Genomic DNA, 72,089 nt, shown 5'->3' on the forward strand with positions numbered 1-72,089 from the left:
CTATCACAGTTTTCTTGTCATGATCCTGGGTCCTTTTGACCCAGCGTTTTGTGTTTTTCTATTGTGATTTTGGTTCTGTTCTTCCTCTGTTTAGTGTTTATTCAGTTCTGCCCAAGTGTTCCTGTGTTTAGTCCGCGTTTCTTAGTCTGTGTCCTTGCTTGTGTAGTTCCTGTTTTATTGTGAAGGTCTGTGTCTGATGTCAGTGTGTTCTGTTTACGTTTTCCCCTGCCTCGTCAGTTGTGATGTCTTCCAGGTGTGTTCCCCTCCTGTTTCCCTTCCCCTGATTCCTGGCGTGTGTATTTATAGTGTGGGTTAGCTTGTCCGCGTTGCTGTTTCGTCTGTGTTTTTCCCCTCCATTTTCCTGCGTATTCTGGCCGCATTATTCTCCCTGCATCTCCGTTTCATGTTTCAAGGTTTCAGGTTTGTTTTTGCTTAGCTTTTCCCAGTTTAGTTCATTCTTAGGTTTTGGGTTTTCGCCCACCTCTTCTCCGTTTGTGTCACCCTTTGGTTATTAAAGCTCGCTCACCACTTAAGCAGTCTGCATCTTGGGTCCTTATCTACACTCCACACGTCTGCCACATCGGACGTGACATTTCTAAAGTGCTTGAAAAACTCTTTGCACAAAGATTTGATAGTTTCATTGAAAAAGACCAACTGTTAAGTGAAAGTCAGTACGGATTTAGATGGAACAGATCAACAGCAATAGCATTAATGAATACTATTGAAGACATTTCATCAGCAACACATAATAATAAATATACTATAGGGGTATTCATTGATTTACAAAAAGCTTTAGACACTCTGCAACACTCCATCTTGATTTCTAAGTTAAGTACTTATGGTGTGAGAGGAATAGTATTGAACTGGTTAAGCAGTTATTTAGATAATAGGTTTCAATATGTGCAGTGTTTAGGCAATTCATCTCATAGAATGAAAATAGAATGTGGGGTCCCTCAAGGTTCTGTCTTAGGACCAAAACTTTTTAATTTATATATAAACGACTTTTGTGATGTGTCAAAAATGTTACATTTTGTTTTGTTTGCAGACGATACAAATTTTTATTGTTCCGGAGAAAACTTGAAAGAATTGGTTAAAATTATGGTTATTGAAATGAAAACATTTTTTAAAATGGTTTGATGTAAATAAGTTATCGATGAATTTGGAAAAAACAAAGTTTATGAAGAGATAGTATTATCTATAGAAGGAGTATTAATTGAAAGAGTGACAGAATTCCGTTTTCTGGGTGTAATAGTGGATGAGAAGTTAACATGGAAACCTCATATTGAACATGTTAAAAAAAAGTTGGCTAAAAGTATTTATATCATGGGTAATGTTAGATATATATTAGATTACAAGACAATGAGAATATTATATTTTTCATTGTTTCTACCCTTTCGGAGTTATTGGTTGAAGTATGGGGGAATACATATGTGACTAATATGAAACCATTATATTTATTACAGAAGACAGCACTTTGAATCATGCATAATGTTAAATATAGAGAACACACTAATAGTTTGTTTATAAAATCAAAATTATTAAATCTAGAAGATTTAGTGAAATTACAGACATTAATTATTATGTTTAGGGCAAAAAATAAAACACTACCTCTTAAGTTACAAAGTTTATTTGTAATGTGTTCAGAAAATGGGGACGGCAGAAGGAAGTTTTATTTTAAGCATCGGTTTGCTCGAACCACACAAAGGCAAATGTGTCCAACAGTCATAGGCATAAGAAACTGGAATTCTCTCAATGATCATCTTAAGTGTTGTACAAATGTTTCTCAATTTAAAATCTGCTTTAAGAATAAAATGATAAACCAGTATGAAGAAGTTGAAAATAACAGAATTTAATTGTAGAAAAAAATTATCCTTTAGTTTGATATTTTGTGGTATTGCTCATTGTTGACTATATTGTTCTCTTTGGTTTGTTTTGTTTTGTTATGTGCAGAATATTGTCAGAGTGTAATTTTGGTTGCCTACTTGTATTATCACAGATAGGGGGCAGGTGTCAATAAGAATTTATTCTTCTTCCTGCTCCTGCATGGAAACAGTGTTACTTTAATTGAAAGGAAGGTCGTGTATGGGAAATTAATTATTGCTGTACCATGTGTGGAATAAATAAATACATAAATAAATAAATAAATAAACTTATCCCTAACCTTAATCAGCAGTGAAATGACGTAAAATAGTGTTTTCCAAAGCGATTTTAAGAAAATGAACGAACATGTGTAGATTAAGTCCAAACGGTTCTCATGTTTTCTGAGTTTCCCCAATTTCGTCATTTAGGAACGTGTTGGGTACCCGAAAGTGTAAAATGTTTTGTCACGTAGCGTAAAATATTATGCTTAGGGAGTGAGAATGTGTTGTCTGGACGTAGCGTTTTCAGTGGGAGAAATGTTTCGGCACTCATCCAAGTGACTTCTTCAGTCTCAGCTGACTGCAGGTTTCCCCAATATTATAAACAGTACATTTGCATAATGACTGAAACCAGCCCACTGAAGGAACAATGGGCTCGAAGGTCAGTTCATTCATCATAATTATGCAAATTCTCATGACGATTGATCAACAACCACTGACCAAAGCTCATTGATCAAAGACCACTGATCAATGGTAAAAAAAAAAAAAAAAGGTAAATGGCCTGTATTTGTATAGCGCTTTACTAGTCCCTAAGGACCCCAAAGCGCTTTACACATCCAGTCATCCACCCACACACACTGGTGATGGCAGCTACATTGTAGCCACAGCCACCCTGGGGTGCACTGACAGAGGCGAGGCTGCCGGACACTGGCGCCACCGGGCCCTCTGACCACCACCAGTAGGCAGCAGGTGAAGTGTCTATTTAGGGGCATGGAAATTAATCAGGGAATCATGAAATCAGTGAATCATGCAAATGAATCAGAAATGTTCCCTCGTAACAAAACTCATCAGGAATCACATTCAGATACAACAAGGTAGCTAAGTATTAGCCACTTCCAACAATTTTTCATGCAACATGTCAGCACTAGTGCATAGGGCTGCATATGAAGGTTAAATTCTTGTTTTCCTGTAACAAGTTCCTATATTCCCTTTAGACATCTAAAGTAAACTCTTGAAAATGAAACTAAATGTCTTTTTCTCTCTTTCATTGCCATATTTGAACCTGAAGGTTTTGATGCAAAGGGTTTCTTAAATGTTTTCTCTGCTGAAATTTACGGTGGCCCTGAAGTGCAACCACAAAAACAAATCACAAAAAGCACAACAAATTGAAAAGCGCAAAAACAAATTGAAAAGCACAAAAACAAATTGAAAAGCGCAAAAACAAATCTCTTAACGCAAAAACAAATTGAAAAGCGCAAAAACAAATCTCTTAACGCAAAAACAAATTGAAAAGCGCAACAACAAATTGAAAAGCGCAACAACAAATTGAAAAGCGCAAAAACAAATCTCTTAATGCAAAAACAAATTGAAAAGCGCAAAAACAAAAACCAAACCGGAAGAGGTAGGTACCAATGCTGCAACAACAGGCATCACTGATTGGATGATGGACCCGGTAGCCTTTTGAACCGGAAGTTGTTCTGTTCGGAAGTTTGGTGACTGCTCTACCAACTTTTTTCCACAACTTGGACAAAACATGTTGGCTGTATCCCAATTCAGGGTCTGCAGCCTTAAAGGCTGCATTTTAAGGCCGATTACGTCACAGCGGCGCGCCGAAGGCTGTCCCAATTCAAAGGCTGCTCGAAATGCGGCCCTCAAATTCGGCCTTCATTTCCCTGAATTTTAAGGCTGTGGCGGTGTAGACTTCGTGGCCCAACATATCCCACAATTTATAGCGCGGCAGTCACTGTGGATAATTTTGCCGCAGACGGCAGAAGCGTAGCGGCCGAAGAGTAAACTGTTAAACGCAAGTACTGAATATGATGTCACTTTTTTATGTGCAAATGTTTAATAATGAGGAACATTAAAACATTACTGTTGGCCATATGTCGGCAAAGTTATTTCCCGTTAGCGATGTTTGTACTTTCAGCGTTTACTTTGTTTTAAAGCATTTAAAATATAATAATACAATAGTTGACCTTAATCTTACAGAGAATGTGATGATTTTATGGATTAAAGTCAGTCATATATCCACAAACACAACAAGCTGAAAGTCAGTGATGCTGCTCGGTTTGCAGTCCTGAATATGACGGCACAAGCAGGATTCACTGCACTGTTAATGTTAGCTATGTTTTATTGCTGCCTCTGTTCGGTGGTGTCGAGCCAAACGGACTTTAACGTGTGTTTGAACGAGCTGACGGTTCACTCGTTAAGCTGAAAGAAAGATGCTTTAATCACAGGAGTCACACATGTGTCCACTGGACCATCTGAGAACTCTTCTTGTTTAGCACTCGTAATAACACAAACACTAAATCCTCCTTCTCTTGTGCTGTTTTGTAGCAGTGTATACACCTGAGACTGTCACCTGTCTGTCTGTCCTGCACTCTCTCTCTGTTTCTTTCTCTCTGATTGTGGAATAAAAGTATGAACATGTATTTATAAGTTACACTTGTGTTTGAATCCTGCAGCTTATCACACATTTGATTTCCATGTGTGACAACTGCAAGTGTCCAGAGTGAGGACAGACTGAGGGACCCACTGCTGCACATCATCTGTGAGGCTTTGCACCCCTGATGATCCACCAGGACAAACTCAGCAGTGTGTGAGGAAGAGGAGGAGGAAGAGCCAGCAGCAGCTGACAGATGGGGAGAATAGACAGACTGTTCCTGTTTGTGAAGGACTGCTAGAAACATTTAAAATAACTAATTGTCTGTCCTGAATCAGTCTTATTAGGTAATGTTCAAATAATGTTATCATTCCAGTGTTTTCAGTGTGGGAGAAAGTACTCAGGGCCTTCAAGTTACACACTATGAAAGGCAGCAACAAGTTTAATATTCAGAAACCTAAAGTATGTATCAGCAGCAGAATGGAGCTAAAAATAAATGTTTGTTTCAGTTCTATGAAGCTTTGAGTATTTTGGATTAGTAGCACTGCTGTGTTTGTTGCATCATATTGCTGTAATTGTTTATATGCTTTATATATTCTGAGGTAAGTTGATCTATAGTGTTACATCATATTCTATAAGGATGTTATGTGTTTGTATACTTTCTGCCCAGTTTGACTCATTTAGCAGAAGTCAGCCTGTTTAAGGCTCTGATATCTATTCTGTATGACTTAAAGCAGTTATGACATGGTCTGATTTTCTCACCCAATAAAGGAATATTTCATATATCAGTCTACTCTTCATTCTATCAGACACAGTTATCACAGCTCGTACATTTTCTTTTTACACATATATGTAAGCATTGAGCCAAATTTAGTAATGCCAACATATTACACGGACAATATTTGTCTCTTATATATAATACATCTACATATACACTGTCAAAGATACTTGAGTGTCTTTGAGTGAAGATTTAAGGTGATAGGAAATATAAATAACTGAAACTTGAATCTTTACTGAAGCTCAGTGTTAGACACAGAGTTCACTCACATGAATTTCACTCACATGTGCTGTACCAGTGTATCTGCACATGTGATGTGACAATAGAAGTGATTTGATTTGAGAGTTCAAACTCACTGCTGTAATAACTTATGATTAATATAATAACTATAATATTGGCCATATCATATTTACACTGACTTTAGTCTCATGAACAACATTAGCTAATTGTTATTTACTAGCTAATCTTAAATGACTGTTCAGTACAGATATGAAGGCCAGCAATCATATTTTACAGTCCCGTGGTCTCAGCCTGCAAACTTTTTGTCTAAATCTGAGTTAGAAATAATTGTTCATGCTTTTATTTCTTCTTGCTTAGATTACTGTAACAGTCTTTTTCTTTGTTTGAGCAAAAAGAATCTTGACCGTCTCCAGTTAGTCCAGAATGCTGCTGCAAGGCTTTTAACAAAGACACGAAAAAGAGAGCACATTATACCAGTGTTATGTTCACTACACTGGCTTCCAGTAAAAGTCATTTGGCTTTGCTGTCTTAATTCCATCACATTCCCTGTGTGACAATTGACAACAAAAATACTGGTATCTCAAATATTTTAGTATATAACACAATATTATTTTTATTTGTTTGAGGTTTAATGTTATGTTCTTTGGTATATCCTGGGCCCATGCCACCATGCCATGCTTTATCTTTCTCTTGTCTCTCTTGCTCCTGTGTCCATGTATTTCAATTTAATATTATATTAATAATCAGGGAAAAACCTTTTAAAACAAACTTAAAAATAATAATGAATACCAGGAAACACCTGTGGCAGTGTCTGTATAATAAGCAGCAATGCAAAACCATGGTCATGTAAGCCGAATAAAACAACTATCTTGGAATCTGTAATGAACTGGAAACACTTAACACCGAAAAATGTAAATAATTAAGTTTAAAAGCCTAAGCAGGGTGCAAGATGCTAGCAGACAGGGCATAAATGGAACACCATAAGCAAGTATACAGAGACATCTGTGCCCAATACGGCCTGAAAATCCCAAGGTCAAGATGGGAGACGCCCCAAGGGTGGTGGATAATGACCGAGCTAAGATCCTGATGGACTTCCAGCTACAGACGGTGGTGATAGAAAAACAGAAGAAGATGGCCGTTGTGATTGATGTAGCGGTTCTGAATGACAGCAATATCAGGAAGAAGGAACACAAGAAGCTCGAGAAATTACACAGGCTTAGAGAAGAGCTGGAGAAGTTGTGAAAGGGTTAAGGTAACCGTAGTCCCAGTGGTAATCGGAGCACTAGGAGCGGTGACTCCCAATCTATGCAATGAAACTGAACAATTCATGGAGTGGTGACCCTGCACATTTCCCTTGCCTAAGAAAGGTATGTCCAACAGGCATTAATGCTCATATGAAAAATTATAAAGACAAGATTGCAGGATTTCTATGTGAGTTTGAGAAACAGTTTAAGATAATTGGTGAACTTGAGACAGAATTTGCAGTTTCAAATCAGATCTACTGATCAGAAGATTAGTGGTTTATTCCCTGGCTGGCCTAGTTTGCATGCCAAGTGTCCTTGGGCAAGATCCTAAACCCAAGATGCTCTTCAATGCAGCCACTGGACTATGAACGTATTAGCTAGGAAGCACCGAAAAGAATAGAAATAGAAAATAGAATAGAAAAGAAAATATTTGTATGAATGGCTGAATGTGGCATATTGTGTAAAGTGCTTTGAGTGCTGCAAAATGTATATTTTCTCAATAATGAACATCAATCAAAAAACACTGTGCTCAAGGCTCACACATAAGCACTTAGATGACATTCTGAGATTGGCTGCTAGTCAGGACATGACACCTGATATTAATGCACTTGTGCAGACCAAAAGATACCAAGTTTCAGGGGCAAAAACAAAGTAATCCAAAAATGATGAACTCCTTTAAAATGTTGCTTTATACACCAACTTAAAGAAAACAGTTTTGTTCAATATTTTTTTAAGTTCCAAATGCCTTCGACTTAAAGTTTTGTTTGTATTTGTGCTAGTACTGTCACAATTAGCGCCCTAACGCAAATTAATCCGCCATCACGGTCAACGCGATTAAAATTTTTAATGCAATTAATGCATCTGGAGTGCAGAATGACTCAAAATCCCTGAGATGTTTCTGTCAACGCACTTCGGGCAGTTTGTCCAAGGAGAGTTACCTTCGCACATGCACAAATGGGCAGTTGAACTGGTAGTGACAGGCAGCTCAACCAATCAACTCCATATGGAAGATGATAAACGTACATTTGCCCTCTCGATGGGAAATTTGAGTATTAAAAAAATAACAAGACAGAACAGTCGACTGACATAAAGTATTATGAACATTGTGCAAGAAGGAATTTTCTTTTCACTGAAGCGCTTCCAGTTTAAAATATCACATTGACCCGAAGCATACGTCAGTCTCAGCCTCAGATACTTATTAAATCACACAAAGCTCGTGTAGAAACAAACACACGAACAAAATATGTTCTCCTTCATTTCCGTCAAAGCTGTATGAAACGTTTCCAGCGGTTGGTGTTATGGTTGCTAGGCAACCTGGGCAGCGCGACGGAGGCTAGACCGTCCCATTTCACAAGCCTCGCACTTCCGGCCTTAGCGGTCTTTGAGTACGCGGCCCTTGAGGATCGTTGAGGCTGCGAACTTTAAGGCTGCAGACCCTGAATTGGGATACAGCCGTTGACTGCTCTTTCTCATAACCACGTTCGGCAGAACAACTTCCGATTCAAAAGGCTACCGGATCCATCATCCAATCAGTGATGCCTGTTGTTGCAGCATTGATACCTACCTCTTCCGGCTTGGTTTTTGTTGTTGCGCTTTTCAATTTGTTGTTGCGCTTTTCAATTTGTTTTTGCGCTTTTCAATTTGTTTTTGCGTTAAGAGATTTGTTTTTGCGCTTTTCAATTTGTTTTTGCGCTTTTCAATTTGTTGTGCGTTTTGTGATTTGTTTTTGTGGTTTGCACTTCAGGGTCACCGTAGAAATTTGACCAAACCAAATTCAAATTTTGTTTGTCACACACATAATCATACGACATGTAGTGAAATGCTTATTGCTGTGCAATGCCCAACCATTGAACTACAAAAATGAAATTTACAAATTTTAAATTTTAAATTTGCATTTAGAAAAATTTACAGAGGGAGAGGTAGTACGAGTTGCATAGATAAGCTGAAAGTTAGAAGAGAGTGATGGAGTTCAACAGTGAGAAAAATTATCATCTCCAGCTTAGAATTCAAGCCAGACTTTGATTGGATGTAAACAGGTTTAAATGATGAGAGCGACTCTGTCTGTTTTATACGTTTTACAGTAATTTTTTATGTTTAATGTTCAATTTAAAAACTTATAGAACTACTACGGCTTTGTATCAATTTAAACATAAGAAAAAAACATTTGAATAGATTAAGTCAAATATTCTAAATGAAAATAAATAAAGGTTGAGTATTTATCCTTGTATGTCTCCCTTTTAAAGGGGAGTTTTTTTTCCCACTGGCGCCACAGGGGGTCATATGTTGTTTGTTTTTTCTCTGTACGTATTATTGTAGGGTTGACCTTACCATATAAACTGTCTTGAGGTGACTGTTGTTGTGATTTGGCGCTGTATAAATAAAATTGAATTGAAGTAATTTAAATTAAGTCCAGCGAGAATAAGGATCAGCACCTCCAAATCTGGTTCTCAGCCAGAAAAGGGTGGAGTGCCCACTCCGGGTCGGGGATGAGTTCCTGCTCCAAATGGAGGAGTTCAAGTATCTCGGGGTCTTGTTCACGAGTGATGGGAGAAGGGAGCCGGAGATCGACAGACGGATTGGTGCTGCGGCCGCAGTGATGCGGATGCTGCACCGGTCTGTCATGGTGAAGAGAGAGCTGAGTGTAAAGGCGAAGCTCTCAATTTACCGGTCGATCTACGTCCCTACCCTCACCTATGGCCACGAGCTGTGGGTAGTGACCGAAAGAACGAGATCGCGAATACAAGTGGCGGAAATGAGCTTCCTCCGAAGGGTGGCTGGCCTCTCCCTTAGAGATAGGGTGAGAAGTTCAGCCATCCGGGAGGGGCTCAGAGCCGCTGCTCCTCCACATTGAAAGGAGCCAGTTGAGGTGGTTCAGGCATCTGACAAGGATGCCTCCTGGGCGCCTCCTGGGTGAGGTGTTCCGGGCATGTCCCACTGGGAGGAGACCCTGGGGCAGACCCAGGACACACTGGAGAGATTTTATTTCTCGGCTGGCCTGGAAACGCCTTGGTGTTCCCCAGGATAAGCTAGAGGAGGTGGCTGGGGAGAGGGAGGTCTGGGCTTCTCTGCTTAGGCTGCTGCCCCCGCGACCCGCGATAAAGTGGAGGAAGATGGATGGAAGGATAATTTAACCTCCTAAGACCTGAACTCTTCCACGGCATGCATTTTTAATTTCTCTTTGATATTTGGGCTGATAGGGACCTGATGAATGTAAAAATAAAGAATTACCAGATATTTTTTTTTTACCTGATTTTTGTTTCTAAGAAAAATAAGAGCCACATATGAGGATATTCGTTTAAAATTTCGATAGAACAGTAGCAGGATAATGTCCTCGTAAGTGGATATCAGACCCTTGTAGAGCAAAATTAAGTATTTTGGTCTAACTAACCCAAAATGTGATGTCCACATATGTGGACGCCAGGTCCTAGGAGGTTAAATTAAGTAGTGCAGCAACGTCAAAAGTTCTTTATTCTGGCCTATTAATCAAATGTCCAGTAGATGGCGACACATCAGCAGTTACAGTTGCTCTAGTGACTCCACAGGTCCCTCACTTCTATTAAATTAACATGAATACCTAAGATGTTTTTACAGAGGACCAAAAACAAAACTAAGGCTCTAACAATGATCTATTTATCTGAAGGGACACCAGATGCACTGAATGACTTAGTTTTATTGTATTCAGGAGTAATTTGCTGCTATTGCACTTTCCAAAATTAGAAAATTAAGAGCTTTTATTAATTTGTTTGACCAAGATTCACAAAAAACAACAACAAAAAACCCCAATATAATTTATAAATCCATTACTCTTTCATTTGCTGATTTGTAGGAAATAAAGTAAAATAATACATAAAAAATGAAAATTATAAGATTTTTATCTACTGGTTTAAGACATCAAATAATTTCATTGTCAAACCTTTTTATATCTTTACACTGTACATGATGATCTGATACATGACATTATAATTTCTGCTGTTTTTCTAACACCATGATCACTGTGTCCAGCAGCTTTTCCACCTGAGCTGAACCTGATCTGTTATTCTCAAAGAGAACACATCTGTTGCCAAACTGTTGAATCATTTCCTTCAGATCAGGTTGGCAACTATGCAGAAACTCAGTCAGTGTTTTTCCAGCACGATGCAAATCATCTCCTTTAGTGAACAGGATGACAGTTTGTTCTTTAACGTTCCTCCCAAAAGCTTTTTCCAGTTTTTTCAGTATGTTTCTCTCACCATCTGTAAATCTGCTTATATGCATCACAAGTACAAACACACAAGGGTGTAACTCACAGAGCTCTTTGCACCGTTTTAGATGTTTGTTCTTAACTGATTCTTCAATTTCATCATCAAACATGTCTGGAGTATCTATCACACGCACATGTTTGCCATTTATCTCTGTTTCTGCTATCTCACACTCTCTGGTGACTGGCTGTGAACTGGGTCTAGAGAAGAAGACTGGCTTTCCAAGGATGGTGTTCCCACTCGCACTCTTTCCAGTCCCAGACATTCCCAGGAGAACAAGGTTCACTTTGTTGCTGGTACGCTTCGCTGTATTGAAGTGTTGTATTGTATTGATTCCTGTAATGAATTTCAGAAACATCAACATAGTTTTGAATAATGAACTTCCAACTGATATCAGTCTGAACAAGTCTGAAAGACAGTGTATAGATTGTGGTTTACCTGGCATTCCTGTCACAGTGCGTGGTTCTGACAAACGTGGAAGAGGTACAAAGGGCCGTGACCTGACACTCTGTTCCTGTGGTTGCTTAATGGTTTTTAATGGTTTTTCACTTATAGGCTGTTTTCCTGTTTCGGCACACACATCCGCTGGCTTTCCAGCTGTCTGCGCACTCTCCCGTCTCTGGTCTCTGACCTCACTATAAAAAGGAAGAAACGTCATTAGTTCACTCATGTCCACCTGATCCTCTAACCTTCCTGACACTGTGCCTTGAGTTCACTGCACAACCCTCCCCTGGAGCTGAGCCAGGGAACACACCTTCACCACAACAGGATTACCTGTGCACCTAATGTTCAAATAAAGCCTTAATAACTTTGTTTTAGTAGCATATCAACCTTCCCCCACAAATACATAAAAAATACCATAAAGCATTATGTTATTTTTCATCCTTACTTTGTTTTGGCTGGCATCAGATTTCTGCCTTCAGCCAGTCTGTCGAGTTCACAGAAAACCTGTTCCATGGTGCAGGATATGAACGGATAATCTGTGGGTTTATAGCTGAGTGGAAGCAAAACCATAAACTCTTCTGTAGGTTTGTCAGTCTTATTGCTCAGATGTTCTATCTGCTTCCGAACATCGTCTGGTGAAAAGCCATGTTCTACCACCAGCAAACACATGTCAGGATATCGATTAATACACAATAAGTCTTGTATGTCCTTAAATTCTGCATACAAGTCTGGCGTAAACATGACTTCATATATATCATTTACATAGATCTCAATTTTTTTCAGAGCTTGTCTTTTATTTAGTTTGGATAAATCTTTTCCCAGGATGTTGGTTATTAGAGCTTTCTTCAAGACTTCATCTCTTCCCAGGATAACAACTACAATCTTCCTTTCTGTGAAAACAATAAGTTACATGGTTAATTGTCCATTTGCTATCCAGTTCTTTTCATTTCAGCAAAACAACTAAAAATACTATTAACAGAAAATTTTCACCTACTAGAAGACATAGTCCTTCAGTCCTTCCGTCCAGTTTAGCAAAGTGAAGAAGGCGAGTTGTCTGCAAGCTGATCTCTGTCTGTGTTTTAATAACCTGTTATGCAAATACTGGAGGTGTGTCATGTGTGAAGCTATAAATAACGTTTCTAACATTCAGTTTTGTCATCTTTGCGGTAAAACCTTTCTCTTAATAACTGGATTTTCATCCATTAACACAAACAGTTACTTACAAGTATATGGACAATGACACAGTTTTTGTCTCGGTATGTCATCTCAGTGTATTTAAAATTTGTTTAAAACTACTGTTAATAACTTGCAGCAAAAACAATAAATCGCTATTTTATTCAGAGTCATTATCATATTCAGAGGTGCATTTTCTCATCATAGCCTGACAATTTTGAGAAAAAATAAAGTTTGTTTGTTGCAGGTACTGGTTCAACAACTGGAAAAAAGGTGATTGGAGCAGTTCTTATACCCAGTGTTCAGTCTGTGTTTCCACAGGCCCCGCTAGTTTAGAGACTTATTCCTCATGAAGAATGAAAACAAGACAGTACACCTTCAACCGGTCTTTTACTTGCTAATGAGGGAAGCTTGGTCAGAACCAGGCTGTGAAGCTAAATGCTCCTCACCTGTCTCCAGACCAACTCCTTCAAAGAGCAGTTCTCCTCGCAGCCTTTTTATTGACAAACTGTTACAATACACAACACAAGCACCCCCCCTCGTAAAACACCCCTTGGTCACAAAGACAAGGCAATGTGTATGTGTGTGCACGTGTAAGCATGTGTGCAAGAATGTGTGTGTGTGTGTGTGTGTGTGTGTGTGTGTGTGTGTGTGTGTGTGTGTGTGTGTGTGTACATGTACATGAGTGAGTGTGTGCGTCTCTCTGTGTGCGTGACTTCCTGATCACAACATCCTTGGTCATAAAGGGGGTAATCTCCCCCACACCCAATATATGGTTCAATTCCTGTATTGGTTCACCATACACAACACAGTGAAGCCATAAAAGGGCAAGAAGTTTACCAAACAACAAACAGAATCTTCACAAGGGATGTGCTTGTGATAAAACACTACAGCCTCCTCCCAGAACCTCGAGAGGCTGGGGAGGGGGTCAGACAAAGGAATGTCTTTGATCCTATAGTTTGAACTAAGACTTTACAAATTTAAGAAACACAATGACAACATACAACAATTTGACTTAACACCCAGAATGTTAAAATAATTAGTTAGACAGATCTTCACCCGAGCCTCAGGTATCTCTGTGTTGTTTTTCGTTCTGCCATGTCTCTAGAGCAACACTCTAGACAGTAAATTAGGAACTGCCTTTTTCAGCTAAGAAATATCTCCAAACTGCAAACTTTTTGTCTAAATCTGAGTTAGAAATAATTGTTCATGCTTTTATTTCTTCTTGCTTAGATTACTGTAACAGTCTTTTTCTTTGTTTGAGCAAAAAGAATCTTGACCGTCTCCAGTTAGTCCAGAATGCTGCTGCAAGGCTTTTAACAAAGACACGAAAAAGAGAGCACATTATACCAGTGTTATGTTCACTACACTGGCTTCCAGTAAAAGTCATTTGGCTTTGCTGTCTTAATTCCATCACATTCCCTGTGTGACAATTGACAACAAAAATACTGGTATCTCAAATATTTTAGTATATAACACAATATTATTTTTTATTTGTTTGAGGTTTAATGTTATGTTCTTTGGTATATCCTGGGCCCATGCCACCATGCCATGCTTTATCTTTCTCTTGTCTCTCTTGCTCCTGTGTCCATGTATTTCAATTTAATATTATATTAATAATCAGGGAAAAACCTTTTAAAACAAACTTAAAAAATAATAATGAATACCAGGAAACACCTGTGGCAGTGTCTGTATAATAAGCAGCAATGCAAAACCATGGTCATGTAAGCCGAATAAAACAACTATCTTGGAATCTGTAATGAACTGGAAACACTTAACACCGAAAAATGTAAATAATTAAGTTTAAAAGCCTAAGCAGGGTGCAAGATGCTAGCAGACAGGGCATAAATGGAACACCATAAGCAAGTATACAGAGACATCTGTGCCCAATACGGCCTGAAAATCCCAAGGTCAAGATGGGAGACGCCCCCAAGGGTGGTGGATAATGACCGAGCTAAGATCCTGATGGACTTCCAGCTACAGACGGTGGTGATAGAAAAACAGAAGAAGATGGCCGTTGTGATTGATGTAGCGATTCTGAATGACAGCAATATCAGGAAGAAGGAACACAAGAAGCTCGAGAAATTACACAGGCTTAGAGAAGAGCTGGAGAAGTTGTGAAAGGGTTAAGGTAACCGTAGTCCCAGTGGTAATCGGAGCACTAGGAGCGGTGACTCCCAATCTATGCAATGAAACTGAACAATTCATGGAGTGGTGACCCTGCACATTTCCCTTGCCTAAGAAAGGTATGTCCAACAGGCATTAATGCTCATATGAAAAATTATAAAGACAAGATTGCAGGATTTCTATGTGAGTTTGAGAAACAGTTTAAGATAATTGGTGAACTTGAGACAGAATTTGCAGTTTCAAATCAGATCTACTGATCAGAAGATTAGTGGTTTATTCCTGGCTGGCCTAGTTTGCATGCCAAGTGTCCTTGGGCAAGATCCTAAACCCAAGATGCTCTTCAATGCAGCCACTGGACTATGAACGTATTAGCTAGGAAGCACCGAAAAGAATAGAAATAGAAAATAGAATAGAAAAGAAAATATTTGTATGAATGGCTGAATGTGGCATATTGTGTAAAGTGCTTTGAGTGCTGCAAAATGTATATTTTCTCAATAATGAACATCAATCAAAAAACACTGTGCTCAAGGCTCACACATAAGCACTTAGATGACATTCTGAGATTGGCTGCTAGTCAGGACATGACACCTGATATTAATGCACTTGTGCAGACCAAAAGATACCAAGTTTCAGGGCAAAACAAAGTAATCCAAAATGATGAACTCCTTTAAAATGTTGCTTTATACACCAACTTAAAGAAAACAGTTTTGTTCAATATTTTTTTAAGTTCCAAATGCCTTCGACTTAAAGTTTTGTTTGTATTTGTGCTAGTACTGTCACAATTAGCGCCCTAACGCAAATTAATCCGCCATCACGGTCAACGCGATTAAAATTTTTAATGCAATTAATGCATCTGGAGTGCAGAATGACTCAAAATCCCTGAGATGTTTCTGTCAACGCACTTCGGGCAGTTTGTCCAAGGAGAGTTACCTTCGCACATGCACAAATGGGCAGTTGAACTGGTAGTGACAGGCAGCTCAACCAATCAACTCCATATGGAAGATGATAAACGTACATTTGCCCTCTCGATGGGAAATTTGAGTATTAAAAAAATAACAAGACAGAACAGTCGACTGACATAAAGTATTATGAACATTGTGCAAGAAGGAATTTTCTTTTCACTGAAGCGCTTCCAGTTTAAAATATCACATTGACGCGAAGCATACGTCAGTCGGGGATGCTGCTAGGACTTTGGCTGACGTGTCACCCAGCTTGCGACAAACCACTCACAGAGCATCAGGGACTTAGTAAGTCTGCCTCGGAAATATTGACTGACACAATAACCAAGTGGATTGCAACAAAGTACAGACCTATTAACCCTATAAGACCTACCATAGCACCAAATCCGCCAGAGCTTATCTTTATATTTTTACATGCTGTAGAGCCATTTTTGGGAGCATTTCAAGTATACATCAATACAACCATTATAGCCCAGGTTTTAATAATATCTATGCATTAAGTCCAAAGAAACTACATAAATTGCAAAAAAGTGCACTAAACTCCAAAAAAATTGAAAACCGTTTTTGTTCTTTTTATATATATTTATAGTTAGAGAAATTTAAGAGGTTGATTGCTCAAAACTGTAAATACAAAAAAGTTGCACAAAATAGTTTCCAATTACAGGAAATTTATTTTGAGTGTCTTCATAGTTTTATTTTTGAGATACACCAATTTTTATATACCGCAGGAAAAACAAAATAAATATTATATTGCAAATTTGCAAATAAGCAGCATATGCATCAAAATAAACTATTCCCAGCAGTGCAATTTGAGTTCTAAGCATCCCAGAAACGACACAGAAAGTAATAAAGTCAAAGATAACTTTTAAAAACACCAGTATAGGCTTATAAGGCCCTGAAGATAGAAAACTAAATTTTCCGCGAAAATGACGTCACTTCCGGTTTCGGCCAGGTAATGGCGGACATACGATAGTTCACGCTAACATCTATTCCAACCTAGGAAGTGTTACAAACAGCTGATCGGATCGGCAAAGCGTGTTTCTGTCAGTCTGCCCCAGGGCAGCTGTGGCTACAACTGTAACTTGCCTCCACCAGTGTAGATGTGAGAGTGAATGAATAGTGGCATTGTAAAGCGCTTTGGGTGCCTTGAAAAGCGCTATATAAATCCAATCCATTATTATTATTATTATTATTATTATTATTATTATTATTATATTTTTATTGCTTTTTATGCAATTTTTGCAAAGCTTTATGTGGAAGGAAACCGTGACCTAGGAAAAGCTAATGGCATAACATAAAGCCGGTCGGAGCCATACTATCTCCCTCTGCCAAATACACCAGCAAAAATAAACAACTCTAAACCTTCACTATCTAAAAATAGATTGAACAGGTTTTAATCCCGGACGAGCCCCCAGTTTATGTTACATCCCCAGGCTAGTCTAGGGGTTAGAAGGGACTAACATAAAGGTAAATAGTGAAGGAGGAGCCAAGATGGTAGTTTTAAAAGGTTAATTTCCTGCTAGCGTTGAAGTCATAGTTCAGACTGAGGGTGAACTTCAGGGAGAGCCAAGGCCAACATGACAAACAAAACATCCCTGATATGACAATAAAAGGAACTTACATAACTCAAGAGAAAGCAAAATATACAACCTATAACCATAACCTACCTAACAACACATAAACAGGAAAAAACAGGGACTCAAAACAAAAGGCAGCTCTCCCTTACAGGCAGTCTGAACATGAAAACACAGAAAACACATAACTCAAAAGGCATGCAAGTCTGCACAGGTATGGCAATCAAAATAGCCAGAGGGCCATGAAACACGGCTCCATAGGTATTGTATAGTGCTCTGCTGATTGGCAATTAGACAGATTCTGTGAGCAGCATTCAATCAGGACAGAGCAGGTGGACCCTAGACAGAACGTAAATCATTAGTTCACAGAAGAAAACCAACATCCTAGTTAAGCTTCATACAGTGGCTTGCAAAAGTATTCGGCCCCCTTGAACTTTTCCACATTTTGTCACATTACAGCCACAAACATGAATCAATTTTATTGGAATTCCAGGTGAAAGACCAATACAAAGTGGTGTACACGTGAGAAGTGGAATGAAAATCAAACATGATTGCAAACATTTTTTACAAATAAATAACTGCAAAGTGGGGTGTGTGTAATTATTCAGCCCCCTGAGTCAATACTTTGTAGAACCACCTTTTGCTGCAATTACAGCTGCCAGTCTTTTAGGGTATGTCTCTACCAGCTTTGCACATCTACAGACTGAAATTCTTGCCCATTCTTCTTTGCAAAACAGCTCCAGCTCAGTCAGATTAGATGGACAGCGTTTGTGAACAGCAGTTTTCAGATCCTGCCACAGATTCTCGGTTGGATTTAGATCTGGACTTTGACTGGGCCATCCTAACACATGGATATGTTCTGTTTTAAACCATTCCATTGTTGCCCTGGCTTTATGTTTAGGGTCGTTATCCTGCTGGAAGGTGAACCTCCGCCCCAGTCTCAAGTCTTTTGCAGACTCCAAGAGGTTTCCTTCCAAGATTGCCCTGTATTTGGCTCCATCCATCTTCCCATCAACTCTGACCAGCTTCCCTGTCCCTGCTGAAGAGAAGCACCCCCAGAGCATGATGCTGCCACCACCATATTTGACAGTGCGGATGGTGTGTTCAGAGTGATGTGCAGTGTTAGTTTTCCGCCACACATAGCGTTTTGCATTTTGGCCAAAAGTTCCATTTTGGTCTCATCTGACCAGAGCACCTTCTTCCACATGTTTGCTGTGTCCCCACATGGCTTGTGGCAAACTGCAAACGGGACTTCTTATGGTTTTCTGTTAACAATGGCTTTCTTCTTGCCACTCTTCCATAAAGGCCAACTTTGTGCAGTGCACGACTAATAGTTGTCCTATGGACAGATTCCCCCACCTGAGCTGTAGATCTCTGCAGCTCGTCCACAGTCACCATGGGCCTCTTGGCTGCATTTCTGATCAGCGCTCTCCTTGTTCGGCCTGTGAGTTTAGGTGGATGGTCTTGTCTTGGTAGGTTTACAGTTGTGCCATACTCCTTCCATTTCTGAATGATCGCTTGAACAGTGCTCCGTGGGATGTTCAAGGCTTGGGAAATCTTTTTGTAGCCTAAGCCTGCTTTAAATTCCTCAATAACTTTATCCCTGACCTGTCTGGTGTGTTCTTTGGACTTCATGGTGTTGTTGCTCCCAATATTCTCTTAGACAACCTCTGAGGCCGTCACAGAGCAGCTGTATTTGTACTGACATTAGATTACACACAGGTGCACTCTATTTAGTCATTAGCACTCATCAGGCAATGTCTATGGGCAACTGACTGCACTCAGACCAAAGGGGGCTGAATCATTACGCACACCCCACTTTGCAGTTATTTATTTGTAAAAAATGTTTGGAATCATGTATGATTTTCGTTCCACTTCTCACGTGTACACCACTTTGTATTGGTCTTTCACGTGGAATTCCAATAAAATTGATTCATGTTTGTGGCTGTAATGTGACAAAATGTGGAAAAGTTCAAGGGGGCCGAATACTTTTGCAAGCCACTGTAACTGGATCAAGTTATTTAACTTTGAAGTCTTACTTGGAGAGCTGTCAGTTTACTTAACTGAATATTTTGCTTCTTTTTATCCCCTGATGTAAAAATGTGCAGCCCATTCTGAAATAAACCTAAGATTAAAAATACAGCATGCTAATACTAACCCATCCTGAAGACTGCTGCAGAAATGATCAAATGATGTTTTTAATATTTGTCCTTCTGTGCCAAACCCCAGCTTTCTATTGTAAGTTTTGAGTGTTTACTAAAATAAAAATAAAAGCCTTCTTACACTTGACCTGTTTGGTTTTTGAAATAAGCAGTATGACTTGTGCATACCTGTGTAATATTGACTGTAGGAAGCTTATTAGACATTATAAAACACATCATATGTAAAAGAAATTTTTGTCAAAGTGCTTAAAATACTTTCTTAAGTGATCTTTCTGTTTTCTTAAAGAAGTCTAAAATTAATTAATTAGTAATTTTTTTATGTCGTGTAATTTATTAATCACAGCTGATTTGTGCTGTGAGGTCATCAAGTACACTCCCGTTCCAATTGTAGAATGATAGCTCTGCGTTCTCCTGTTCTCCAGAATTATTGACTCCCATGTGAACTTGCGAAGTATGTTCTTGAGTATTGAGAAATGATCCCTATCCGTGCTGTATCCGTCCCACCAAACATGGTTTGCTGATTCATTAAGGAGCCTATGATTCCTTTGGGAAGATTCAGCCCTGGGTTGACCCACTGAGACTGATTTTGAGGATTTGAGTCAAAAAAATGATTAATAGTTTCATACTTCTGACATATTCAGACACATTAACTTTTAGAATGTTGCCTGTCTGAGCTACAGCATTTAAGAAATATAAATAAATGTATTCCTCCTGCTACACTGACATCTGCAGAGAATGTCTTCTTGGTGACTCCTAGGTGAGGTGTTCTGGGCGTGTCCTTGTATAGATCTACTTGGTCTACTCAGTGGAGGCCCTTTAGTTCACTCAGAACACTGGTGAGATAATATCTGGCCTAGGAATGACTGGGTGTTTCCCCCAATAAACTGGGTCTCTCTGTTAAGGCTGCTGCCCCAGTTACCCGGTCCTACATGAGTGGTAGAAGATTATTGGATAGAAAGAGGGAGGGATAGATGCATGCATAGTAAAATGAAGACTTTATATAAATAAAATAAAATAATATTATCCGTCTCTTTACTAAACGTTTGATGAGATGTAGATATTGTACGTGCAGTGAATGGTTAAATGGTGAAGATGCCAAGGTTTGTCATGTCATTCTGGTTCCGGTTGAGTGAATGCTGGCAGGACTTGCTGCCCCGACTTGCTGCCGCTACCCACCGATCTCCTTTTATCTCTTATATATAAAATTTGAAGAATCTCGCAAGTGCCTAAGTACTTTGGATCTAGTTCATCTTGCCTGTTTGTTTTGGCTGCGGGCTCTTGGCACTCCCCTGGGGTTTGTTTACACCTGCCAAGCTCGTGAGTCCAGCTGTGGTGGAGGTCTTGCGGTAATTTACCATGAGAATTGGAAATTCTCCCCGTTTTCTGTACCTGTCTTCAGTTCTTTTGAATCCATTGTTTGTCACCTCTCAGGATCTGTTCCAACTGTTATAGACGTTACCTACCGCCTTCCACAGTCCAATTCTGCTTTTATAAGTGACTTTGCCAATCTGCTCACCCACTTGGCTACTGTTTCCCCTAATATAATACTCCTGGGTGACTTTAGCATTCATATGGATAACAGTGATCGTCCTCTCACTAAAGAGTTTTCATCCTGGCTCGATAGTTTTGGTTTTAAACAAAAGAAATAAAGAGCCATACATTGGACCTAGTTTGTTGTTCTGGACTTACTCCTTTTAACTGCTCTTCTCTTTCTCTCTCCATCCCCTCTTCTCGTCTTGTCACCCTGGGGAGCAGGGCTTTCAGTTGCTCTGCTCCTTGACTTTGGAATTCCCTCCTGATATAAGAAATATCACTTCCTTTTATCTTTTTAAGTCTAGACTCAAAACTCACCTGTTCAAAATAGCTTATCCCACATAACCTTTTCCATTCTCCTATTTGAAATCTATTTTTAGGTTTTATGATTTTGTAAACTGCCTGTTTTTATGTTTGCTTTGTTCTGCTGTGTACAGTGTCCTTTAGTGTTCTGAAAGGCGCTCTTAAATAAAATGTATTATTATTAGATGAATAATAATGTATACTTTATTGATCCTGTTGGGAAACTTATCTGTCATTCAGAGCTACAACTTCACTAATAATACAACTTACTATGTAGTATTAATGTAGTTTTTCTTGGTATTAATGCAAAACGTTTATTATTCAAAATATGAAACACCTTGTAACTGTTTGTTTTTGTAAGTGTTACACAAATATAGTTGTTATTTATTATTATTATACTTTATACACCTGCAGGTCAGTTGAGTGAGGACAAGGGCAACAGAAATACAGTTGTCTGTAAAAAACATTTTTTCTCATACTATAAGCAGCTACAAATCTTCTCCTTACCATTTCCCTACTGCTCTGTAAATATTTCAAGAACCTGATTTGCAAGTACTGGAGGCGTGCCAGCTATGGAGCTATAAATATTGAGTTCAACAGAAACGTTCACATTCGTCGCTCTCACCTCCACAGGGACAATACTTACTAAAATATGGCTTTATTTCCACAAGGTAAGCTCTACCTGTGTATAGTTAATATCCCAAACCGAGATTCTGAGATGCTGAGTTACTGATTTCTGACATGGTAAAATGTTTTGGTGCGATCTGTGTTGCAGGTTCTGACTTGAGGATTGTGCTGATTGGAAAAACTGGTGTGGGAAAAAGTGCTGCTGGAAACACCATTCTAGGACATAAATATTTCATTTCTTCTCCCAGTTCAGAGTCAGTGACTGCATCTTGTGAACAACATGCGAAGACGTTTGGTAACAGAGTAGTTAATGTGGTAGACACACCAGGCATTTTGGACACGGCAAAATCCCCAGAAATGATCAAAAAAGAAATTGTGAGATGTGTTGAAATCTCCTGTCCAGGTCCTCATGTGTTCCTTCTGGTCATTCAAGTCGGTCGATTCACCAAAGAAGAAAAAAACTCTGTGGAAGCCCTGCAGGAGCTGTTTGGCCCACAGGCTAACCATTACATGATTGTCTTGTTCACCCGCGGTGGTGATCTTGGAGACATGACAATAGAAGAGTATGTAAATAAAGGTCAACAAGGTCTTAAAGATATTATCCTAAGATGTGGAAAAAGGTTCCATGTCTTTGATAACCTAAACAATGACAGAAAGCAAGTGGATGAGCTAATCGGCAAGATTGATCGCATGGTGGCTGAGAACAGGTGCACGTACTACACAGATGAGATGTTTCAAGAGGTGGTGGCTGCACGGAAAATGGGAATGCGTGTCGCTCAGTACAGGTTCCTAGCTCCATTGCACCAGAGCATTTTACGTTTTCATTCCATTCTTGCAAGAGATTAAATTAATATGATAAATTTTTCTAAACACAAGCAACATATTCTAAACAAGACAGCCATATATGAACATACAAAAAAATATGAAATATATTAAAAATCCCTGAGACACATTTCATGTAGATAATTATGTAGCATTAATTTGCTTTGATTTTCAGTATAAATGTAAACTAAAAACACTTTTTTAGTGTGTCCTTGGGTGCTAATAGAGGTATGTTAAAGTTTAATAATGATCATAATACAAGTTTTGGATGTCATACTAATTACTAAATAGACAAGGGTAATTCCTGTATAAATTTATGTATTTAAAATCATTTTTAACAGTATTGCTTTAAAAAGTTAAGTGTTTCTTCTAGAAAACGAAAGTGAACTCAAATAAAAATGTATACCTGATTTGTTGTGTTTTTGTTATTATTATAAACATAGATTCTGCATGAGTCAAATGTATGTATGTTCCTTTAAAAAAAAAAAAAAAAAAGAGGGTTCCTTTCCATTCTTTATACATTTCACTTACTTTTCTTACTTAGAGGTGAATTAAAACAACGCTGAGGTAACATAAATCTCATCAATGTAAATTTAATGTTACTGTTTTGTACACAAACTCGTAGAATGAATGTTATTCTCTTGATGAGTGTAATAATGTGAATATAAGAAGTTACTCTTTGGGCTGCTGACCAAAGTACAAAATAGTTTTTCTGTCTGACCTTATGCAACACAAAAGCAAATGGTAGGAATGGGGGGCACTTGATACTGACATTTCAACGCTGTGTCAATCTTCTGAATTTCAGATTTTTCAAAACATTTCTCTGCATTGTTGTTAAAAAACACCAGGGAAGTGTGACTAAATTCAAGGTTTTATTGCTCTTAACTTCGGTTTCGACAGGTGGTGTACCTGCTGCCAATAGGCATTGACGCCAGGATTCCCATTTTTATGGACCAAATTCATTTGGAATTACTGAATTAATGTTTTGATAGTACTGCTTCTATGAATTACACACGCATTTGTAAAAGAAATGAATGACGCATCTCTCACTATCGTTTTTCTGTGGATTCAGGAGACTAGTAGACTATCTGATCACATAAACCCCAGAATCCAAAGTGTAATTAAACTAGAAAAAGTTGCATTTCCTGCAAAAATGCAGGGTGAATGCCCTGTAGGGAAATTGTCTGCTGAAAACAGCCAAAGAAGCTGCAATGTGTGCTGAAACCATGCTTCCACGGGCAAGATTCAAACTTGCGCTACGTGCTCTGAGAGCAGCTGCTTATCACAGTGAGCTAGTCGTGGGAGGGGAATGGGCAGTGAAACACATCACTATTCCACAATTAAAATCAGACACAGAGAGTTTGTACGTGCTTCGGAGTTTGTATGTGCTTTGTCTCTAGGGGCCACCGTAAATATACTTTTATTTATTCACGCCACATAAAATGTAATAAATAAATTATAAAATACAAAAAACAACGATTCACATTTCAACTTTTAACTATTTAAATTTTCAGCTTTCTCCTTTTAAATAAATTTAAAGTGAAACAACACAAAGCAAAACACAAAACACTGCAACCCACAACACAATAAAATAAAATATGCAAAACAAAAAGAAGATGCACATACTCTGTCATATAAGCCTGGGATGATTTTTTGGGAGAGTCCATGAATAAACTTTCTGAATCCTTTATCATCCGCAACTGAAATTAATTGTGGATGATTACTATACCTTTTCTAATGTGACGATGTTGTCTGTTGTTGTTGTCCTTGGCTCTCTTTCTCTCTCTGCTTTGTCTCTAGGGGCCACCGTATATATTTATATATAAACATATATAAATAAAACCACATTTTTTAACATTAGTAATTCCTTTTGTGCATAATTTCATATGCCCTTTGATAGATGACCCAGGCTTGAAGGATAGACCCACACGGGCGAGAGGGAAATTTTTATTTAGATATTTATACATATTTATATACTGCTGACACACTCTTGGTCATGTGGCTCTATATAAGGACCACTTGAAACAGCACCTCATACTTACTGCACTATCATAGACTCATCATAAGCATCTGTTTCTGATTATGCATATCTGTCTGCAGTGCGTGTGTGTGTAACACTACACAACTGTTTTTACTCTGTATATTTTGGGATAGAAATATTAAAGTTAAACTTAATAACTTAACTTAAAAAATTAAACTTTCAATAAAGGAAACTTCATTACTTTCTAGATTGATAAAGCTGAAAGGTTTGGAGCCTTTCAGCTTTATCAATCTTGTTTCTCTGAGCAGCATGGGTCAACACGTAAAAATTGTTTCAATGGTTTCCATGTTCAGACTCGTTCTCAGGAAATTCATTATAATCAATTAATTTATGTCAGGTTCTGAAAATAATATAGAGCTTGAAGTTGCCTGCAGATTGGTAGTTTGTCTTAGACAAAGCAGGCCAATCAGGAAGTCTGTATGCAGTAAGGGTCCCTGGGATAGATCCCTATGTTAGCCAAGCCTAGCTTGAGTATGAGTAAGAGACAGATAACTGAAGCCATAGCAGCTCGGACATCACCCTGATTGACAAGGTCTGGGTCAGGTGTCAAGGAATCAGGACCCTGATGATTAGTGGGTTACTGAAACATAAAGGCATAAGTGGGACAGATGAGAACAGGGCACTGTTGCAATGCTATTATACAAGTAACCCAGCAGAATGGATCGCATGAAGAGGATGTGGGACCAATGGAATCTTCAATACAGAGCATTTGATATTGATGGCGAAACAACGAATAGCTGCAGTGATCCTATACGATCCAGCATTCAGAAAACTAACTGCTATCATAGCCAGAGATCAACAAGGTAATACAACAAAAATGCTACAGCATGGAAGAGCCAGGATGACAGGTCAGGGGGGAGATATCAACAACCCCACCCGAGACTGGGAACCAAACCCAAAGTACAATGGAAGAAGGAGTGTTGAGTGAAAGAGCTCATATGGAAAAGATATATATAAATCTTATAAAGTTTGTATTTGTCTTGTGTGAAACTTGTATGAAAAGCATACAAGAGTGAAAACAGATATAAGATCCCTTGAAAAATTATATAATGAAACTTATATGTTTTGGATACTTACTAAAAAAATATATGAAAGTAATGAGAAAGTGGCCACTTTCATGAGTAAGTCACGTAAGCCTTATATGATTTACTCATGAAAGTGGCCACTTTCATGAGTAAATCATATAAGTTTTTACTATTTCTTTTCCATATGGGAGCAGCTGACCTGAAACATAGAATCATGGTGAAGCTGGAAACCTGAACCCTCTGTAGCCAGTTAGTAAGGCTATGTGATGTAACCTCTGAAGGTCTACTAGAAAAAATGTGAAAAGGGAAAAGACCTTCTCATTACTTGAAAATAGTATATAACCTTTAGAACTATTGCACACCAATCTCACTGCTATAAAAATATAATTATAATGCCATAGTTAATCATTAGTGACTTTCAAATTTTGTTACCCTCCCTACCATACAGTACTTTCAGGATCTGAAGTAATGTTGTAATATTTTTACCACAATATTGCATGAAAAAGTGTCTGTTGCAAAATACAACCAAAATTTTGTGTAAACAAAAAGGTGGTTTAAAGGTGACAAGCCCCCGACAAGGATAGAGGCAGCAAAGGACAATGTTTCCTATTCTCAAAAAAATACTGGTGGCATATATAGTTCAACTATCAGGGCTGACCTGCCTGTGGTTTTTGAGTGTTTTCTCCTCCTGTCTTTCTCCCTCTCCATTCATGGGGTAGGTTTATGGAAATAAGGCGCTGAGATCCGACCCGGAAGGTACTGAAGTAAAATGTCAAAACAGACCAAATTTGACCCGATGTCATGTTTTGGCACACATTAAAAGTTTTAATAGATTTATTTACAGAATTATTGGTTTATTATTGATCGCTGGCAAGTGAGCAACTGTGCAGGAACTATTTCCTTTAGGAGTACTCAGGAAGGGTTTGGGGAGAGGAAGACACATTTTTAGTGAGGGCCAGCAAAATTCTGATGGCTAAAGAACCAAATGCGACACGGCAAAAGAAAAAGAAAAAAAAGAGGACTGGAGGAGAGTGATTTTATTTCAAACACACGGCATATGGATTGATAACCTTACTTATTTCAAATGGGCCAAGGAACTTTGGAGCTAGTTTTGTACATTTAAATCTTATTTCTCTGAAAGATAACCAAACTCTCTCATCTGGAGCATATTGTGGGGGTATGGGCCTCCTCTTGTCAGTGATAGGGCTGTTCTTGTCATGATCCTGGGGCATGCGAAGCACGTATGAGTTTCTTTGCAATTGATTATTCATTTGCTCTAGGTTTCATTTCAGCTTTTCTAGTCGGACTACACAACAGCCAAAATACTGTATTTAGTTATTAACATCTGAAATGATGAAGGCACTCGATGAGCACAAAATTAGCTTCCTTTCCAGTAAAACACAAAACCTTTTAGAAGTACTTAAGGTTTGCATAAAACCATGTTTACCCTTTCCATCCCAGGCCCCTAGACTTCTGATTGGCCAAAATTTCAACACGGTTAGGATGTTCTTGACTGCGTTTTTGGCGTTTACATGTGGATGGAGATCTTTTTTCAAAACTGCACGACTGTTGTTGTTGTTTTGCTGCTTTAATTAATTTATTATCAACAACCATATAAAATTATTCACAAAAGGAATTACCAATGTAAAAAAAACGTTTTATTTATATATGTTTATACATAAATATTAGGGCTGGGTATCGTCACTGATTTCTAGAATCGATTCGTTTCCGATTCACAAGGTCCCGAATCGATTCGATCCACGATTCGATTCAATTCGATTTGATTCGATTCGATTCAGTTAAATTCAATTTGAATCTGGGAAATTTTGACAGTCAGAAATATTATAATTCAGATCAGTACATTTACATATTTTTGTATCTATAAAAAGGAAGCTGACACACGCAAGACTTTATCAAAGGTGTGAGCGTCACATCAGATGCCTTTGTGTCAAAGTAGCTGAAGATAAAAACATGATGGTTTTCCTGGCCTGGATTTTATAAAAATATTCTGCAGTACATCAAAAACGAAAGAAAACCATTAATCAACTTATGAATGATACCTCTGACGTTACAGCGGTTTTATTAGAGACACGGCTAAGCGTTTTGCATTTTGCATAATTTTAAAAAGTTTAAATTTGTTCAGTATTGAACGGCAGAAATTAGGTTTTCTTTTCGGAAGTATGTAAAACGAAAAAAAAAAAGGCGGCCGACAGCGCTGTAAACAACGGTAGACTTGTGCGTAACAAGCAAGCGAATAATGCAGAAAACAGATTTTTAGACGGGAAACTGTTCTTGAAGTACAGAGAGAGAGAGAGAGAGAGAGGGAGAGCTGTGCATGAAGTGGGATTTTATCGTGGTGGAAGCAAAACAGTAAAAGTCAGAGTGAATTCATGACGATGTTTATGTGAAGCGTAGTTTGGATCTTCTTTTGCTGCTGGTTCGGTCAATATTGTTTGGAGAGAGATCAAACTAACAGCTTTAGAATCAGCGCAAAAGGGGCGTGAACACAAAGCGCGGACCCGCCGAAACATCAGAATCAGCGAGCTGTCGGCTTTCAGCACTGACCGTGTCCGTGCAGTTGTTGTGCCAGAAAGTGATTGCCGTCCGCGGGAGCGCGCGCAGCCGCTTAAAGCTGCAGCGCCCGTCAGGTGAGAAAGGCGACATCTCACTGATTCTGATCCGCGGGTCCGCGCTGTGTGTTTACGTCCTTGTGCAGAATCCGTGTACCTGCTCTCATTTACTGTCTTAGCTGTTTGGTGGTTGTTGAAATTTTGTGAGGTTTCACCTGAGATTCTGGCATTTCGGGCAAAATAAATTTATATTAAAAAATCGATTCAGGATTTTAATTAATCGATTTCACGTTATCCAAGCCAGAATCGATTTTAATCGATGAATCGATTATTAAAACCCACCCCTAATAAATATATACAGTGGCCCCTAGAGACAAAGCACGTACAAACTCTAAAAAGCACGTACAAACTCCAACACAAGTACAAATTCCAAAGCATGTACATAGCTACACTAGATCCCTTAAATTACACAGTTGAAAACATATGTATATTGTTTGTGTATTTATACACAAACACTCATATATATTCAAATAATTTTAAAAAATGTTCATTTATCTGTTACTACCACACACCAAGGCTATGTCCACACGTACACGGGTATCTTTGAAAACGGAGATTTTTCGTTTTAAAAAATAATCCCATCCACACGTAAACGCAGAAATGAAGGAAAACGCTGCTAGGAACATGCCAAAACAGCAGGTGGCGATTTTGGTCGTGTCCAAATTCATGGGCTGCATCCTCCTGAGGCCGCATTTGTAGACCGATTACGTCACAGCGACGCGCCGAAGGCTGTCCAAATTCGTAGACTCCTCCGAATGCAGCCGACAAATGCGTCCTCCTTTTCCCCGAATTTGAAGGATGGGTCGGTTGTGTCCTTCGTGCCCCACCATATCCCAGAATTCATAGCGCGGCCCAGCCAAACTCCAGTTTCCGGCAATGGCGGCCGCTACTAAGTTTTAAAATTACTTTTATTAATCTTTCTGAGTCACAAAATAAACTTTTAACATATTTTCAGGCGAGAATGTAGCTGTGTAAACTTCAAATATCTGCTCGGTTTATCAAGATATCGCATATTTGCAAAAGTGCTTCGAAGTTTTCGGAGACGTCTGTTACCCACCAGCTCGATAGGTAGCCAAGAGCTCGAGGGTCACTGAAGCCGCTGAGAATGGCACAACTCCCGGCACATCATTTTCAGATCACCGCGGACTTTCGCTACTCAGGTTAAACGTAATATATAAGTCACTTAGACAACCTAAAAGGATATTGTTTGGCCTTTTTCAGTGTTTTATTTGTTCGTGAGTAAACCGGTTTGGCTGAGACTAAAGATATTAGATTAGATTCGATAAAATAAAACTTTATTAATCCATCGGGTGGGTTCCTCCTTGGTTTTCACACAGCTGAATAAACGTCAAACAGAAAACCAATTAAACAAAAGTGTGAGATGGTCGAGAGTTTACGCCAGTGTCCTGTTATATTTTAACAGGAGGAGCAGACGGCCGAGTTTATTAAACTCCACCGAGACAGCGGTGACGTTAATCAGAAGGCTAGACTGTCCAATTTCACAGCTGTTTACTTCCAGCCTACCTGACCTTCTGAGGACCCGGCCCACGTAGACCGCGAAGGCCGGGTCCTCAGGAGGATGCAGCCCATGAATTTGGACACAACCATAGTCCTAACCGTGTAGAAATGTTGGCCAATCAGAAGTCTAGAAGCCTCGGTGGGAAATAGTAAACAAAGATGGGGCATAGAAGGAGAACCGAGTTGTATGTGTGGAGGGACAGTAACTGTGTGTGTATATGTAAGCATTTAAACACTGCAGAGAGTACAATTAACAGTAACAGTATTGTAGAAATTCATTTCACCTAAACAATAACGTGGCGAACAGTGTGACGTCAAAAAAGGCGTACACCTATGACGCTGCGTTTTCTCCGTTTTTGTACGTGCTTCAGAGTTTGTACGTGCTTTGTCTCTAGGGGCCACTGTAAATATACTTTTATTTATTTACTCCACATAAAATGTAATAAATAAATTATAAAATACAACAACCAACTATTTAAATTTCAACTTCTAACGATTCAGATTTTCAGCTTTTTCCTTTTAAACAAATTTAAAGTGAAACAACACAAAACACTGCAAACCACAACACAATATAAATTAAAATATGAAAACAAAAAGAAGATACACATTCTCTGTCATATGGGCCTGGGATGATTTTTTGGGAGAGTGTTTTCCTGCTTGGACTTGCATACATAGGATTCACTGCATGAATAAACTTTCTCAATCCTTTATCATCCGCAACTGAAAATAGTTGTGGATGATTACTATACCTTTCTAATGTGACGTTGTTGTCCCTGGCTCTCTTTCTCTCTCTTTCCCTCCCGCTCTGTTCCTGTGCTACTGCGAGTGTAACTACCGCCCCTCCCCCCTCTGCCCAGCGCAAAGCACAGGGCTCACGTGCGGAGTGACGTGGAAAAAAAGGGCGGGAGAGAGGGTGAGAGAAAGAAAAAAAACATGGCTCGCGTCGTTCACTTCAAAGAGTCAGCTCTAAGGTCCGTTTCATTCACTAATCTGAAGTAGTATTGTAATGTTTTTCTCAAAAGATTGACTCAAAAAATGTTTGTTGCAAAATGAACCCAATGTTTAATGTAAACAAAACGATTTGTAGGTCACTAGCCACTATCACAGATAGAGGCAGCACCCCTCTGTGTGTACATTGTTTAAAAACTTAATTTAGTTTCAGTTTCAGAACACTGTATTTACCCCCATGCATAATTAAGAGTTCAAAGGAAAGCATATACGAGAAGAAAATTGAGCATAACGGTGTGCATAAGTGCAAATGGCTCAGGACACCATAGACTGTAGGTCTGTTTCGCTTTCTCATAACAAGTACGAGTGTGAACAGTTCAAAAGTTTCAAGATTCCTTAAAACCACCATTTTCCAGTTTTTCAATCCACACTGGTGAATTTAAAACCCTCTCCACAGACAGTGATCAAAGTTCATCCACAACAGCCTTAGTGTATGAAATTTTGTAAGACCTGTGCAAGAGTCTACAGAGCAAGGAAAGAAAGAGACAGGATGTCTTTAAGTTTCGTGAAGATGTTTCACCTCTCACTTCTGAAGAAGATTCTCGGATGGGCCAGTCACTTTCTAACCATGCTCTGTAAACTACCATGACCTTGATGACCTAGATCCTACACAAAGATACAAGCTGTACTAGGGTATTTTAAATATTTTCATTCTTGTGTATGTTGGGTCACTTTTGGGAAAGTCAACTAATTTCAGGTTAAAAGAATAACAGTATTTTTACTACATTGAAATTCCAAAACAGATCAAATTTGACCTAATGTCATGTTTTGGATAAACATTACAAGTTTTAAAAGGTTTATTTACAAAATTCATGCTATTGATGACTGGCAGGTGAGCAACTGGGCAGGAACTATTTTAGACAAGAATACTCAGAAAGGGTCTGCAGAGAGGGAGGCACATATAATGGAAATGTCTTTACATTTGTGCATTGATCACGTGTCCTGACATATATATATATATATATATATGTTTGTGTGTGTGTGTCTGTGTGTCTGTGTGTAGGGTTATATGAAGGATAACAGTATAGACACTGATGGCACTATAGTGAGGGCATACGAGGACAGGACAGTCAGGATAATGTCCTTATTTGGTTATGACCTTGTAGTTTGCAGGAAATGGATGTGGGGGAAGTTCGAGGATGGGCTAAGCCAGACCTTCCCAAAGTGTGGGGCCCGCCCCCTAGGGAGGGCGCAGAGCCATTGCAGGGGGGGCGCGGTATGAAAAGCAAGAAAGAAAAAAAACAATGCTTGGACACTGCTAGCACGGGGCGCCCACACAAACGCAAAGCAGGAGATGAAGCATCGCTGAATATGTTTCCCGCGCTGGGCTCTCCAAATCACAGACAAACAGTATCCCACATTCTTCATTTTTAGTTCACAAACACTTGTTGTAATGACTAACTACTCCTGACATTTTGGACATGTTAGCTCTTTATGCAGTAAAGTTACAGTGGGATACAAATAATATCAGGCTGATCCTGCCGTAATTTGTTCCCCCTGTCTAAATCACGGACAAACAGCATCCCACAGTTGTTTATGTTTTTAAACCCAATTTGCACAGAGAGGCATTTGTTGAAAAATGTATTGATAACAATGTTGAATATTATTACACAGGAAAAAAACAGCAACATGTAAAATAATCACAGCGTGACTCGTCTGCCTTTCCAAGTAGAGGGACAGTAACTGCGTGTGTATATGTAAGCATGTAAAACCTGCAGATAGTCAGATTAACAGTATTTCATCTCTATCTGCCATTCTGCAATTCATCTCATGTAAACAATAAAGTGGCGCACAGCGTGACGTGAAAAAAGGCACATACCTTTGACGTTGCGTGATGAACTCTGTATTCCTCGTCCACACTTAAACACAAAAAAGGAGTTTTAAAAAATCGCCGTTTTCAGTGATTCGAAATGCCGTTTACATGCTGACGAAACAGCTGCGTTTTCAAAAATACCCGTGTAGCGTTATTATTAGCCATTATTATTGGCCGGCCCGGAAACAGCCCAAGAGCACCTGGCTGCAGCCACTGTGGAGCTCCACAGTAACCGGATACACGTGACCTCCACACTAACCGGAAACACGTGACCTTCACAGTAACCGGAAACACGTGACCTTCACAGTAACCGGAAACACGTAACTTCAGTTAAATCGACTTTGACAGCGAAAACTAAATTGCGTTTTTGCTCCTATTGATGCTGCTGAGAAATAAAAATGGTTTTAAGTGGGGTTTTTTTAACACTCTGGGTTTGTTCAAAAAAATTCAACATCCCCTAAATTGTTCGTGGCCAAAAGTGTACAGTGGTCCCTCGCTATAACGCGGCGCACCTTCCGCGACACTGGTTGTTTCGCTGATTTCTTTTTTTTTTCTTTTTTCTTTTTTTTTTTTTTACAGCACATCATGTTGTGTGTTCTGATTGCTGTAGACCATTGTCAATCAATCTAGTCCAGTGTCTCCTGTACAGGAGCGGTCCCTAATAGGAGTCCTTTGGTACCGTTCCGCGAGAGTTGAGGCTCCGGTGTGAAATGTATGGTTGTAGTTGTGTGTCTTATTTTGAAAGAACTATTTACCCGTTACCATAGCGACCAGAGAGCGTTAAGAAGCAGAGAGGAGGATGTCACTGTGATTGTTGTTGGCGCACAGCTCAAGTTACGTTTATTATTATATTTACAAAATACCACAGTTTCTTTTTTATTCTTTTGTTGTATTTATCCGCGACACCTTAAAGGTCGTTCCCTGAAAATATTGTCTGACATTAAAGTGGTCCGTGGTGCAAAAAAGTTGGGGACTGCTGCTGTACAGTACAGAATGCGTTTAGCTTGTCGAATTTACATAAATCTTCAATCGCTAGCAGTGTAACCCTGAAGTGCTGTACTGTATGTTTGTAAGTTTTCTCCCAAACAAACACAACAATGCCGACGAAACGTTTTGCACCCTTGTTTGTTGCCAAAAATGGCCACTTTTTGTGTATGTTCACAAAATGCTATAAAATGTATATTTCTTAAAACATTTATCTACTTTTACCGACGTGACTCTTTAAAATAGCACCAGTCCTTTTCATCAAAATCAAAATTGTATCTAAATTTTTTACTCTTTATAGTCTGTTAGGTTATATATTACCATTAACTTTTCAGATAAAACGGTGATAAAGTCCTAATGTTTTCATGAAACTTCCTTTTTTTCCCCATCTGAGCATCGGGGAAAAGGCTGTCTTGCAATTGTTGAGGTCACTAGTGTGCGCCCCATTTCTTCCAGGATCACTCTCTTTGTAGGTTTTAGTGGACTCCTAGTACTGTGAAGTGGTTTCATGGGACAAAGGCTTGTATTCCAAGATCTGGGAGACTGTAGAAATGAGCAGTGATGCCCTTCCTACCATCTTTCCAGAAAAATAAGTGATCTGGAAGCTGTTAGGCTTACTTAAAGCAACAGCACTTTCTGCACCTGCATAAACTCCCAGACACATTTACTAACAGTGTTTGTTGCTGTATATGCTGCAGCTGCAGCTTTGAATTTTTTTATTAATATATATTTTGTTAATATTTTGGCTATGGTGTCTTGTTATGAAATGTACAAGAGTAAAAGTGTTTTTAGCATGTGCTTCAAAGCTAAGTTTGACTGGGAAACTCAAAGCTCAATAGCCCGTATCAACAAAAATTCACTGCAGCCTGTGTAATATTTGATGCGTCATAATTTATTTCAGTTTATCTTGCAAATACATATTTGCGTTGCAATGTCATGCACAAACACACACAAATATTAGATCCTTAAGATCAAACCTGTGTCATTCTTTTGATCCACTGCAGTGTAGTAGTCAAAAAAAGAAGAAGTGAAGTGGCCACAAATGGCCAGGATAGAGCCCAGAGGGTTAATGCGTAAAATGTATAAAATATTATTGATTACAGGGTAATATATTAATGTATATGTGTATGTGTATGTGTATTGTAATCGTATCACCAGACTTGCGACCATATGTTCTGGACACTCGGGTAAAGAGAGGGGCTGAGCTGTCAACTGATCACCACCTGGTGGTGAGTTGGATCAGGTGGCGGGGGAGGACGCTGGACAGACCCGGTGCACCTAAACGCGTAGTGAGGGTGTGCTGGGAACGTCTAGCAGAGGCCCCAGTCCGCGAGATCTTCAACGCACACCTCCGGCAGAGCTTCAACAACATTCCGAGGGAGACGGGGGACATTGAGTCCGAATGGACCATGTTCAGCGTCTCCATTGCCGGGCTGCTGCATTGAGCTGCGGCCGCAAGGTGGTTGGTGCCTGCCGTGGTGGTAATCCCCGAACCAAATGGTGGACACCAGAGGTGAAGGGAGCCACCAGGCTGAAGAAGGAGTCCCATCGGGCTTGGTTAGCCTGTGGGACTCCAGAGGCAGCTGACAGGTATCGACAGGCCAAGCGGAATGCGGCTCGGGCAGTGGCTGAAGCAAAAACTCGGGTGTGGGAGGAGTTCGAGAGGCCATGGAAAAAGACTTTCGGACTGCCTCGAAGAGATTCTGGCAAACCGTCAGGCGTCTCAGGAGGGGAAAGCGGTGCTCTACCTGCACTGTGTATAGTGCTGGCGGTGCGCTGCTGACGCCGACTGAGAAAATTGTCAGGCGGTGGAAGGAATACTGAGGACCTCCTTAATCCCACTGACACGCCTTCCGAGGAGGAAGCAGAGTCTGGGATGAGGGAATGACCCGCCAATTTCTGGGGTCGAGGTCACTGAGGCAGTTAAACAACTCCTCGGTGGCAGAGCCCCTGGTGTTGATGAGGTCCGCCCGAGTTCCTGAAGGCTCTGGACGTTGTAGGGCTGTCCTGGTTGACACGCCTCTACAATGTTGCGTGGAGATCAGGGCAGTACCCTGGACTGGCAGACCGGGTGGTGGTCCCCATCTTTAAGAGGGGAGACCGGAGGGTGTGTTCCAACCACAGGGGATCACACTCTCAGCCTCCCTGGGAAAGTCTATGCCAGGGTGTTGGAAAGGAGAGTTCGTCCGTTAGTCGAACCTCGGATACAGGAGGAACAATGCGGTTTTCGTCCTGGTCGCGAACACTGGACCAGCTCTTTATCCTCTCGAGGATACTTGAGGGTGCATGGGAGTTTGCCCAACCAGTCTACATGTGTTTTGTGGACTTGGAGAAGGCATTCGACCGTGTCCCTCGGGGTGTCCTGTGGGAGGTGTTGCGGGAGTATGGGGTGTCTGGCCCACTGCTACGGGCCATTCGATCCCTATACAACCGTTGTAAGAGTTTGGTTCGCATTGCCGGCAATAAGTCGGACTTGTTTCCGGTGGGTGATGGGCTCCGCCAGGGCTGCCCTTTATCACCGATTCTGTTCATAATTTTTATGGACAGGATTTCTAGGCGCAGCCAAGTGGCGGAGGGCTTCACTTGGTGGCCTCAGAATCTCATCTCTGCTTTTGCGGATGATGTGGTTCTGATGGCTTCATCGGTGGGGCCTCAGCTCACACTGGAGCAGTTCGCAGCCGAGTGTGAAGCAGCAGGAATGAGGATCAGCACCTCAAATCTGAGGCCATGGTTCTCAGCCGGAAAAGGGTGGAGTGCCCACTCGGGTCGGGGATGAGTTCCTGCCCCAAGTGGAGGAGTTCAAGTATCTCGGGGTCTTGTTCGCGAGTGATGGGAGAAGGGAGCGGAGATCGACAGGCGGATTGGTGCTGCGGCTGCAGTGATGCGGACGCTGCACCGGTCCGTCGTGGTGAGGGAGCTGAGTGTAAAGCGAAGCTCTCAATTTACCGGTCGATCGTCCCGACCCTCACCTATGGCCACGAGCTGTGGGTAGTGACCGAAAAACGCGAGATCGCGGATACAAGCGGCAGAAATGAGCTTCCTCCGAAGGGTGGCTGGCCTCTCCCTTAGAGATAGGGTGAGAAGTTCGGCCATCCGGGAGGGCTCAGAGTAGAGCCGCTGCTCCTCCACATCGAAAGGAGCCAGTTGAGGTGGTTCGGGCATCTGACAAGGATGCCCCTGGGCGCCTCCTGGGTGAGGTGTTCGGGCATGTCCCACCGGAGGAGGCCCAGGGCAGACCAGGGCAGCTGGAGAGATTATCTCTCGGCTGGCCTGGGAACGCCTTGGTGTTCCCCGGATGAGCTGGAGGAGGTGGCTGGGAGAGGGAGGTCTGGGCTTCTCTGCTTAGGCTGCTGCCCCGCGACCCGACTTCGGATAAAGCGGATGAGGATGGATGGATGGATGGATATATTAATGTTAATATCAACAATAAGCTTTTTACTCTGAAGTTACAAGTATAAACAATGCTGTTGCATTTACACTTAATTTTTTACTATAAGTATGGACATGGAAACAAGTGGATATTTAATAACACGTTTAACTGGAATTCTGTACACTGAAAACAAACATCCATCCATCCATCCATCCATCCTCATCCGCTTTATCCGAAGTCGGGTCATGGGGCAGCAGCCTAAGCAGAGAAGCCCAGACCTCCCTCTCCCAGCCACCTCCTCCAGCTCATCCGGGGAACACCAAGGCGTTCCCAGGCCAGCCGAGATATATATCTCTCCAGCGCGTCCCTGGGTCTGCCCCTGGGCCTCCTCCGGTGGGACATGCCCGAACACCTCACCCAGGAGGCGCCCAGGGGCATCCTTGTCAGATGCCCGAACCACCTCAACTGGCTCCTTTCGATGTGGAGGAGCAGCGGCTCTACTCTGAGCCCCTCCGGATGGCCGAACTTCTCACCCTATCTCTAAGGGAGAGGCCAGCCACCCTTCGGAGGAAGCTCATTTCGCCGCTTGTACCCGCGATCTCGTTCTTTCGGTCACTACCCACAGCTCGTGGCCATAGGTGAGGGTCGGGACGAGATCGACCGGTAAATTGAGAGCTTCGCTTTTACACTCAGCTCCTCTCACCACGACGGACCGGTGCAGCGTCCGCATCACTGCAGCCGCAGCACCAATCCGCCTGTCGATCTCCGCCCTTCTCCCATCACTGCGAACAAGACCCCGAGATACTTGAACTCCTCCACTTGGGGCAGGAACTCATCCCCGACCCGGAGTGGGCACTCCACCCTTTTCCGGCTGAGAACCATGGCCTCAGATTTGGAGGTGCTGATCCTCATTCCCGCTGCTTCACACTCGGCTGCGAACTGCTCCAGTGCGAGCTGGAGGCCCCCCCGATGAAGCCATCAGAACCACATCATCCGCAAAAGCAGAGATGAGATTCTGAGGCCACCGAAGTGAAAGCCCTCCGCCACTTGGCTGCGCCTAGAAATCCTGTCCATAAAAATTATGAACAGAATCGGTGACAAAGGGCAGCCCTGGCGGAGCCCATCACCCACCGGAAACAAGTCCGACTTATTGCCGGCAATGCGAACCAAACTCTTGCAACGGTTGTATAGGGATCGAATGGCCCGTAACAGTGGGAAAAACAAACAACACATAAAAAACACAAATACGGCCAGGGCCTTCATCTGTCCATTAAATGTCAAACATCGCATTGACCCGTAGTCCCTGCTGATCAGCACAAGCTTTTAAAAAGAGCTCCATGTCCTCTGCAAACTGAAAAACAAAGAGGAAGAAGTCCCTCTACACAAAAACACTGCAGATGACAGGCCAGGCAAACATCTGTTGATCTGTTTGAATGCCTCCTCATCATGTGAGCCTTGAAGTTTTTTTTCAAGAAGACTAAGACCACAGTGAGGGCGTTTCATTTTCAAGGACTTTCCACAAGCCACAGTTTCATTTAGCACAGAGGGTAGAGCACATGAATGTTCTACTGAAGATTCAGAAAATGGTTTAGATACTGGAGACAAGACATCGAGAGGGAGATGTGGCTCCACGGAGAGTTCAGCGGGGAGCAGTCCTAAACGCTGACATGAGAAAAATTGCCTTGCCATATCCCCACGCTGTATGACTGTCATGTTACAGACAGGGCAGTGAAAGTGCACCGGCATATCATTTTGTCTGTAAGAGAGAAAAAACCCCAAAAAACAACATGTAATTTAAATGTAGTTTTATAGAATGTAATCAGTTTATCTAACAATCGGATTGTACATATTAACAAAAATATCCAAGCCATCCTCAATAATGAAAGCAAAATGGTGTGGATCACAAGAGCTCTCAGGAAATGTGGTGAACAGGAAAAAAAAAGTCAACAAAGAGACTGCAGAAGTGCTGAAAAGAAGAGCATATTTATAACTTTAACTATGAGGTATATTTAATACCAACATACCTTTGAAAGGCAAAGCATTTTTAATGTGTCCATTTATATGCTCCTGACAATAGGGCTGAAAGTGGGGCACAGAGGGCAGTGAAACAGCCAACACGTGGTGCATTCCTGCAATTCTGGCTTGGAGGCAGAACTCCAAATTGATATGAGCATCTAAAACAGAGAGAAAAACAGATAAACACCATATACACATTTAAGTTCAGGTTTTAGCAGAAATAACACATTACAGTTAGCATGTAAGAGATTTGTGGAGAAAATTCTTTACAAAAACATAATTTACAAAACACTTTTATTTGTGACATACGTATCTATTGACATATAACAGACAATTTAACAAAGGCTAACTAATATCTGGGCAATAAAAAAGCAGAACAGAATGGAATAGAGAATATTAGTATTTATAAATATATAAACCTCTTTGTGACAAACTTTACAATGTTTTTGCAGGTGGAATGAGAGACATGAATAAAGTGCAATATGCAGTAAATTGAACAATGTGCATTGATGTTACAGAGAGTGAAAAGTAGTTCAATAACAAGCAAAAAATAAATACGTTTGAAACTGACCACTAAATGCTAACCAGAGGTGTCAAAAGTACACATTCCTTACTAAAGTTTAGATAGTTCGGAGGTATGACCGTTGTTGTAACGCTAACAAAGTGCCAACGTAATCAGTGTAAGCAAACTAGCTGATTCCTAAAATTATATAATTATTAACTGCAAATTTATATATGAAAGACTCTGTCCCAACCTTTACGATCCACTTGCAAGATTTCCGCAGTCGATGATCCACACAGGAACGTATTTCTGCCTACTGTGGAGGTTACATGTTTCCGATTACTGTGGAGGTCACGTGTTTCCGGTTACTGTGGAGGTCACGTGTTTCCGGCTACTGTGGAGGTCACGTGTTTCCGGTTACTGTGGAGCTCCACAGTGGCTGCAGCCAGACCCTTCTCGAAACAGCGGGGGTGTCCAAATTCAGAGGCTGCTTCCTCCTGAGGACCCGGCCTTCGCGGTCTAAAGAAAGCCGGGTAGTACGTCACGAGCTCCCTCGGTGGAAAGAAACTCTGCCGTCTGCTCCTTGCTATCTAAAATATAACCGGGCGCTGACGTAAACTCTCAACCATCTCACACTTTGTTTAAGTAGTTTTCTGTTTGACGTTTATTCAGCTGTGTGAAAACCCCGGAGGAACAATCCCGAGGGATTAATAAAGTTAAATTTAATTAAATCTAATCTAATAACTTTAATCTCAGCCAAACCGATTTACCCACGAACAAATAAAACACTGAAAAAGACAAACAATAACATTTTTAAGTTATCAAACTGACTTATATATCATGTTTAACCCGAGTAGTGAAAGACCGTGGGGGTTTGAAAACGATGTGTCGATATTTGAAGTTTACACAGCTACATTCTCACCTGAAAATATGTTAAAAGTTTTTTTGCAACCCAGAAAGAGAAATAAGAGTAATATTAAAACTAAGTAGCTGCCGCCATTGTTGGAAACTGTAATTGGCTAGGCCGCGCTATGAATTCTGCGATATGGTTTTTCAATTTTGTTGTCCGGGTGGAAAATCGGGAGACATTCGGGAGAATGGTGGCTCCGGGAGATTTTGGGGAGGGGCACTGAAATTCGGGATTCTCACGGAAAAATCGAGAGGGTTGGCATGTATGGTTGTGGCAACATCACTAACCTTGTCAAACACCTCAGAGTAAATTATATCACAGAATATGACGAGCATATGTTGAGGTGAACTGAAGAGGAGAGGGACAGGTGCTGCTAGGGCGAGACAGACGTCTGTCACGGAGTCCTTTAGTGCTGCAGGCAGGCAAGGTGTTCAAATAGCGCAGAACTTCAGATTTTTTATTTCTATATGATGAACTCTGCATTATTAAGTGAGAAGAACAAGTAGTCTGATGTCCTGTAATCATTATGACGCTATAATTTGAGATACAATAAATAAAATAAGTTTTTGTACAAAGTATCGGTATCGGATCAGTATCATCGATACCACCCTGAATATTACTTGGTATCAGATCGGAAAGGAAATCAGTGGTATCGCACATCACTAGTGCGCACGCCAGCGGCTGCGAGACATTTATACAGCCGTATTTCGCACATGACTATGAAAAGCGGAAGAGGAAGTAGTTCCTTTGAATGTAGACAATCCGAATGATATAGTTAAGTTCAACAAAGACTGTTCTTTTTAAGGAAAATGAGATCTTTTAATGTCTCATCTGAGATGTTGTCCTTGTTTTATAGAAGTTTTATCGAATCTGTGATGTCTTTTTGTATCGCTGCCTGGTTTGGTAACCTGACGGTGAAGAATAAGAATCGGTTGGGACTTCTGGTAAAAACTGCTAGCAAAATTTCAGGGTGCTGGCAAGATGGACTTTTGGCAATTTACAATAGAAATGTGCTTAGAAAGGCTCATTCTATTATTAATTGTGTGAATCATCCACTTCACAGTGAGTTTGAGTTGTTGCCTTCCGGCCGTCATTTTAGAGTACCTCCGAGGACGACTAAAAGACTCCAGGTCTCTTTTATCCCTACTGCGTCTTATCTCCTTAATGGCAAATAATTGTCCTTGAACTTTCTATCATTATTATTGTCATTATTATTTTATAGTATTGTTCTGTTTATTTTTATCCTGCTGTTAAACTAATTTCCCCTTGTGGGACAATAAAGAAATTAAAAAAAAAAAAAAAAAAAAAAGTTTCTTTTCACTGTGTTCCTGTTAATGATAAACTACAAATTCACCCTAAATGACTAAAATATCAATATTTTAATGTGAGAATCGATTCTAGAACATAAATGATTGGTATTGAAGGAATCGATATTTCAGGATCGATCCGCACATCACTACTGCTAGTGTGTGTGTAGTCGCGTGCTGGCAGGAGAAAAAGAGAGCTGCTCTGCAGTATTTGATCCCTGAGAGACTGAAGTTTTTGAGTTGAAAAAGTATTAGATATAAGTTGCAACCAACTGTGCTGCACATAAGTTCGCTGGTTATCAGCTACCTTTCATGTTAAAAGTAGCCAAAGTGAGTAAACAGGGGAATGCTGCAGTTTTCTGGCGACTTTAGAAAGTACCGCGTGGAGCTAAACTGTTAGACTTCATTAGCTCTAGTTGTTATTAACTGCCTAAAAGTTCATCTCAATCTGTTTCCAGAAATAAGGTAACATTTAAAGTGCAACTTCTGTTTATTTTTATTCAGATTGATACGATGTATTACTGTCATTAAAGAAAAAAAACATACCCTGTTACGTTATTTAGAGCTCTGCATTCTCCGACCGAGAGACACCATACCATTGTCTTCGGCCGTGATGCACTGAGATCGGTGAGCATATGTTGTATGTCTCAGTTAGTTCAGGTCTCTTTCACATTTTATCATTGAGAAACTGAATTTATCTGAATTGTTTGATTAATAGTTGTCACATATGCACTGACTTTACTTGGTTTAATGCATAGTTTGTGTAAGAGAGATGTTTTATTTTTGCAAATTTGAGTATTTTAATTGCAAATTGATGTTGAATGTGATTTCAACAAACTTGGGTTGCACCTGAGCATTGAAACCCAACTTTGAAACCCTACATTGAAAACCAGAAGTAACACTTGGCCAAGTCATTGTTTTAGTAGTTTATGCGTTCTACTTTTCTTTCATTTTTTGTAAGTTTCCTTTCTACCATTGTAAAGTGTCTTTAACCTGTGCTTGTCAACCTTTTGGTTTATTTCACTAAAGTCGGCTGGTTCCTTTGAGTTACATTCTTGTTTCTGTGTCTCATTTAAACACACCCCTGTGCTCCTATAGTCGAACCTATTGGGCCATTTATATATTCTTTTCAACAATTCCCCTTACTGTGTTACAGTTGGCAACTCTAGTAATTAACCTTATGAACAAAAAAGTTCAAAATCAGCAGTGTTGGGAAGGTTACTTTTAAAATGTATTCCACTACAGAATACTGAATACATGCCCCAAAATGTATTCTGTAACGTATTCCGTTACGTTACTCAATGAGAGTAACGTATTCTGAATACTTTGGAATACTTAATATATTATCATGCTGTTTACAACTACATGAATGTCCTATTGCTGTGATTTATTACTTTTACTGAAGGTCCGAAGCGTAGTAAAGGGACCTCTGGCTAATACGTCGGGTTAGTGTCGGGCTGGTAGCCGAAAACTAGCTTTACTTTGTTGTCTGGGTCAACTTTGCTTGTGGGAGACAGAGAGAGGCGTTGAAAGGCTTCTCCAACGGAACTTATTGTTTCCGGAGGAAAACACGAACACAGTGTACAGTTGAGTCTTAATAGCTTACTTACAAATGGGCTCCTCAGGCACTCTTCTTGGCTGCAGTGGTTATTATTATATTTACATGCTTCCAGCTCCCGTTTTTGCTCCGTGACAGCTCGGACTTCCTTTCTCTCCCTCCCTCGCTCACAGACACATAACGGGTATGGTAGTCCATTCTGCCTGCAGCACGGACTACACTGCCCATGAGGCTACATTCTTTAGAGCTATGCCTGTAGCATTCTGCCTTTTAGCTTAGCACAACAACAACAACAAAAAGGCGCTCTGTCACCCAGGAAACATGCAGAGAGAGAGCGTCACCCTGTAACCATGGCAACCGTAACGCTGCCGCCTGGAACAACAGAGCATAGCTGTCAAACAAACCCAAACAATCCTGACCCGCGACAATATGAAACAGGAAAGTACCGCCGTGTATTCCATTTATTTCAACAAAGTAACTGTATTCTGAATACCACCTTTTTAAACGGTAACTGTAACGGAATACAGTTACTCATATTTTGTATTCTGAATACGTAACGGCGGTACATGTATTCCGTTACTCCCCAACACTGAAAATCAGTAACATCATAGCACCCACCCAGCTGTATAGAAACTCCGTCATGCTAGCTAGTACCCAGTACAAAAAAGTCAGCATAACGAAAATTACACCTAAACTTGGTTTATATCTGACCCAGATAGACTGCAGGTCAATCTTACCTGAAGTTCAGTTCACCTGACACTCGGACCAGCAGCCACCTCGAGTTTCTGCTCCTCCTGCCTCCCCTTTCCCTCATCCACCTGCTGGCCTCCACCACTTGGTAATGTTAGTGAATCTGTGGAAGCTCCGCGATAGCCAACACACGAAGTAACGAATAACGACCCTATCTAAATCCCAGTAATGATTAACGCGTTCCTGATTTTGGCATAATAACTAGTTACCGTGCTCGTTACCACAATAATAACGTAATTACTGTAACGCGTTACTTAATAACACGTTATTCCCTACACTGGTCATTAATATACTGCTGCATGGGCTAAACCTTTCCCAATACACTGAACAACAGGCAGGTAAGTGTTAAACTCTTAGACATAATAGCACTTCTGTCACACTTCACTTTCCGAGCCTTTTGTTCAGTTTCAGCAAGAGCTGGTTTTCTAAATTAATAGAGGCTTCATTTGGCTGTGAAGAGTAGACCAGCACAGCACAGCTAAAAAGTCGTTCACATGCAGCAGAAGCAGGCAGAGTTTTATCCGATACCGGTGCCAAACCGGTACTTTTGAAACGGTGCCGGTGCTTAAACGGTGCTCAAACCGGTGCTTAAAGAATGGAGAACACAAAATTGGTCCAAAAACCTCATGTTCAGCTGTTTTTTTGTAAAAAGATAACAATGTTAGCCTTTTCTTCAGCTATAGGGCATATATGGTCTCGCTCTTGGCTGGAAGCAGTGCTTAAACAATGGAAAAAACACAAACTTTGTCCAAAAACCTCTCATGTTTAGTTGTTTTCCACTTTTTCTTTGGTCATTTTAGCCTTTTTGGCCAGGGTGAAGGGAGTATCTGCCATCAAACAAGAAGACAGCCGCATGTAACTACGACGGTGTTTGCTAGTTCACCTTACATGCATTAATGTAATAATGTGGTTAGCCTACTCAACGTTAATTACACGCGAACAACATGAAGCTACTCACGCAGAGGACAACGGCTGCTGCTGCCATCATCATCCGTCATCATTTCTGCTACGCTGACAGGGCTAGGGGCCAGGACTCTCCTCTTCGGGTTTTTGGGGGATGTTGCTAACTCCGGGTCCGATAACAGGCACCACACCCGCAGTAGATGTGCACGGTGTGAGGTCTCCCAGCAAGCTATCAAACACGGCGCATTTCTCGGCTTTAAAAAAAAACCCGCTATGCATCGCCAGGTGTTTCATCAGATTTGAGGTGTTACCTCCTTTGACAGTATGACAGTATCAGCTTAAAGCACTTGTTGCAGGCTGCTGAGTTTGCATCTTTTGCTGTGAAGTACAGCCAGACTGTTGACCGCTTGGCCTTGGGCATTTTTAATCTGTAGCTCTGCTCTAAAAGAACGTACGTACCTGGCCCCGCCTACTATCCTCGGAAACGTAAAATGATTGGCTAGAATTGGCTCAGGAAAAAAAAAGCACCGAAATAAAGCACCGAAATGTGCGCTGCTTTTCGGTCTGGTTACTACCGTTTATGTCAGAACCGGTCCCATCATGGCACCGGACACTGGTACCCATCCCTATTACACGGTGTAAATTGTACTCAAGTATGAGTAAAATTACACACTTGATAAATTACTCATAAAAGTACGAGTACCTAAAAAATCTACTTAATTACAGTAACATGAGCATTGGTAATTCATTACTTCCACCCCTGATTTTAATGCAGTAAAGTTGTTATTATTATTACTTGTCACATTCTGTTAATGACAGTTAAAAGAAATAATATTCATATAAGATGTAAAATTGCCTAGTGTAAACCATGTATGGTGTTAAATAGGCCTGTACTACTGTACTTCATAGCTGGACTGCATTTTTCGTTTTTTTGGGGCCGATGTTGTTTTGTTTTGTTTTTGTAACCGTGTAAACAATGAAAGGTGGTGGAATGGCCAGATGCAGGCAGATGTGTAAAAAAATAACTCAGTTGTTTGGTGGTGGCTTCCACAGATTCAGTAACATTAGCAAGTAATGGGGGCCAGCAGGTGGATGAGGGAAAGGGGAGGCAGGAGGAGGAGAGACCCGAGGCGGCCGCCGGTGTTCTGACAAAACACCCTAACTATCAAGCTGTCCTACTTGTTACTGCGCATGCGTGCGCATACACGCAACTCAAAACGGCCATGTTTTCGGTGTTAATAGTACACACCTATTATTTGCTCCTGCCCCGATCTCATGCATGCAAAAAAGGTTATATTATATGTTTTACTTCTTTATTACAGTTGATACTAGTTTTCCTTAAGCTGTTGTCAATTTGTTAACTTTTCAAGCTAACATGCGTTTTGTTTTTTGTGCAAAAATACTCCAATTAAGAGTCTCAATTTAAGTCTTATTTCAAGTCTTGACTTAGTACTTCTAAACTTCTGTAAACTGGTGTATAGCGTAAACCGTGTCAATTAATTTTAGTCCCCCTGCAGTTAGTGGACATTACGCTCCGTTGTTATGTTGAAGAACGTAATATTGCAGTACATACTTGTTAATTGAGTGATAACGTTGTTTAATTTCTAAGAACAGGAAGCAGCAAGCACGTTTTGATAAGTGTGATTTGGCCATCAGAACGTCCTACCTATAGATATGTACCATTGAGGCATAAACCACGTAAGGTAGTATATTCTGATAAGGTAGCATGGATTGATAGACATGACTATAAATTTATGCTACGGTAGGATGTTTTGACAAAGTAGGACGTTTTGTCATAACACCGGTCCGAGTGTCAGGTGAACTGAACTTCAGGTAAGAAGTTATGACCTGCAGTCTATCTGGGTCAGATATAAACCAAGTTTAGGTGGAGTTTATTTACGCTGTGCTAACTTTTTACAGTTACAATAACTCATACTGCGTACTAGGTTTCATGACGGAGTTTTATACAGCTGGGTGGGTGCTATGATGTTACTGATAGTGAACTTTATTTATTCATAAGGTTAGTTAGTAGAGTTGCCAACCGTCCCGTAAAAAACGGAATCGTCCTGTAGTCAGAGAAAATATTACGCGTTCCGTACTAAGATGAAAAGGAATGTGATTTGTCCTGTCTGGCAGCTCAAATGAAAAAACCCCCACAAAGCTGGAGGTATTATGTGTCTTTACGCTGTCTGCTGCTCATTCTTTTCTGATTCTCTCCCCCTCGGTCTCCTTTTCCTACTTCAATCATGAAACTGATCAGTGATCAGCTGATCGGTATTTCTGACGCAAGACCCGTCTGTCTTGTTTGTTTATCGCCCACTTTGTGCCAGAAAGAGGAAACCAGTGGATAAACAACAGCAGCGCGTTTATGCTCGATAAGCTGTTGCTAGAATTCATATCAGCATAAGGAAACACAAAACACTGAGTCGGCCGGCTCAGGACCATGACAGTACCACCCCCTCAAGGGCTGGCTCCAGACAGCCCAACAGAAACACAAAAACCGTCCAAAACAAACAAACAAACAAAAAAAAACAGAAAACAACCCAACCAGTGCGGGCGGTGGGGGTCCAGGACGGAGGGACAAGACGGCCAAGTTCAGGGGGCCGACCCGGAGGCCGACAGCGCAGGAGGCCAAAACAGTTCAGTTCCGGAGGCCGACCATGCGAAGGGCAGCGGCAGCGGGGCAGGTCTGGAGGCCGGCCACGCAGTAGGCAGTGGCGTGGAAACAGTTCTGGGGGCCGACCGTGTGGACGGCAACGGCGGCAGCAATGCAAGTCCGGAGGCCGGCCATGAGGAAGGCAGTGGCGGCGTTCAGAAGGTCGTCCACAGTGGCGAAGATGCCCAACCAACGGCCTGGCAGATGACCGACGATGTGGAGGTGGTAGTAGGGGAGCTGCAGGTGGCGTGGCCCCCGCTGCACCAGGCGAGGCTGAAGCGGAGGCTGATGAGGAGACTGCTACAGGCGAGGCTGAAGCTGATGAGGAGGCTGGACCAGACGAAGCTGATAAAACTGAAGCCGGAGCTGGACCAGGCGACGCTGAAGACAAAGACACGGAGGCTGCAGGCGACGAGGATGATGAGGCGGCAGCTGCAGGTGGCGAGGATGATGAGGCTGCAGCTGCAGGCGGCGAGGATGATGAGGCTGCAGGCGGCGAGGATGATGAGGCTGCAGCTGGCGAGGATGATGAGGCTGCAGCTGGCGGCTGGACGGGCTCCTCGGGCCCTCCAGCTGACGAGGCAGGAAGCTGGCTAGGTTCTCCTGAACCTCCAGCTGGCGAGGCAGGAGGCTGGACCGGCTGCTCGGGCCCTCCAGCTGACGAGGCAAATTCTTCATATCGGTGTTCCCCTCCACACTTGGGGCACCTCTGTTTCCCTTTGCAAACTGCAGCAATGTGTCCGTATCTTTGGCATTTCTAGCACCTGAGGGGTGGAGGCACATATGGTCTAACAGGAAAGCTCATGCAAGCTATTTTAACCCTGTTCGGCAGGACTGCCTCCTGGAATTCCAATAGAACCGACAGGCTACTCACCCTCTCCCCATTAATCGTTTTTAGCAGTCTTTGTACTTTGCTGACCTCACCACCATTAATACATCGCTTGAGCTTCTCCAGGTCCTCTTCTCCAGGGATACAGTACCGCCATACTTGTCAATGCTCTTGTCACATCTCGTCTGGATTACTGTAACTCTCTTCTCTATGGTTTACCTCATAAATCCCTCCATAAACTGCAGTTGGTTCAAAATACAGCTGCTCGTATTATTTCCAGAACTAGATCCACTGAACATATAACACCTGTTCTTAAACAGCTCCATTGGCTCCCAATTCACCTCCGTGTCAATTTCAAGATCCTGCTTCTCACTTTCAAAGCGCTTCATAACCTCGCTCCTCCATATCTATCCGATCTTCTCCATACATACTCACCCCTTCGTACACTCCACTCTTCTTCAGCTTCCCTTCTGTCAGTTCCACCTGCTCGCCTGACTACCATGGGACTCAGAGCCTTTAGTTGTTCTGCCCCGAGACTTTGGATGCACTTCCACTTGCTCTACGGACCACACACTGTCTCACCTCTTTTAAATCACTACTCAAAACTCATCTGTTTAGAATTGCATACACCTGATCTGTCTTAGGCCATTTTTACCTTGCTCAGTTTTTATATTTGCTTTTATACTTTTATGACTGTTTATGTCTAAATTTTATCTACCATGTTTGCTATATATACATTTTTTTTAATGTTTTTTATGGTATTGTTTACGTGCTACTGTAAGGTGACCTTGAGGGTCTGAAAGGCGCCTATAAATAAAATGTATTATTATTATTATTATTGTTATTATTATTTATTATTATTATTATTATACCCGTAATCACCCCCCGTGTCACTTTGTTGTCTCCTAAGATCCTTTTGTCTCCTACAGTCTTCCTACAAATACTTTCAGCATTCAACACTTTATTTTTTGTTCTTCTGTCTTAACCACTATCAGCAAGTTCCCATCCCTGAGAATTTGAGCCAGCTGAACATCTCCAAACTTCTTTTTCAAATTCTCTAGACAACGCTATTGGGCTTAGCTGCACATCCTCATCTTCCTTCCTGAACTTTAGAATTATTTTGAATTCCTCCCTCACCGTTTTCCTCTGGACAACTCTGGACCCCTCCTCCGAACTGTTCTCCTCCAAGCTCCGTTTACTAGTCTGTGTCCCAAATAAACTTGCCTCCTCTGTCCTGCTTCTCCCTCTTCCTGATCTTCCCCCGCCAGCAACCGGGGTCCAGTCACCAAAATCCATATCACCATCCTCACCCACCTGAGACGCCATTCCAGCCAGTCACATACCAGTTTATGCCCAACCGCCAAATCCATAATCCAGATCCAAATCCGTAGTCCAAAGTCCAAAAACTAAACGATTCACTTAAACCATATGGAATGTACGCTTCTAGCTTGTCGACCGACCACCGTCCCAAACGATGCCCCTCCTCGCTGTCCGATCAATCAGTTAGCCAGCTCCTCAGGAACTCCCAGAGGGAGCCTGACCATGCGTCACACATTTGACGAGTTGGGAGTGAGAACGTGTTGGTTTGACACCTACCTTGTGTCCTCATACCTGATGGTAATGGACAGCATGTTGCCTTATAAGCACTGGGGTCTTTTGTTTAATGGTTCCACAGTGCCTTCTCCTGGCCATGATGAACTATCACACCCCCCTGCTCCTTCTATTACAGCGAATGTTTAGAAAGCACAAACCTTTAATAATCACAGCTGAGATCATTAAGTGTAGTTATCTGTCTGTCCTTTCCTTCTTCCTTCCTCTTAAGCACTTAAGGGTTGCTGGAGAGGCGATTGAAGACTATCCCAGTTGTCACAAGGTAAAACCCACATGAAAATTCCCCTCTCATGATGACATTCCAAATAGATTATTGTAATTCCCAAAAGAATCACCAATTAACCTAAAAAAAATGTGTCAATAAATGCACATACATCAACTTACTATATTTATCCAAACAGACTGGACCAGTAATGCTTCACTGAATTAGAGACTTTAACAGTCTCTTCTATGTAAGAATATCTCGTGCTGGTTTTTCAGACTACATGTAGCTGTCCTCTATGTCAGCTAACACGTTTACATTCATGTCACACTTATTTCTGCTTTCCCATTTTTATCATTAATACTTACATTTTGATTGGATTCCTTGAGTTTGCAAATGATCAGATTACATAATTGGAATACAATGTATCCAATTCAGGGTCGCAGGAGGATGAAGCCTATCCCAGCTGATACAGGACAAAGACAGGACAGGCTGCCAGTTTATCGCAGGGCTAAGACAATACATGTGACAGAAAATGCTTACCCAGTATACATCACTCCCTCTATCAATGCAATAAACGATACAAAAGTAATAGCCTATAATTAATTTATCTGCTGTTTCTCAGGTAGTTGCTCACATTATATAATTTATTGTGTTCAATATACGTCACTACAATGTGATTTCGGAAATATATGAATATACGGGCAACAGGCTCTTCTGCGGCAATTTCTTGTCGTCAATAAACAACGTTTAAGGAGCTCTATAGTATTCAATAAGAGGACCCTGCACGTCAATTCTCGACGCGAGGGGGGTACCTGGCGCGTCCATGGGCGAAGCAGAGGGAGCCTGACCATGCGTCACACATTTGACGAGTTAGGAGTGAGAACGTTTTGTCGATTCAGACACATGTTAACTGTATAAACCTTTTCATTGTATTTCTGACAGTGTACATACAAAACAATACACATTCTGTCTTTCGTTTATTAAAAAACCTCACATGTATCTGTCATGTTTTGCTTGGTCAAAAAAACAAAACAAAAAACCACGTCACTCCTGGGGGAGCCCGGGACCGCCTTGCCATCTAATAAGGAGGGGTCACCGGCCCAGGTTGGACACGGAGCAGGTCAAAGCCCCCGTGCTCCTCTGCAGTGGGATCGCACCTGTGAATAGATGCTGCAGTGCAGCCTGAGCAACACAGCTAAACCCAGTCTTTATACACAACACACATCATCATTATACCTGTCTCTACATCACACAGCAGCCTCATCAGCCCTTCTTTGTCTTTTTCATTCATATCAAAAACACTCACAAACCTGCTGCTGTGCTTGTCCTACACCACCTCCACCTGCAGGAACGCATCCTTCAACATAAACAATTAGTTAGGTTTATCTCCACCTGTTGATGCCCACCAGGTGGAGAAAAGTTCATTACATTTTCTTTGTAATCATTTTTATTACAGATAGATAGAGATAGTGAGATCTTTAGGTTCCTGTCCATCATCAGCCAAGGTGTAATGCTGAAATGTAAAAATAAATTGTGGATCATATAAAAAAAGGAATAATCGTTTTATTTATTTTTTATATACTCAGTGTGGTTGAGTGGACATAGCTGTGCATGATTATTCAGCAGAAGTGTGTCAGCATGGCCGAGCGGCTTATTGCGCTGCGTTCAGGTTGCGTTCTTTCCTGGCAGTGTGGGTTCAAATCCCACTAATGATATTAAATCTTTGCTCTTATTGTCAAGTTCCTGGCCTGGAATAAGTCCACCCTTACCAACAGTGAAACTGTTCCAGTACATGAAATACTTCACTTAAAGGAAAACTGGACAAGATGAACAGTTGTTTCCGTTTGCCACGTGATGTACAAAGATGGCAAAAAGCAGAAAAAAATTAGAATTCATCATCAAGTAATCTGATCACTATCTGTCTGCACAGAAAATCTGCACTCAAAAAAATCAACTAGGGCATGTGTTTGATTAGCAAAGCAGTAATATGTTTACATTACATGAAGAAATCATTTTTATGGGTATTAAATTCATTCTTTTTTGTTGAATATGAGTCAAAGAAAATTCTGATGAGTTAAATTCATTCATGGCAATCCAGTGAGAATGAGGTTAATCAAACCAACGACTCAGATAGTGTCATGCATTGCGCATGCTCTACGCCCACCTGATGCGGAAGAGTCCGTTGAGACATTAACGAGCGCACGTGGAGTTACTCCTTTGGTATACTGGACAGTAAGGTAAGTTATTCACATATTTCTTTATATATTTATTTAGGTTAGGAGTGTGAGAGATAAATACTATTTGTTAAATGTTTTACCCATGTAGTGTGGTAACTTAGAGGAGCTTTATATGTCAGGGAGTGTGTGGAGCCAAAGACTTTTCACATGTAAGTCGGTGAATTTGAATTTTTTTCCCAACTTAAGCGGAGTCGCTAATTGTTGCAACAGAGCAAAAACTGACGAGGCTATTTTGGTAAGTTCGGTTTTTGTGTCTGTCGACTTTGAATGAGGTGTGTTTCATGGTTATCTGCATGGTTAGGACTGTTTTTTTCTCTGGAGTTAGCTAACTTTGAAGAGCGTCATGTCGGCGGGAAAGCCGCGTAGAGTAATGTCTTTGCATATAGACTAAGGAGCTTGGAAAGAAAAGCGTCTGGACTTCTTGAGTTGCAACTCAAGAAGTCCAGACGCTTTTCTTTCAAGCTCCTTAGTCTACGATGACCTGGATGACTGAGAACCTTCACAGACATCTTTGCATATAACTCCTTGAATGATGCGTTACTTTCTCCTTAACCAGAGTTGGTGATTGTTGGTAGCAGTGGTAAGACTGACCGAAACAGTTTTGGTGATTTTTATGATGCTGTACCTAAAATTGCTGTTTTTGTCAGTGGAGTTTAGTAAGGGAACAACCGCATTAACTGGATGGATGAAGGGTTGAATTCAACTAAACCAGTCTTTTGCGGAATTAGTAACAAGGAGTAAGAGAAAATCTGTCACAATAATTGCATGTGCATTTTCTTTTTTTTTTTCGTAATATCTTCACTTGGTTTTTGAATTCAGAATGCTTTAGGTGGATCATTGTTCGGGTCATAGTTCCTCTGCTCTCTGGTGCTCTGCATTAAGGCTGACTAACAGTCTTCACATTTCACAGTATGTAGATATTAACACAAATTCATCAAGAGTAATAATTTTATTTTAATTAAATAATTTCTCTCCTCAGAAATACATCACAAAATAAAGCCACATTCCCATGCTCTGAGATTCTTACACCTCCTCAACAATACATAGTAAGTTTCATATGTTTGACATATTATTATTATTATTATTAGCAGTAGTAGTAGTATTGTTGTTGTTCTGTTTTTTTCTTTGGCTTTTGGCATCATGTTCATGTTTTTCAGATTGACAAGGAATTCCTGTGCATATTGACAGTACCGCTGCTATCTACATTCTTTTCTGAGCTAGATGATGGAGATCTTTAGAGGCAAAGGTGGAGGGCTGGAAGAAAAATGAGACACATCATGGGGACCATCTCCAAGGTGTGTGCTAAAATGGTTAGACCTGTGTTCAAGAACTTTTTATGCCCATAACATGCCAATTTTATGAGCAAAAATATCTATACATATGGTAGGCAAAAGTCCTAAGTTGTTTTCATATTGTTATACGAATTATATAAACGTCAGTCTTATATTAATAAGTAATCGATGAAGTCATATGGTTAATCTTGATCAAAATGAAAAAACAAGCGTGTTTGGTTGCCTCATTTTGTGTCTGATTTGGTTGAGATAGATGAGTACTTGCCTTTTGGTCCTTCCAAACAAAGTATTCCTTTTTCGAACCGCTGCCTGAAAGCTAAATATTGTCATTATGGATTCCCTTTTTCCCTAGGATGACACAATACATACAAGACGAGCATCCGTCCTGAAGTCCCTGTGTGACTATGAGACTGCGACAAACTTGTGAAGGGATATACGGTGAGTTACATTCACAAGGTGTTCTGTGTTATGTAATTTAATGCAGGGGTAATTTTGATATATGAAACAGCAAAATGTGACACCCTGTACAACTAAATCATATTGTAATCTTTCCTTGTTTTGTTTAATGTCAAATTTCTGAGGTGTGAAACCAGAGACATAGAATTTAGAATTCGGTAAATATATCAGCATATCCACGCTGATTGCTGAATTCCTTTTTTTTTCTTTTTCTTTTTTTTGCATATCTAGACTGTGAGGAAAATGAGATGTTATTTTTCATCTATTTTCATTTTTCATTTATTTTCATTTTTTATCAGTTCATTTTACTATTTCCAGTTTCATTATTTTGTTATTGCTATTGCATCATAATCAAGTAACAAGCATTTGCATTGATGCATTTATTGGTATTACCTTAAAGTTTGCATTAATTTCAGGTTAATTTTTATTTACTTTATTTACTTTATTTACAGGTGCCAGTATAATTAAATGGGGATTTGTCATTGTAAGTGCACCTATGATTAGCCAATCTACTGTGAGGATGACATGAGTTATTGAAGGATTGCACACGCTTACAATACATTCGTATTCTGTTCTTTTTATTATTTTTATCTATGTATACCTTTTATTAAGTTCTAAGTAGTGGTATTAGATTGAAACATTTGTTTAATACATTTTTTTACATTTTACATACAAGTTAAGATCATCATACACAGGATGGCCTCAGCCTGGTTACATAAGCAGAAAGGTCAAATAAGGTGCAAGGCGAGAGGAACACATGCACAGACATACACGCACCCACACGCACACAGAGATAGTAGTGGGTTTATTTTTGTAGGTGAAAGTTTAAGCATGTTTTGCTAGGGTTGCAGTTTTTCTGTGGGTGTACGTGATGGTTTGATGAAAGTACAGGATGTCTAACAGCTATGTTGGGGCGGTGGTTGCGGGCACTGCACCTGGATGAAGATGGAAGCTAATGTTCTTTTAAAATGGGTCAAAAAGTTAACTGGGGGTTTGTGGTTTTGATTTGACGTCTGCAAGTATTGTATCTGCTTAATGCATGAAAGGGTGATGTATTGACCCGACCCTATAAAAACCTTTGGTTTGTTCATTGTCAGAGAGATACACCTTTGATGTTATGCAGGGTGTGACTCCCACGCGTGTGCTTTTCATTAAAATCATCGCTTGAATTCATCTTCTGGACCAGTGTGGTTACTTGCATTCCTCCTGTATTTTCTTCCCAATATTTTTGAACCCAACATCTTGGGGGCTCGTCCTGGGGGGAAGTGGAAAACAGGACGGAGAGGGGTCCGAGGTGTCAGGCGCTCAGATAGCGGTCAGTGGTCGAAAGTGAGTGACAAGCCGGCATACATCAAAAGGTAGACACCACCTGTTGATTTTCTGTCCAAAGTGTGTCAAATTGGGCTGTTTAAATTTAAAGTCTGCTCACTGAAATTACTGGCAAATGTCTGTTTTGATTTTGGTGAAAATCTGAAATTGAAGTAATGATAATGAAACGTTGAAAATGATAGTACTGGGTAAAGAGAATAAGAGAAAATAAGTAAAGAGAATAAGTGTATTTAAAGCAGTTGGGCTGCAGAGTGAATTTAGTAAGATAGGTAATTGGTGAGCGTTTGTGACAGTTAAGTCTCAATTGAACATAAAGCCGGGCTTGGGCATCAATAGCATCGTGTATGGGATTTTATGTGGTGTCTTTAAAGTAATTAAATTTTTATAGAACGGAAGCGGGGCTTCTTAGACTGCACCAAGTTCAGGGGTGGGAACCCCCTCCCTTTTCCAGACGTGGGAAAGGGTCCTCCGGTGTGAGGTTATCCCAGGTGGCACCTGCCAATGACTTGGGACCATTGGTTCAAAATAGCCACTGGTATTTACCAGTTTGTCGTCCGGGACGGCATTGTGCAGTTTTTGGTCAGAGAAACCGGGTTTCAGGTGTGCAATATCAACTTAAAACTTTCAGGTGAAGTTTGGGTTGGTTGACGCTTTTAAATTGTGTTAGAACTTTAGAAATCAGGCTGCGGTCCGGGACCGATAAACGGTGAATTGATTGCAAAAAACTCATGGAGTTTGTCCGCTGGGCGGTTAATTTAAATTTGTCAAAATTATTTAGGTGTTAAAATGTCAGGCCTGATATTTGTGGTTGTGATCAGAGATGGGCAGTAACGCGTTACTTGTAACGCGTTACTGTAATCTGATTACTTTTTTCAAGTAACGAGTAATGTAAGGGATTACTATTGCAAAAACGGTAATTAGATTACCGTTACTTTCACGTAAGGAACGCTGCGTTACTGCGTTACTAAAACCGTGATTTTTTTGCGAGAACGTCTCATGACAGTGACGTGGCGAGTGCGACGTTCGTGACAACAGCTGTCTGCAGATCATAATATATGGAGTGCGGGACAGAGTGTAGCATGCAGCGTTTAAAGCGTGGAAGTACTGACCTTATTTTGAGTTTGATTCCATAAAAAGTGACAAAAACATTAGTGTCCATTGTGCGTGGGAAGAAAACTTCTTTTTACAGCGAAAAACCCCCTAAACTTCCAAGCAAGCAGCGAGTGCGCTACGACGTAATGTGAAATTCACAGAGAAACTCGCGGATTCTTCCACTGACCGCTGCGGCACACCTGCACCAGGGTAAACCTCCTCCGCCTACCCCAGTCCTGCTTTACAGGTGAAAATAGAGCAACAGGACCGCTAGTCTTTGATTTTATTTATTTTCTGCTGTGTTTTACTTGCATCTATTTGAAAGAGTGAGTGTAAACACAAAAAAATATTTTATTTTATGTGCTGGAATGTGCAGAAAATAGGTTTAAATGTTAAACAAATTTCTTCCAGTCAGAGAATGTTGCATATAATTTAATTTTTGCTTGATGCATAAAGTTAAAAGATTAAAACTAATAAAACAAGTTTTAAAAAGAGACTTTTCCATTTGATTACATTTTGTATGATGGATTATGCAGAAAAAGTAGAATTGGGCTGAAAGATCTATCGCTTTATCACCTATTCAGGTTGTAAATCGTCTTTTTAAAAAGTAACTAAGTAACTAAGTAATTGATTACTTTTGAAAATAAGTAATCAGTAAAGTAACGGGATTACTTTTTGGGGGAAGTAATCAGTAATTAGTAACTGATTACTTTTTTCAAGTAACTTGACCAACACTGGTTGTGATTGTCGGACGTCGTTGTAATAATGTAATATAATGTGAAAAAGAATCTTGTCTGTGATCAGCTGGTGAGCCTGAGCGCGTGCTGCAGCGCTGGAGGTTATTTTTAGACGATGTGGGTATATGCAAATGAGGTGGCTGTTGTGGAGTGCACAAAGGAGTTTCATTCTTGCTCAGCGTGTTATTGAATTTTATAATAATGCTTTGCAAATGTTGTTTATAATCAAATGCTGGTTTTATTCATTATGAGAGAGTGAATGAAGTTTTGTTTCACTGCTGTGATTGAATGATGAGGAATTGCGGTGTGAGTTTGAAAGTGTTTTTGATTCAAGCAAGGTGTGGTTTAAGCAATGTATGTTTGATGTTTAAGTTTCCTTTTCAAGCTTAAAAGTTTATAAATATTCCACTCAACCCCGTTACCTTTTGATTTTATTATAGCATATGGTGTGTTTAAATGGAGCAAATTGTAGTCTAAGCTGAGGTTATATGAGCGTTTACATTTCTAATTAATCACTGTGAAGTTAAGGAATGTATAAAAATAATAGGACGCTCTAATTTATTTGAAGTTTAAGTTATAGTCTAAACTTATAGTGTACGGTAAATTAATTAGAGGAAATTACATGACATTATCAGGAGAGAATTGGTAAAGATTTATGAGCTGTCTTGATACAGAGAAACTGGAGTTTGTCAGCTTGAAGTGCTGAATGATGCTCTGTCTCTGTGATCAAATTCAGACATATGCTTTAAGCAAAATATGAGCCACTAATAAGCGTGACAGATTGATAAAGTGATAAATTAAGAAGTTTAAATAAAGTGTATTGTGTTAAAACAGCTCTGATAGAAGAGCATCTATGAGCACGCAATAAAGTGGACTTGTTAGGGTCAGTTTGGCACCAACTTTGTGAGAAGTTGAACTAGGTTTGTACTTACGGACAAAATTTAAAGAAGATTTTATTGAGAAAAGTTTTTTTAGGTTGGATAAAATTATATAGAAATCTAACCATGCTGCTATTAGCGTCCTGTAAGGTTGAAGTTACACGAGTAGTAGGGTCTTTGCTGGAGGTTAACTGTGTATGTATTGGAGAAACAGAGAACGACCCATATGAGTTGACAATATGGGAAGAAGTAGAGATGGATGACTTAGATGTTTATGTGAGCTGTTGTTACTTTCTATTCCAGGGGATGATTGAGCTGGCCGCGAATGTAGAAGACCCGGGATGGGTGCCTTCTTCTGCGGCTCAGTTCCTTTTCGCACTGATTGAGGCTGTCGATAGCGGGGCCGATTTTGATATATTGGGATGATGGTGGCGGAGTGATTGCTTGTGGCGTTCTGGAGTGATGTGTGATTTTAACTGAATAATATGGGTGATGAAAGTGTGCGGGTGAGATTGTGTGGATGTGGCGGTGTGTTTGAAATGGAGGAGATTCTGCCGAGTGTTGTTTTAAAGGGTGTGACCGAATGGGTGTAATTGTGAACTAGAGGAGCTTGAGTTTAACTGGTGTGTCGCTCTCTTCCCAAGAGCACGGTGTGTATTTATTTATTATTAATCTAGTATGATAGCACCTTGATGCAAGTTTGTGCTGATTTGATGCTCTGTGAATGGAGTTAAATTACATCGTGCACACACGACAACATACAGCGCTGGTGTTTTTTATGAAATTACAGTGGAAAGTAAAGGAGTATGATTTAATATAAATGTTGTTAACTCGGGGATAGTTTCTGACAGGTTGGGTAACTGTGTGTTGTTGAGCAGGTGGAGGAGGAGATAGTGGCTGATAAAGTGGTGAGACTGATTCTGAAACTGAAAGGGAGACGTAGCGAGGTAGCCGAGGAGGAGGAGCAACGTAATGTAACGTCATTTGGGAGGTAAGTTTGTGTTTCAGGAAATGGCTGACAGCTCAAGTGTGACATCTAGTGGGGAAAGGGGCTATAAGCCTCTTAAGCAGCAGCTTGAACAGCTCAAGAGAGCCATTCATTTGGCTGCTCATGGAGCATTTAAATCAGTGGAAAAAGAGTGTCAGGCTATGGAAGCGGAGGTAAGTAAATTGATTGCTTCTCAACAGAAAGGATTGGAGGATAAAAAAGCCCTAAACATCGTGCTCAAAGCGGAAGGAGAGAGATGTGAGCAGAAAATAAAGCAACTGGAAAAAGAGTCAGAGGGACGCTCAGTCAACCGGAAAGTCAAAGGAGAAATTAAGGATTTAAGGGCAAAACATACACAATGTTGCAAGTGGCTGTTCTTGTGGAATGCAGCATGTTCCTGGATGAAGGAAGAAAAGGAGGATGCCACAGGAAAAACAGAAGACATGGTAAGTATCATGGAGTCTTTGAAACAACTGAAACAAGAATATAAGACACTGGAGGACCAGATGAAGAAGTTGACTCCAAAGGCAGAAGAAGCTAACAAAGATCACACACAAAAATTATATCCCTGGGCCACATTGACACCCAGTGCCCCACCACCACCATATGTCATGCCTATGATGACTTTTGAAGGAGGACACGTGCGTGGCCCTGAGGGTCAAACGGGCGTGGTCCTGGGGGGAGTTGCAGACGTGCAATATGTGAGTGCACCCCTGACAGTTCCCCAAGAAGGGTTTAGCACGGTGGACACTCAGTCCATCGATGGGGGAGGGACAATGGCCTCAGCTGCAGATGTAGGCTTGTCCTTGACTCCCAATTCGCTGACCGATGGTGACGTGGCACAGGAAGAAGACCCGATGGAGGGACCGTCAAGGCCAGAAAGCAGGGCCGAATTGACCTCTCCAATGGAGGATATGACATCACCAGGAGACGTACTCCCATTGTCCAAATTCAAGGAGTTGCCAACCCCAGCCAGAGGAGCACCGGTCCGGACAGGAATGCTAGCTAAACCGAAGAAGGAACGATGGGAAGGACAAGTGCATGGGCGTATGAATGAGGACGAACGTGGCCTGTTGGAGGTTTTGAAGACACTGAATGTAGTTCGACAGAAAACAGCAAAAGAAATGGCAAAGGTAGAAAAGGCTGCCTGTATGACATCATCAGAAGACTCAGACAAATGTATTATTATATTTCACATCAGAGAACACTGAGGCCATGGAACAAACTGTGATGGGAGTGTATGTTCTACAGCAGGAGGGTGTGGAGCCTGGAGATGACCCAGAGAACATCGGTGTCCTGATTGAAGATGTGGAGATTCTCACTGGTTTGAGGAGCATTGCAATTGCTTGTGCTCTGTTATTTGGACTGATATACTGTCTGAACCTAAGCTACCCACCGGAGCTCAAATGCACTTTTGAAGTCTATCAAAAGATTATCATGAAGCTGGATGGACAGAGGTTTCAGATTCAGGGAAGCCATATATTTTTCCATATTTCTGCAATGCAAATTTGTTTACCTTTTAAAGTTCAAAATTGTAAGTTATAAAATGTTCATAAGGACTATGTGGTTTGCTCAGTGGACATTAGACAAAGATTGTTAGTTCATAAGTTAAAGTCTCATACACTTGCACTTTAAACACTGATTTGTGCAAGATGGGCAATTGTTACAAAGGAAAATGTACCCACAGGTTTTCACAAATTGTTTGAGTGGAGCAGTTGTTCTCAAACTTATGTTACAGAGTATAGCATGGTGGAAAAGGATGGAGAGAATCCCCCACTAAGCTTTTGGGCTGGCATCACTTTAGATTTTGTTTTGTATTTAATTGCATGCTTTGGTGTTTTTTTGGTGTTTGATGTGAAGTGTGGGCCACACCCATGTGGGAGTGGAGATTCTACTCTAGTCCAGCTGCCAGCTATTTGGAGTTGAGTACAGGGAACAGCTGATTGGGGAGGATTGGAGCCCTTCTCTATAAAGGGGAGAGGAAACAGGAAGTGGGGCTGGTCGTTGTTTTTTTTTTGTGGGGCACTGGTGCAGTAGGGAAGCCTCGGAGACTCCAGGAGGAAGTGTGCACATTTTAAAGGAAAAGATTTTTAACCTGGCCTGGTTTTGCTTTTAAAATAATCTGAGGATGTTGGAGGGAGGACTCATTTTTATTGGGATGTGAGTGGATGTGCTGGGAGGCAGGAAAACAAACACTGGACTGGAGACTCTCTGTGCCCCTGACAAGGAAACTGGACCAGTTTTGGGGAAGTTCTGGCTCCCAGGATGTGATGTGGAGATCCAGCCTCGAACGAAGTCAGGCCTGAAAAGGTGGGTGGCAAGCCTTTTTGAGGAAGATGCAGGATTGTTACGTTTTGGCTGCCTGTTCTTCCAAGTAACCACCTTTCCCCTGTTTGTAACCAGGGTAATAATCCTGACCGCGGTGGCTTTGGGCCTTGGCTTCCTGGCCAGAGTCGTGTCTTCAGCCAGTAGTTTTACCCGGAGAAAGAACAAATAAATCTTGTGTAACCCAGTGCAGTGTGCGTGTGGTGGTGTGTTACTGGTCAATATTAGAGCTACCACTTTCTTGTACGGAGGCCGTTTTGGGCCCTACGTAACACTTATTAAATCTTTTCTCCACACGTTAAATAGACTAAAGTTACCATTGATGGATACAGCCTGATTAAATGGAGCACTAATGAATGTATGCAAGAAACATCGTAATGCTGAATGTTAAATTGTGTTAAAATTCATGTTTTTGCTTGCAATGCATATTTTACTACATTTTACCAAAGTTGCTTTGGGGATATTATTTTTTGTTGGCAAACTATTCTACAGACTATTTTTCTTTCAGTCAGCATGTCTTGATTGTTCTGAAAGTTCTGTGGTCTCCTACATGCATTGCTGTTAAAGAATGATTCTAAATGTACCTGTTATTTACTCAGCTAGTGAGCTCGGTGATCTCTTAGCTTTGAGCCATTCTAAATGTGGGCGCTATTTTTAACTTCCTGTGAAGTTAGCTAATAAGTTTAGTATGAGACGGTTGAAGGGGAGAAAGCTGGGCTGAACTAAGATCCTGCCAACTGTTTTAAGAATGTTCAAGCAAAATAAAAGAGATGGTTTTGCAAGTTATCGTTTATGTATATTTCATTAATTGAGTTAAAAGTAATGTTTACATAAGCAATACAAACACTAACTGAAACACAATTGGTGTGAGTACTACAGACATAAATTACATTTGTTAATTCAACAAGATTAACATTGGTGTAACAAACAAATATTTACTAGTTCATGTAACAAGATTGACTTTTGATGTGCCAAAGTGTTCAAACAATATAACATGAATTTAAATTAATTTAATTAGACTAACTTGGTACAAACATGTTAACTGAATAAAAGTCAAATTAATTGAATGTTAATGTGAATATTATGTTATACTTACAAACATATATCATGTTGAATCAACACAATCAAGATGGATTAATATAACATGATTTGTTTAGATGGAATATAAGTGGCAAGATAAAATTACGTTCATCCAATGAATTATTTTTTTGAGTGTGCTGGCGCTCAAAATGTACACGACTTAGTTTAAAGTGAGTGATTCCCTGAGGTAGACTGAAACTTAGGGTTCCCCCACCAGTCTAAGCCCTCAAATAATGGAGTGAGAAAGGCGGCAATGTTGCCGCACACATTTCTGATACTGAAATATCAGAACATTAGTCTTCTCAAAGAGCTGGTCACCACTTAAACTGTTTCATAACTCAGGGGTTTTATGTAAGAGAGATAATATTTTGTGTAAACACAAACATGATGCAGCTTTCTGTGTACGTAAAAGTTTCTGAAATATTTATATTGTTTATATGAGAATTTAAATGAATTGAGAGAAATATTCGAAAAGTGGAGAACACGAAAGCGTTTCACCAACAATATGATTATACGTAATGGCAGACGTCATGGTTTTTCTTTCAGTTTCATTCATACGTCCCGTGATTACAATTTTGTTTTTATTTTCACTGTGAAAAAAGAGGAAAATATATGTTAATATTGCGCTTCTTTATTTTCTGTTATTTTCTCAAACGAAATGATAAAACTTTCATTATTTTTTGTTTGTTCTTATTCATGGAACAAAAAAACCTGTCAAACTCATGTCGGCGATGATGGCGGTGGTAGGAACATAGGTTTAAGTTTACCGGAAACAGAAACTTTTCATAATAACTGACTTGTACATGGGATAAAGATGGATGATTAAAAATAACTTTTTTCCTGAAGGCCTTTATTATTATTCTTTACCAGTGATGGGAATAACGGCGTTACAAGTAACGGCGTTACTAACAGCGTTACTTTTTTCAGTAACGAGTAATCTAACTAATTACTATTCCTATCGTTACAACGCCGTTACAGTTACTAACAAGGAAACGCGGTCCGTTACTATTTTTCAACAAACAGACGGTTGAAGCTGTGTTCAGCTTACCGCATCTTATATCAGCTGCAGGAAGTAGCTGTAAGTAATCTGGACGCTACAGCTTTAAGCAGCTGCGCGCTCCCGCGGACGGTAATCACGATCACTGTCTAGCACAACACCTGGAGCTCAGGGTAGTGGTGTGCAATACTGCATATTTTGGTATCGGTCCGATACCAAGTAAATACGGGTCAGTATCGCCGATACCAATACCGATCCCGATACTTTTCAATAAATAAGGTGGATGCCTCATTGAATTGCTAAATCGCTATTAATTTTCATGACCTTAAGTGTTTTTTGTGATGTCTTCCTTTTTATTATTAAATAGTTAAAACCCAGGACATAATTAAGAGAAATAATTTCTTTACAATTAAATTAAAAATGCTTTATTATTGTTGCGGGTTGTGGTCTGCGATGCCGCTATAGGTGAGATGGACTCACCTTCACGGCATCTACAATCATGCCTCGCTGGCTTAAAACCTGTGCGCTGCTTGTGCTTTTGTTGTTTTTGGTGTTGATGTGTACAGCTGGCAGCGGGAGACTGCAGCCGTTGAATGTACTGTCACAGCACCCGTGTGATTACTGCAAGGGTGGACAGCGCGCGGCTCGGGGTGAGCCGGAGGCTGGCGCGCCAGCGAGACCTGCCAAGCTGGAGACGGAGGTCGAGGTGCGCGTGGATTGTGCCACACCCGAGGGTGCCGTGCTGTCCGCTTACGCCTCCTCCAACAGACGCCGACACGCTGCATGGTCCTGTGTGCCGGCCGTCTGCCCAGCTGCCTGTGAGCCCCGGCTCACTTCCATGCCCGCTGCTTGCCACAGCGGCTCCGGGGCTTCGAGGCTTCCGCTGGAGGCGCGGGCGACCGCCAGAGTGGACACTTCCCCGTCGCTGGCCCGGGGCATGGGGCGCCGATGGTCCGGGCCGATTCCCTCGCCTGCTCGCGGAGTGGGGAGTAGGTAGGTTCGGCGGGATGACTCCCCTGCCTGAAGCGGGCGATGGGGATATATGGCGGGGCGTGTTCTGCGATGCCGCTGCAGTTTTGGTGGTGGTGATGTGTACGGCTGGCAGCGGGAGAGCTGCAGCCGTTGAATGTACTGTTACAGCAACCGTGTGCTTACTGTAAGAATAAATGATGCTGCGAAGCATGAAAATGCCATCGGGTCTGGCGATCTTTTTTTTTTTTTTTTTTTTGAAAAATCCTAAGTGCACGCAAACCAGTAAACAAATTAAAGCAAATACTGTTGATAAACTATAGTACAAAAATTACAATTAAAATTCTCAACAACAAAAACAACTGCTAAAAATATAATGAATATATAAACAACTTTAAAAAACCCAAAGTGTCTAAGTCACGTGACGTGACAGCGCAACACCGAAACATAAGTGTGGGGGAGAGGGAGCAAAGTGTGCCTGCTCTTCACTGATACTGAAAGCACAGCATTGTAAACAAGCAGAACTCAAAGTAAAGAATCGATCTCACCAGGCTAGTATCGATCTGATACCGATGCCGACTTGGTATTGATACTATCGATATTTGGATCGATCCGCCCACCACTAGCTCAGGGGGCAAAACAATCGCATGAGTGCTGCTGTTTGACTGAGGAAGAATAAAGTAGTCGTGGTAAGTCAATCACACGACCACTTAAAGACAAAGCAACAAGGTGATATATACCAGTTTTTAAATTGTGTTGATAGGCCACGTAAAACCAGAGTCATGATGAACAATATATACGCGGCGTTTTTTCCTCAATAGTTTCTTCACGTTTGCTGTCTCAGGACAGCACAGCGAGACCTCTCTGCTTATGAGGAGAAAAAAAAAACAGCCCTTTCGTTGTGGTGGAAAATTGTACCATGTCGACCAAACTTGGTTGTTTAGGAAGAGGGGGAAGATTCAGGAGTGACGGCGAGAGAGAGAGAGAGAGCAGAAAAAGAGAGAGCGCGAGTTTTGAGATGTGAGAGATTTGTGACGTTTAGAGTGTTTGGAGTGTGTAGTTAATGTGTTGTCTTGTGTAGTTAGTGTGTAGTGTTGTGGATAGTTTTGTGTTGTGTGTCAGAACAATGAGGCGACTGCTGTCTCCAGGTAGAAACAGGAGTAATACACCTGCTGCTGTCAGACCTGCAGGTATCAGGCTGTGATGTTCTCCTTTATAGTGGACAGAAATTATTTTTTTGGAGTGGCTCAAATAATTTGTGTGGCATCTTATTGAATGCAGAACAGCTGATTGTTCTGTAAATAGTTTGAAATGGTTATTTTACAAAAGGGTAAAAGGTAAATGGATGCAAATAACTTTGTTGTTTGCAAAACTTGTGCATAGGATTTTAAGATTGACAATTTATATTTGCATTTAAAGTTATGAAATATGATTCATTAAACATGTTTGTGGTTGTTAAAGTAAAAAATATAACTTTTTCTGCTCTGATTTTACAGTTTTTGTCTGATTTTAGATCAATTGTGTTAATGCAGTATGTCAACATGAAAACATGACTGTAAATTCAGACACGTGAGGTTGTGCTGAAAAGAATGATACCAAACAAGGCAAATAAATAGCTTTTAAAGGTGAAATGTGGAGGGAAAATCAAAAGTAGTTAAAAATGGCCAATTATACCCTGGACCCCAGAGGGTCAAACGTTCTTTGTTTTTTTTTTTAAAGTAACGCAATAGTTACTTTTCCAAGTAATTAATTACTTTTAGAATATTGTAACTCAGTTACTAACTCAGTTACTTTTTTGAAGAAGTAACTAGTAACTATAATTAATTACTTTTTCAAAGTAACTTGCCCAACACTGTTCTTTACTATTTTCAACAAACCTTACAGAGCAAAGTTGGAGTCATAACTTGGACAGGTGCAGCTGGGAAATCAAGTCAAATTAAATCTTTACCCAAAGCATAATTATGGAGAATTTGAAAGTATTAGCGGAGAGCAATAACTACAAATATAGTCTAAATGTTTTTAAAATAGCTTCTCAAATGTACAGTTCAAATCCTTACTATTACATTTATTATTTTTTTTCTTTTCTCTGATTAAAATCGGCGTTTGGTTGGTTGTCTGTGAAATGCACTGTAAAAACGATAACTAGTAATTGTTGATTTGAGTAAAGTTTTCAAATTAAACTGACTTAGAAATAAAACTTTTCATTTACAACCTAAAATAGCTTGTCTGCCCAACAAATTTCTTCCATTGTTGTCCTAACTAAGATTTTCTAGCGAGCATAACAAAGATTATCAACTTTTGAGTAGATTTTTTGAGTCGAGTTGGGAACCGTGGGAAACCCGTGGGTGACTGGCACACGTCGTGGTCTGAATAAGTTTGAACTAGACCAAACGAGTCTGAGCAGACTGTGTGATAGTGGTTTGTCGATGTGTTCTGAATGAAAACCTGCTAAGAAACTTTGAACAAACGTGGCCAAAGTTGGATGAAAATTACAATTTTTCGACCATTACGGATTTTACCTGGTCTGAAGTTGGAGTGTATTATTTGACCATTTTTGGACAGGTGCGGGGAGCTGCCGGCCATTTGCCCTAGCAGGTAAGCTAACGACATCTGTTATTAGGATTTTCTACAAGCGCTAGGCTGCATCCTCCTGAGGACCCAGGAGGGTGGAACCAGTAAAGCACTGAAAAAAAAGCCAAACAATAACATATTTAAGTCATCTAAGGGACTTATATATCATGTTTAAGCTAGCGAAGGACCGGCGGGGTTGAAAATGATATGCCGGGAGTTCGCTGTTCTCGCTGCTCTAGCGAGCCTTGAATCCCAGCTAGCTATCGAAGCTGGTGGTAACAGACGTCTCCAAAACGTAGAAGCATTTTTGCAAAAATGTGTTGTCTTAATAAACTGAGCAGATATTTGAAATTTACACAGCTACATTCTCGCTGAAAATACCTTAAAAGTTTACTTTGTGACCCAGAAAGAGTAATAAGAGTAATATTAAAACTAAGTGGCTGCCGCCATTGTTTGAAACTAGAATCGGCTGGGCCGCTATGAATTCTGGCATAGGGTGGGCCACGAAGGATACACCCCTGACCCATCCTTCAAAGCTGTGGAAAGTATTGTATTGTTTTGAGAGCCTTTTGTTGGTGGAGTATTGATTTTATGTACAATTCCACGGGTAGAGCCGCGATCTGTACGGTCAGACTTTGCACATGCGCAGTAAGGATCGGGAGTCCGATCCGTAACTTTTTTTCTTTTTTTTCTACATTATATTGAAATGCTTCATTATTGCAAACATTTTCTCTCAGGCGGAGAGAGGTCGTGGAGTGTCAGCCTATGGTATCTGAGGTCCAGGAGAGATGACCTGCGCTGTTTTCCTCTGAGGAGGTAAGACTGTCCTAATTTATTTATAATTTAATTATTATTCAAATTGGGCATGATTTATACTTATATTGAAGCAGTACGGTATTTGCTGGGGTAATGCATTGGCCAACTTTATTATCTTGTGCTACCACTCCAGTCAAGGCCCTTGCCAGTGTTATATTGAAATCCTTACCCTGAACATTTCTGCCAGTACAAGAAAAGAGTCCCCATGCTAAATCGAAATTGTGAAACAGAAAGGCAATCTCATAATTTTGACTTAGCATGTATTTTTTTTTTTTTGTGCTAGAAATAGGACTTCTATAGTCTGAGATTGTTAGGAAAGAATACTAAGGCAGGTCACAGAATCTGATTGGTCACAGATTTTGGTGCAACTTAGAACATAATATGTATTTTCATATTGATACTGGGTTTTGTGGGGGTGTTTCTATTCCTGTGCAAAGATGTATTCATGAGAGATTTTTGAAGTAGGTAGGTTTTGCTGTTGATGACACAGTCAGGCATATAACATGGTGCAGACTGTCCAAGACAGCTACCCAGGAATTTTCTGTGCTGAATAAATGACAATATTTTGGTGAATGTATTGTTTAGATATCTGAAAATTTCATCGGATCACAAGCAAAGACCTCCTGGGGACCTTCAATGCATCCCTTGACAAAGTTGTGCCTGGCCTGCTGAAACTGTACTGGTCTAAGAAGGAGCTCTTGGTGAGGAGATGGAAGACCTCCTGGATAAACTTGATGAACAGGTGAGTGAAGTGCTCCTTTATCTGACATTTTTAGAAGAGAGTATACTTTTCTCTTAACAGAAACTGAAAAAGATGTTGGCTTCAAACAAAACACATCAGTGGACATGTCAGTAAAAATGAATGTCATGAGTCATTGCTTTGTTCTTATTTGGCAGTATTTTATTTAATTTGTAAAATGAAAGTAAAATTGTTAACATGGTGTTGTTGTTGTTTTTTGGGGGGTTGTACGTTTTGCGTGTTGCTGGGTCTGACCTGTGCTTTACTTTCATTACTATGAGAGTTCTGATTTTGCATTGTGTATAGTACACCATGTTACTTCACTAATTGAAATTCTTGTTTTCCACTGAATACTCTTTAGACATCCAACACTGTGTCCAACGGGCACTGAGAGGCCTGCCCATTTTCCTCAAGAGAAGATGCAACAGAGGTTTTCCTGAAGTGCTTAGTAAGTACAAAAAAAGTAATCCAAGTAAAACTAATTGCTATGAGATGTTTTTAAAGGATGAGTTTATCCAAAATGGAAATGTACACTTTCTCAGTGCAGTCCAGATAATTTTATAGTGGGGATTGCAGTTGTCATAACTCTCACTCCTTTTTTTCTGCTGAGCAGCAGCTGGGCATTGTTAGTGGTTGTTCCATAGCAGAAAATATTTTTGTACAAAACTCACAAGGTGGCATTAATTAAAAGAAAATAAGCTTTTCTCTTCTTAAAACCTCCATGGGTCAAACGACCAGCATGGTATAGAGGTTAAAGTTAAAATCTTTAGAAATTTGTTTTGTCTTTAGTTTTTCTTAGCTTTCAATAATTCATATTTTACTTTTCTTCAGGACACTGACATTTTGGAACCAGTGTTGAACAGTGCATCAGTTGCCATCCTCACCATCCTACAAGATGACGATGCTGATACGTCTGTGCGAGAACATGCAGTTGTGTTGGAAGGGACATTGTGCTACATAACATTCCAGATCTCTCTACTGCCCTGGCACACCTCTTTGGCCTTCTGTATGCCCTCAACATTGATTATCCAAAGCAGATGAGTTTTACCTTTGAAGCAATTCAGGCCATCTTATTTTGGCCTGGTCGGACAATATGAAGGTGAAGTGGATAAATCATTATTCGAAATGTAAATTTTAGTCAGATGAATCTGTATTGTTGAGAATATATGGTGAAAATTTGTCTTGTAGTATTTTAAAAGATTTGTTATAGTGTTAGTTTCCTCTTCATTGATGGTAACATTTCTAAGAACTTTTAACTTCCATAGTTCATCATAGTAAGCCTGTGTAAAATGTCAATGTCTGGGTGCATAGGCAATCGTTTGTAGCACTACCCTATTTAATGTGCAATAGTTATGTTCAGCTTTTACAAGACGGTCAGGGTGTGTGTGTGTGAATTATTAAGTTGCTGGACACTTTTCTTTTTTTGGTTCTGGACTCTAGAATTTTAACGTTTCTGCTGGGGTGCTCAAAGCACCCAAAAGAAACTGGCAAGAGGTTTTTGTTTGTTTGTTATTTCTTTTCTTTCTTTCTTTTTGTTTTTTTAACAGAAATTCACCCTACTACCCATGACATTCTGAAATGTACTGAAAAGACTGTTGAACAAAATAAATAAGCTTTTAGATAACATTGAATTGTGCTTTGTTTTATTCTATATCATTTATTAAGTGTTTTTTCAAGTATAATAACAACATACATTTTCCTTCGTTTATATAGGTAAATTTTCAACTCACTGGAGTAAGAATTGTATGATTACTCAACAAGAATATCTGTGTTTGGTGAAGGCAGAAATACATGGCATTGAAACCAGAATTTCTTCGTTAGACTTCCAGGATTATCCTAATTAGGTGAACAAGAAGATCCAAGTTGGCAGAACTTGTAAATCTTAGTTGAGTCAACAACAGTTGGCAAAAGTTGAGAAAACTCAAAAATCTCTTGCATCATGTTGCCTTGAAATTTTACGTTTTCTCAACATTTTCTTTTTTACAGTGTGTGCTTTTCTTTACCACATCCTCTTTTTTGGAATTGATGGCATTAACTAGTTTTGAACAGACCGCACATGTATACATTGTGGCGTACAGACTACCACAACTGTCAGCAAAACTTTAAGTAACGTGACAATAACTGTCTCGTGTTGTTCACCAGTGGATTTGCATGAACCATCAATAACATCATGAATTAAATGAGAGGAACAACCCCACACAGTTCTCAGGATTCCTCCATGCTCTTCTTTAAGCACCTGTTAATTGTTTGCAGGGTCTTACAGGAGGTCTCCCTGTTTCTCTGATGACAACTTAAGTTGACTGATGAAATAGGGTGACGGAAGAAGGTTAAAGGTGGAGGAGAGATGGAGAGACTTGAAAGAAAAAGTCAGAAAAATGCAGCATAATTCTGTAATGCCAGCTAAACATTTGAACACGCCTGAAATATCGATTCCTCCGATACCAATCATTTATGTTCAAGAATCGATTCTCATATTAAAATATCAATATTTTAGTAATTTAGGGTAAATTTGTAGTTTATCATTAAATGGTAAATGGCCTGTATTTATATAGCGCTTTAATAGCCCCTAAGGACCCCAAAGCGCTTTACATATCCAGTCATCCACCCATTCACACACACATTGGTGATGGCAGCTACAGTGTAGCCACAGCCACCCTGGGGTGCTGTTAAGGGATTTTGTGATTTTATGATGTTTTTCCTTTTTGATACATCTTCCTTTTAATGTTTCATTTATTCAGTTCTCCTTATATTGCTCCATTTACTCATTTACTCATATGCTCCTGTTAAGAAAGGCTTGAAAAGCACACAGTGTTCACATATCTTTATGTTTTGTCTTTGCTTCTGCTCACACACATACACATGAGCCCTGCAGTATTCGCTGACTCCTGTGAAAGTCTCTTGCAGACACCCTGGGAAACAGGACCCAAACTGGCTTCTGTTTTCCTCGAGATAGAAACTGCACACACACACACACATGTACACTGTGTCCCATACATGCCCAGATTGTCTGTTACAGCCTGATAAAACAGGGAATGCTACGATGTATAAATAAAGCTGACTACAAAGCCTCGGGTGAGTATCACTCGATCACTCACCCGTGCGCATCGTAGTTCTCTGAACAAAACTCTGACTGTTTCTGTATTCTTTCAATGTTTAAAATGTCTTGCCACTGACATTTAATTGGTCCTTCGAGCCGGATAGTTTATTGATATTATTGTATCATCTAACTATTCACAGACGGAGCCACCAGATCCTGACGTCG

The 72,089-nt window shown here is 40.5% G+C and overlaps 2 protein-coding genes and 2 long non-coding RNA genes across 4 annotated transcripts; 2 read left to right on the forward strand and 2 right to left on the reverse strand.

The window, feature by feature from the left end:
• Positions 1 to 10,373: 10,373 nt before the first annotated feature.
• LOC116312791 (GTPase IMAP family member 8-like) lies at positions 10,374 to 32,758 on the reverse strand. Its single transcript, XM_039617183.1, has 4 exons — positions 32,727 to 32,758; positions 11,851 to 12,055; positions 11,400 to 11,596; positions 10,374 to 11,297 (listed from the first exon to the last, which is right to left on the reverse strand). The coding sequence occupies exons 2-4, from the start codon at positions 11,973 to 11,975 to the stop codon at positions 10,681 to 10,683; spliced, it is 939 nt and encodes a 312-aa protein (XP_039473117.1). The 5' UTR covers positions 11,976 to 12,055; positions 32,727 to 32,758; the 3' UTR covers positions 10,374 to 10,680.
• LOC116312794 (GTPase IMAP family member 4-like) lies at positions 21,857 to 23,077 on the forward strand. Its single transcript, XM_031730276.2, has 2 exons — positions 21,857 to 21,907; positions 22,012 to 23,077. The coding sequence occupies exons 1-2, from the start codon at positions 21,889 to 21,891 to the stop codon at positions 22,707 to 22,709; spliced, it is 717 nt and encodes a 238-aa protein (XP_031586136.1). The 5' UTR covers positions 21,857 to 21,888; the 3' UTR covers positions 22,710 to 23,077.
• A 5,667-nt stretch (positions 32,759 to 38,425) lies between the features above and the next one.
• Positions 38,426 to 39,881, reverse strand: LOC120442025. The gene is made up of 3 exons (XR_005614474.1): positions 39,846 to 39,881; positions 39,099 to 39,248; positions 38,426 to 38,830 (listed from the first exon to the last, which is right to left on the reverse strand). It is a non-coding gene; the product is annotated as an uncharacterized LOC120442025 (long non-coding RNA).
• A 12,596-nt stretch (positions 39,882 to 52,477) lies between these two features.
• Positions 52,478 to 54,475, forward strand: LOC116312776. Its single transcript, XR_004198900.2, has 4 exons — positions 52,478 to 52,558; positions 53,538 to 53,604; positions 53,716 to 53,853; positions 54,203 to 54,475. It is a non-coding gene; the product is annotated as an uncharacterized LOC116312776 (long non-coding RNA).
• The last annotated feature ends 17,614 nt before the right edge of the window (positions 54,476 to 72,089 follow it).

This window comes from Oreochromis aureus, linkage group 9 (genome assembly GCF_013358895.1).
Source record: "Oreochromis aureus strain Israel breed Guangdong linkage group 9, ZZ_aureus, whole genome shotgun sequence".
Lineage (NCBI taxonomy): Eukaryota > Metazoa > Chordata > Actinopteri > Cichliformes > Cichlidae > Oreochromis > Oreochromis aureus.

Coding starts and splice junctions, on each gene's coding strand:
- LOC116312791 (XM_039617183.1), bottom strand. CDS start 11,975: ATGGTTTTGCTTCCACTCAGCTATAAACCCACAGATTATCCGTTCATA. Junction 11,597..11,850: donor CTGATGCCAGCCAAAACAAA/GTAAGGATGAAA, acceptor TCCTTTTTATAG/TGAGGTCAGAGACCAGAGAC. Junction 11,298..11,399: donor CACTGTGACAGGAATGCCAG/GTAAACCACAAT, acceptor AATTCATTACAG/GAATCAATACAATACAACAC.